The sequence below is a fragment of the Sciurus carolinensis genome, chromosome 11 (genome assembly GCF_902686445.1).
Source record: "Sciurus carolinensis chromosome 11, mSciCar1.2, whole genome shotgun sequence".
NCBI classification, from domain to species: Eukaryota; Metazoa; Chordata; class Mammalia; order Rodentia; family Sciuridae; genus Sciurus; species Sciurus carolinensis.
In genome coordinates this window covers 75,354,290-75,423,786 of record NC_062223.1, presented here as the reverse complement: position 1 = coordinate 75,423,786, position 69,497 = coordinate 75,354,290, and the positions used below count along the sequence as shown (strand labels likewise).

Sequence of the window (69,497 nt, the reverse complement as noted above, 5' to 3'; positions counted from 1 at the left end):
CGACAAAGCCCTCTGCCCCACACCATGCCTCATGCCTCCCTGTTGCTAGGCCCTGGGCTGGCAGCACCTGGCTTCCATAGCGACGGGTGCTTAGAAACAGAACACCATGTCTCCTAGTCCCACCACGGGAGCCTTTGCCTATCAAGTGACTTTGGATCAATCAGGAAGTGTACCTGGGCTCCAGGCTGCCTCTGGCTTGGGAAGGAAAGAGAAGAGGGGACCTTGGTCTCTGCTTTCTGGAGCTTGGAACCACTGGGGTGGGAGGAGTTGCTCTGGTGTGACCCCAAAGCCAAGCGGGAAGTCGGGAAGGAGGCCCTGGACTCTTCTCCCAGGTGTCAGTCTGCTGCAAGAGTCAGCTTGGGAGCCCCAAGGGGCCGGGGCTGGGGCCAGATTGCTGTTCTTCAGTTTCTAATTGTATGACTTTAAACAAGTGACCTCAGTCCTGAAGCCTCAGTTTCATCTGCTGTAAAGTGGGGCTAACATCAGGAAGAGTTAATGAGTGAATAGATCAGGTGGGCCTTTACTTAGAAGGTGGTCACCAATGACTGTGCCCCTCCCTTCTTCTGTAAAGGTGTTTCATTGGCATGGAGACGGGCAGGTTTCTCCAGCCAAGGGGAATGGAATAATCAAGGTGCTGGAGTGCACCTCACACCTGCAGGGATGTGTAGGGGAGGACCAGGAGCCATATCTGGAAATGGTTCTGCCAGAGAAACCCCAGCTAAGGGGCTCGTGGATAAGGGACCTGGTCTCCTGAGGGGTGTGTTCTTGCCACGTTCAAAGGGTTGAGCTTGATCGAATTTTCTAGCAGTTAGTGCATTGGTACACACCTGTAATCCCAGCTTCTCAAGAGGCTGGGCCAAGAGGATCACTAGCTTGAAGTCAGCCTGGGCAACTTAGCAAGACTATGTAATAAAATAAAATAAAAAGGACTGGGGATGTAGCTTGGTGGTGGAGTTCCCCTGGGTTCAATTCCTAATATAAAGAGAAATCTCCTCTAGCATTTGGTTTTTGGAGTCGGGAACCATATTGGGGCCCCTGGCCTATTCCTATACTGCTCCTTGCCTCTACCTGTCACAGCCCCAGGAGAGTGGCTTCTACTGGTTCTTTCTAACTGCCAGGCCTGCCTACAGAGGTTACTATGACCACACAGCCAGAATCCTAGGAAAATGAGCAGTCCAAGGAGGACCTCAAGCTATCATAGTACAGATGAGGAAACTGAGACTCAGAAGTAAGAGAGGCTTCCTTGATCTTGACCCACTGTCCATCAGACTTGTCCTCTAAAACAAGCACTGCAGGGTACCAGGGACATTGGGGAGAGGAGAGAGGAGCCAGATGGGCTTGTTGGAAGCATGGGGGCCAGCAAACCTATGTCATGTGGGCAGCCAGCAGGGGGTCAAACATCTCCATGACTCAAACATGGGCACTGGCCCTACTGGGGACTCTGGCCTTCTGGGTAAGGAGTACAGCAAGCTTTATATTTTTCTGACTTTTTCTATGTGTGCCTGGTTCTGTGCTAAGTACTTATGGGCTTCTCTCCCCCCATTTATTCTTCATAACTACAACCACCTTCTGAGGAAAGCCAGTTGATTCCGGTTCAGAAATGAGTAAGCAGGGGCTCTAGAGTTACACAGCAGCAGAATGGTGGGACTGGCCCTGTCCCTCCCTGTCCCTGCACTCCAGGGCTTCCCATAGCATTTCCTGGCTTCCTTAACCTGGGCTCTCAGGAGTCCCTACTGTGGGCATATGTGGGGACTTCCTGAGACCCGCCCCTCCCCTGGTATTCACAGAGGCTCAAGACCACAGACCACCGGTTCTGAGGGATACGGAGACCAATGTGCTAGAGTCCTGCAGTCATGACATCCGGGTGGTTAGGATAATAGAAAGTTGGCATCTTGGGCTCCTGTGTTCTGAGGACCCCAGGTTCTCAAATTCATAGAGTGTATGAAGCACAGACTTTGAATAAAAGAGCATTATAATGGAAAGTGATTTTTTTAGAACACGAGGCTCTGGGAGTTCTTGCAGCCTGGCCACAGACTGGGGCCTCCCTGTATGATGGTTTCTGAGTTGGCAAGGAGTTTGCAGAGCATGGGGCCATAGGTTCCTGTTGCCTAGATTTTCTTGCCTCAGCATCTCTGATGGACTCAGCTCTGAACAGCCCTGGGTGTGTGTATATTGAGGGGCACTGGAGTTGGTGTCTGATTGCAGCCTGGGGTATCCACAGTGCAGAGCCAGCCCAGGAATAGCTGGTGGTGGTGGGGACTGGGCAGTCTGATAGGTAGAGCTAGGCAGCCACCCTTGGCCAAGGACCAGTCTGCCTTGTTCACCCACCCGGCCTGCCAGCTAGGGCTCGGGAGGAAGCATCTTCTTGTGGTACTCTTAGGATGGGAACTAGAGCTGCTCCTCCAAGTCCCACAGTTTGAAGGACCCGAGGAGCCAGACTGGAGGGGAGAAGACAGGGGCAGGAAGTAGTAAACCTTTATCTGAGCTGGCCAGGGACTCCTTCTTCCCACATCCGCCCAAGGCTGAGAAGGTTGCTAGGGCTGCTCTGAACCCTGGGGTCTGCCTCTCCTTCAGCTTGACTCACTTCCTTCCAGTTTCCGAGGAGATCTGTGGTTCAGGAGATTCAGGGTTGACAGGGTGGTACTATGAGAGGAGTCAGTGTCAGGCAGAACCATCCCACGGGTGACAGAGTTGTCTGGGAAGAGGGTAAAGCTTCCTGTCCCAGGAAGTATGCAAGCCGGAACTGGATGGCCAGAGTGACTTCCGAAAGGGGTTCAGAAAGGGGTTCAGATGTGGGAGAGAAGGAAGTCTGGAGGCCTCTTCTTTCAGACAGTCAGGTTCTGTGTGAATGTCTCAGGTGGCCTTACCTTCCAGACATCCCTGAGCCTCATACAGGGGTTGTTACACCCTGGGTTTTGCCATGTCCTAGGTCCTACTTCCAGGTCTGTCCCTTTCCTGCTCTCTGTGCCTAGCCCCCTGCTGGGCATGGGCATGTGGAACTGAATCAGACCCAGCCTCTGCCTAGAGGAGCCCCAGTCTGATGGAGGAGGCCCGTGGGGCCAGGTGGGGAGAGGAACAAACAGAGCTGGGTAAGTCCTACAAACCAGGGAGGCAAACCAGGCTGGCAGAAAGGTTCTACCATGATTCCTGATGCATTTTTTGGAGCAATTCTTCTAGGTGGGGACTTCTAGAAGCTGGGGACACAGCAGTGAGAAAAACAGGGAAAAAGTCCTGTCCCCTGGAGCTGACAGCATAGAGGGAGGCTGAGCACCTCCAGAGGGAGGAGTGCTGCAGGGGGGCAGTGTGGCCCCAAGGCAGCGTGGGGGAGGGGAGGCCTGGCCTGGACTTAAGGCCCTGGAACAGATTCCAGGCTTGGACCAGGGTTCCCACTGTGACCTTTGGGCAGTGGAGAGCCATGTAGGTGTAAGTGAGGCAGCACTGGGCACAGGAGAGGTGGCTCCACCAGGGTGGGCATTGAGGAGGAGGCACTGAAGCAGGTGTGCCCGCCTGTGCCTGTGTGTGTCAGAGCATGGGGGCATGTGTTCCCTGGGTGTGTGTAGGGGCAGTGGTTAGGGGTGTTGGGAGTGCGTGTGTGTCTGTGGAAAGGCTCTGATGGTGTATGCGGGTATGTGTATGATTGGGTGGGCCCCAGGCAGCCTGGTGTAGCGGGAGGATCTTGGGGTTTGTGGATGATGGGAGCAGATAGGCGTAAGGTGTGCCAACATCTAGTTCCTAGTCCTTAGCTCTGCACTAGTCCTGCAGGTCCTGGACTAGAATCTTATGGTTTCCTTCCCCCGAAGGGCCACAGAGCTGGCCATCCATTGCATACACAGACCTGGACCAGCGGCTCAGGCAGCACCTCTGTCAGTTGTGAACTTGAATACAAACACACTTGTGCACATATTCACACATAATGCATGCACAAACCATACCCAGACACTTGTGCATATACACAACTGTGCACATGCATGCACACACCCACACATATACACGCACTCCTATAGACACACATGCATGACTGTGCATACACACAAGTTCAGCTATGCAAAGGAAGTATCACACACTCTCACAAAGATACAATGCACTGTGCTCACACCCTCTCCCATTTTCCAACTTATGCTCACACACCTTGGTGCAGATCCTTACACACATGAGCACATGCACAACTGCTGAAGGGTGGCTGACCCTGCTCAGGTGCACCCCCACACCCACTCCAGGGCTGAAGTTTTGAGGACAGAGTCTGTAGGCAGAACCTACAGAGATGTCAGCTTCCTTCCAGAAATTCTCTAGGACAGTTACTGTGTGTATAGAACCCCCAAAGAGGATGATGGGGCCTCTTTTACTTCATAGACTCCATCCCAGGCCACAGAGAGATGGAGCCATACACCCTTTCCTGAGGAGCTTCCCATATTGAAATCTGGTCCTTACAGTCCTTGGCTTGGTGTGCCTGGGCAGGCCTGCCTGTCCAGGAGAGTTGCCTGGATCCTGCCTCCCTCCATCTCAGCTGCCTGGGCCCTCCAGGAGACCAGCCCAACTTCACAGCTGCAGAGAAGTGTGAGGTCAGAGAGGACCAGAGCCATCCCTGAGGTCACTCAGGAAGGGCTTGGGTTTGAATCTGGGCTTCCTGGGTTTGAATACGGTCAGTATAGAATAGGGATTTCAGGCACAAGACAGACTCACAGAAGCAAGATACAAGATCATTGGGAATGGGGTAAGATTTGGAATCTATTGAGGTCTGCCATGACCATCGTGGGAGATGGAGAGATGTTGAGATAGAAACCATCTTTTACTTAACTAAACTTCCCTGGGCACCACAGTGTTCCCAGCCCAGGGTGGACTGTGGAGAGATGCAAGGAAGGATTGGAGACAGTCTCTGATCTTGGGTAGGGCTGGAGATACGTGAGGAAGGGAGAGGACAGTGTCCACTAGAAAGATCTAGGTGATTCTACTTCTCATTGGATGAGAGTTTTCCTTCTGTATCTCAGAAGATCTGACTTCTAAGTTCTTTATCCTCAGTACCTGGTAGGGAGTAAGTTCTCAATAAATATTTCTAGCATGAATGAATGAACAAATGCATGATGTTGACAGGCAGCTATGCCCTTGGAAGGGCAGTCAACGTGGCAGGGGAACAGGTTGAGCAAAAGCAAGGAGGTAAGGCTGGTTCCATGGTGCATGCCTGTAATCCTAGCAGCTTAGGAGGCTGAGGCAGGAGAATCGAGAGTTCAAAGTCAGCTTCAGTCACGTAGCGAGGCCCTACGCAACTCAGAAGACCCTGTCTTTAAATAAAACATAAAAAAGGACTGGGGATGTGGCTCAGTGGTAGAGCACTTGCCTAGCACATGTGAGGGACTGGGTTCAATCCTCAGCACCACATAAAAATAAAAAAAGGTATTGTGTGCATTTACAACTAAAAAAAATTTTTTTTTAAAAAAAGTATGTTGTTCAGTGGTTAAGTGTCCCTGGGTTAAAAAGTAAATAAAAATCAAGGACATACAACTCAAAGTCAGGTGGTTGATGGCGGGAAGGGGTAGGGAAAAGCCTGTGTGCTCTGCTGAGCGTTTGGATGTTGCAGGCCCTGGGGAGCCCAATGCAGGTTGTGAGCAATGAGTGGATGTGGCCAGAGTGACTCTGCCTGGAGGACTTGAGTTCCACACCAGAGGCTCATTCTTAGGGTAAGAGCACTGTGCATGGAGTCAGTAACCTGGTCCAGGTTTCTGTACTGACCAGCTGGGCAATCTTGGGCAAGAGTCTCTGCCTCTGGGAGCCTTGTTTTTTAATTTATAACCTGGGGCTGAAGCAGTGCTTCCTAAGGAGATGCTCTGTATGGCAGGGCCCACCAGTGGGATTATTATTAGTGTCATTATTATTAGGAAAAAGCAGGGCTGGTTTCTAGAAGGGGCCTGAGGTCAAGAGGGCCCAGTACTCAGCTGAGTCATCTTTTCCTGAAATACCCTGTTGGGGTTGCTATGACACTCCAAGTGACCCTAAGGTGAGAGGTGGGCAGAGGATTTAGGGACTGGGAACATAGGACCCTCAACCACTGCATTGTTGGAGTCCTAAAGGAAGACAGGTAAACCCATTTTTCCTACCGGCCTTTGCTTAAGAGGCAAGGCATGAATTTAAGGCACAGACTGGAAACAGATAGCCAGGATTTGAATTTGGGTTCCACTGTTACTAGCTATGTGACTATGGGTAAGTTAGTCTCTCTGTACTTAGTGCCTCAGTCCTCCTCATCTATAAAATGACTAATAATCCATCCTGCTTTATATCATTGTTGAAAAATAAAATGTGAGGCACATAATAAGCACTCCATAATGTGAAACCTTCCCAGCCCCAGATGTATACACTTAGCCCTCAGGGGCCAGACCTGATGCTCGCCTTCATGAAATGGAGGTCAGCCAGGGAGGAGATGCATCTAATCCATGACTCAGACCAGGCAGCAGATTGGAATAACCTGGGATGGGGTTCTAGGCATCGACCTTTTAAAATGCTTCCAAGTGATTCCAACGTGAGCCAGGGTGAGAAGCCAGCAGTGTCACAGAATGTAGAGTTGGAGTGAGGGCAGGGATCTGTTGGGGAGTAGAGTACTACTACCCTTGGAGCAGGGGTCACTTCCTAGCTGTGAGAGCTTGGCAAGGCCCTTTCCCTGGCAAAATGGAGGAGCTTTGGTTGCTCCCACTGGGATGGGGCTCGTTGGGGAATTTCAAGGATTTCATGAAAGAATGTTTATGAAAGGACTCTACACCCTACCAAGCCCTAAAAGAAAGAAATATGGTTGTTTATTGAATCTAGTGTGCTAACATTTCACAGATGGGGAAATTGAGACCCAGAGAGGTACAGCAGCCTTCCTGGAATCACACAGCAAGTCTATGTCAGAGTTAGGACTCAAATCCTCTGAGGGATCTTTGAATCTGAAAAACAGACACAGAAAGAATCTGAGTTAAGGGAGACAAAGAGCATGCATCTAGGACTCCAGTCACTGAGTTGCAGTACGAGAGACTCAAGTAAGATTGAAGAAATAACTCAACAGTGGAGTGATGTGGAGGCCTTGTTTAGAGTTGGGAGCCCAAGAGATGGTAGCTGTGCCAAACCAGGGTTGGTTCTTGACTATAGGGCCTCTCCAAAGGAACAAGTAGTTCTGGTCAGTGACCCATAACAGACACCTCATGGGCACCAATGACCTACCCAGGCTATCCAAAGCCCAGAACTGAGCTGGTGACACATGCTTGGGACTTGACCAGATATTTATGCACTGGGATTAGGACTCAGACTTGGTTCTCACCATAGCCCTTACATTGTGCCTCCCCTTTAACAGAGGCGGAAACTGAGGCCCAAAAAGGGAAGGTTCTTTTGGGGGCCAGACCGTTACATATCTTAGCTTGTGTGATATTTTCTACAGTGTTAAGAAGTAGGACAAATTGTCCTATTTTAAAAATGCAATAAAATACTTTGACTTGGTCCATGTCACTTACTCTCCACCTCTCCCCTAGATCCCAGACATGGTTCCCAGGAAAGACAGAAAAAGGGCTTCGGAGATGATTAAGGGAGTAATCAGGAAGGTCTCCTGAAGGAGGTGGGCCTCCAAATGGCCCCTGAATGATAGGCAGGCTGAAAGGATGCCCGAGGATGTGTGGCATGGGCAAAGGCCTGGAGGTGAGAATGAGTGTGGAGTAATACCAGAGGGTGGGTGCAAAGCTGGGTCTGGATGGAACTGTAGAGGGTATGGCATGTCAGGTTGAGGGTTTGAGCTTTGTTGTGCTGGTTGTAGGGGATCCAGTGAAGGTGTTTCAGTAGGGGAAGAAGCATGTTTAGAGCCCTGCCTCAGAAAGGTGGGACAATGCTGTCATGGAGGGTCACCCCCTGAGCTATTGGGACAGCCAGGAGTCTGCCAAGCTGGTACCAGGTGCCTGGACTGTGTCCAGGACTGGGCTCAGTGACTCACGTTAAGGAAGTCACTCCCTAGGGGGAAAGGGCCCAGATGAATCATCCGAGTGAGGAGGGGGGTGCTGAGAGGCTGGGGGCTCCCTGAGTCACCCTCCTGGGGCCGGGGAGGGGGAAAGTGACAGAGAGAGGGGCCGGCAGTGCAGTGGGAAGGATTCAGGTCATACTACAGCCGAGGGCTGTCAAGGGGCTCTGTCTGCCTTCTCATCATTCCAGACTTGATCCTCCTGGCAGTCCTGCGCAGGAGATGGGAAAACTGAGGCCCAGAAAGGTGGGGAGGGGATCTGACCAAGGTCATTCAGCAAGTCGCTGGCAAAAGCCAGGCGAGACCCACACTCACCCTTCTGTTCAGGCACATCCTACCATCTCAGACGCTCTCACGGAAAGTGGAGGCTAGGAACCGGGTTGGCTCAGGCAGGGAGTTGACCCCAGTTATAACCCATCAACCACATCTCAATTCCGCCAAGCCGACTGCAACTGGGGCCGGGCTGCGCCGCTGAGATGAAACACCAGGGGGCGTAGGAGCGTCACTGCTGCCGCAGGCGCCTGAGCACAGAGGCCGCTCTGCAGAGAAATAACGCTCCCGGCGCGCGGGTCCCAGCGCGGAACTGCGGACTGCGTGGTCCTGAGGCTTTGCACCCTCTCCAGGCTCCCGGACGCCGATGCAGATCCGCCTGCCACTCCTGGGGGCTCAGCGCCCCCACCCCGCACTTAGGAGTGGTGCGTCTGAGTGTCTGTGTGCACGTGTCTCCCTCGCAGATTTGCTGCTGCTTCAGGGCTTGTCCGTCTTCGAGCGACCTCTAAAATTCTCCCTGACTTCCCTCTACCTTCTGGGTCGGAGGGCGAGGAGCAAGTCCAGAGCTTCTGTCCAGTGTCTGTGACCCCTTCCTCCTTCTCCCTTCTCCGTTCCCACCCCCAACCGCCCTTGTCCCGGCCACCGGGCTCTAGCCCCGCCCAGGACTCAAAGTGTAGGGGAGAGGATGCAGTCAGTTAGGGCACCAAGCTCTGAAAGCGACCCCTGAGAGAGCGAAAGGAGTGGAGATGGGCAGGGAGGGAGCGAAGGCTGAGAGCCGGCCACCAGGAGGGGATCCTAATAGCGGATCGGCTGAAAGAGCCTAGAAGGGAGAGATGAGGGAGGGAAGAGCGGGCGGAGGTCTCGTGGGGTCCGAAGATCCCACCAGCTGAGAGGTGCTGTCCACGGTTGCTGGGGAGGAGGGCGGGGCTGGGGCGGTCTGGGGGCGGGCCGGGGGCGGGCCTGGGCGGGGCCGGGGCGGACACTCCCGCGGACCCGGCGAAGCTGTCGCGGACGCGCTGACCGAGCGCAGCGGCCGGGCCGGCGGGCGGGCGGGCGGCTGCGAGCATGGTCCTGGTGCTGCACCACATCCTCATCGCTGTTGTCCAATTCCTCAGGCGGGGCCAGCAGGTCTTCCTCAAGCCGGACGAGCCGCCGCCGCCGCCGCCGCAGCTATGCGCCGACAACCTGCAGGTAGGGGGGCCCCCCCATTCTGGGCACAGCGAGAACTGGGTGTCCGGGGAGTGCCCGGCTGGGGCCCGGTCCTCTACCGAGAGTGTAGTCGCAAGCTCCACAGTCCCCCACCCCTGAGCCCCCTGAACCTTCGTCAGGGACAGGACCCCTCCCCTAGTTCTGATCCCCACTTTTGTGCTAGGACAACAGCCCATATCCGGAGGGAGCCCTTGAACCTTCCACCTTTACTCCAAATGCCACCCTAGACTCGGAATCCCATTTGGATCCAGTACTCCACCCCAAGCACCAAACTCCTAAACCACAGTGGGACCCCAGTCCACACAGTTCTACTCAAACCTGCAACACTTCCCCCTAGACTAGTGGAGAACCCCTGCCCAAACCCAGAAACCTCCACTGTACCTACCAGACTCCTGGCCCACCGAGACCACCTGAACCCCTAGCTTCCCTGGGGCCCCATCTTAGAGTTGGTGCCTCACCCCGAGACCCTGAACCTCTGCTCCACAGCCTCAACTTCACCCCCAGAATCCCACTCAAACATCTAGACTTTAGTCCTCAGCCCAAACTCCATCTCAGAGTCCAAACCCCCTTCCCTCTGGGCTTCTCTCCTCTCTAGGACTCTCCCTCCGTGTTCCTCCCCTCTCTCTTGTATAGAAAACCCTGTAGTCTTTTGCTGCTGGTCTCCCCCTTCTCTGGGTGTGGTGGTCCTACTTTATTCTTCAGGTTTCTCCCTGGGGTTCTCTCTAACTCTTGGGCTCACTCTCTCTCCGCCTTTCTGCTTCTCTCCTCTGTGCCCACATCTTTGGGTCTATTCATTACTCCAATTTCTCTAGGTCTCTATTCTAGGATCTCTCTCTCTCTCTCTCTCTCTCTCTCTCTCTCTCTCTCTCTTTCGTCATTCTTTCCCCTTATGTCTGCCTCTGCTTTGGGATGAAGAGAAGGCAGGTTCAGGGGACAGGGCCACTGTCCCCAGGACCTGCACCCCTCCTCGTGTTCTCAGGCATGGCACTACGTGGGCTCAGGTAGAAGGACCTTAACATGGGGTGTGCTGCCCTTGGGTGGTGCCCAGAGATCTAAGGAGGGTGGAGATCATGTGGCAGCACACTGGCATTGGTAACTTATAACCCCCTCATCCCTGCTGTGCTGGTCTTGACTGGGGCAGCTGGGGTTTGGGGATGGGGGAGACAGTCCTCTGGGCTGGGCGAGTCTGGGGTGTATGTGTTTGTGTGTGGCATGGGCTGGGTTGCATGTGTTGATGTGCCTTGTGTGTACTCATGTGTTGTGCCCTGTATGATCATGTCATCATGAGTGGGATTATGGTGAGTATGGGGATTGTGGGTCTTTGGCATTGTAAGCTGTATATGGCTAGGGAGGCAGTGTTGTGGGTGTGGAGTGGGAGCTGGGTGTGTGGCTGTTGTGTGGCTGTCATTGTGGGGTGGAGTTGTGGGGCAGCTTGCATAGAGATTGCATGTGTGGCTGTGTATGTTATTGGCTATCGTGTATAGCCAGGAAGAGTCGTGGTAGGGGCCTGATGGGTTTTCCTGGATGTTTTGTCAGAGAGATGCTGGAGGTAGGTTTTGTGTAACCACTTGTGTTAGTGTCTACCTGACGGTTTAGTGTCACTGTGGTACATCCTGGTTTGCTTGGGGAACATATGAAGACCTGTGTGTTGGTGTTTGAATGTCTGTGGTGGCTGTGCAACTCTGCACAGGCAGGGCTGCAGTTAGAGCCAAGAGGTCGGTGGACTAAGCACGTGGGTGGTGGGGTGGCAGGAGAAGGCGGTGTGCAGGCAGGGTTGTCTGTGCTGAGGGGCTTTGTGTGCCCACAAATGTGTGACATTTCAGTGTGACATTAAGTGTGCATATTATCCATGCAGGGTGTGTCTGCATGTGCCTCATGTCTGGGTAGTGTGTGTGTTGAATTTAATTGGATGATGTGTCTGTGGTTGGGGAGGTGAGTGTGAGGTGTGTGAAGTGGCTGGTGGGAGATGGAGTGTGAGTGTGGCGTGCAGTGTGGGTGTGGGTGTGTGTGATCAGTGTGACTTTTCAGTGTAAGGTGTGGAATCTGCAATCTTCTTTCCCTGTGAGCTGTGTGTGGTGAGTATGTAAGGTGTGTCCAGTGACTAGGTGTGTGTGTGTGTGTGTGTGTGTGTGTGTGTTGAGGGCTGTAGACTATGCTGCAAGGGGTAAGAGAGGTGTGTAGCATGAGGAATGAGGCATGTTATATTTGGGCTGTGTGTATGGAATACAGTAGGTGCTCCATAAATGTTTGTGCAGTGACGTATGTTTACAGGGAGGGCTTGGCTGCCATCCTGTCCTTCCCTCCCTCCCAGCGAGGTCCCTAGAGATGCCCTCCCATGCCCCGCCCCCCAGCCTGCCCCTACCCTTTGCCCTTTATCCTCCTCACTTTGACCAAAGCCTTTGTCTTGGGTTTCCTGCTGAGCAGGCGCTGGACAGGCAGGCGGTGGGCGATGTCGCAGTCTGGGAACCTTTGTTCTTTTCCTCTTAGCCTGACGTGTGTTTGGGGCCAGGACTTGGAGGGGGGCGGGAAGAGGATGCACGTGTCAGCAAGGTCACTGTGTTTACTACTACCTCGCCATGCTACATAAAAGGGAGGGGCCAGAGTAGACAGTGAGGCCAGGGTGTCTCGGGTGGCGCCTCTTGGTGCCCAAGCAGCCTGGGCTGGGCTTGGAGTCCGGCAAGTCTGCCAACCACATGCTTAGTGCTGTGGTGGCCCAGCATTCTTTCTGGCTCATATCTCCAAGCACCCCTTCTCTATGCTCCCCCCTCCTCTTCCCTTCTTTGTGTGGCTGTGGCCCCCATGGAGGGTTATTGGACTGGGAGACAAACAGGAAGACGGCACTCTATCTCTCTTTTGTTGATCCTCCTCCCCTGCCTATGTCTAATGGAGTAGTCCCTGTCCTCACAGATACCCTTATCTGAAAAGCGAGACCTGGTCTCACCTTTGGGGACCCTGTAGTCTGATGGGGGAGATCTCAGTTAGTAGAGGACCCAGGTTAGACCCTGGGAAACATTTTAGGTGACCTCCCAACAGGTATTTGAGAGCATCAAGGTCCAGGACTCCTTAAGGTTGGAGGCACTAAGACAATCGCAGTCAGTCAGGAGAAGCGCTTGGGGTCAGCCTTAGCATTACCTTCCAGAAGTTTGTCTGAAGTGAAGGGCTCCTGCTGGGCCTTGGAGGGGTGCTGGGGTGGGCAGGGAAATACAGCCGGGGCTGAAGAAAATTTCTGCCCAACTGGCAAAAGGAACCTTGAAGCCAAGCAGTGCCATGTGGCTCTGAGTGGCTAACCCTGGGCCTCCAGCCTTCTCAAGCTCTCAAGTCACCTTGTCCCATCACATTGTCTTTGACCAGAATCATTATCATCATGGTTGTCATCATCATCATCGTCTCCATCATTTTTCTTCTTTCCAACTTCCAAGTCCCTTCCACAGATGTCTCCTTTAACAGATGAACTTGTCCTAAGAGCATTTATGGAGCCTGTGCTCTGTGCCAGGCCAGCATAGTTTTCTGTGCTGGGGTCATAGTGGTGACCAAATTGGCCTCATGGAGCTCCCAGCTTCTGTGTGTAGCCACATTGCCAGCCCTTCAGGCCTTGGGCAGCTGGCTCCTCCCTTATGTTGTTTCCAGCCTAAACGGTACCTGGTTCTATTGAGGCCCTGAGTATGTACTCCAGTAGGGTCTGACTCCTGCCAGAGCTTTGCAGAGACTGGGTCTGGGACTCTCTGTCTTTGACCCCTATGTCCTGAACTGAGCTGGGTTTAGATCAGGAGCTTCTATCTGTCATCAGATGTCCATACTGCTCTGTAGGTATTTGCCATTGAGTGAAACTGAGACCAGGATGCTTAAGGCAGCATCCTCAGAAGACCCTCTTTTTATCAGCATTCCAGAGACCAAGAGAGGTCAGATGACTGGACCAGCGCTCACAGCAAGGTGGCAGGGCTGCTACCATTATCCAACTCTCCTGGCCGCCTGGCTGGGCTCTGGCCCCAGCACCATGCTGCTCCCTGGCTGGCCTCCGTGCTGCCTGTGGCGGGTAAATGATTATTAATGACCCCCCTGGCAAAGAGACAGGAAACGCTTCCCAGCCACAGCTGGGGAGCTGCTCCCTGCCAGCCCGTCATCCATACCCATTCTGACCATGATGTCGGCCCTGATAGTCCCTCCATTCCTCCTTAGCCCCCTTTGCTCCTCCTGCCCATCAACCTCCCACCTCCCTGAACTTGACCTCCCAGGAGTAAAGGACAAGGAGAGGCAGAACTTTCTTTTCCACATCCCTGTCACTCACCACTTTCTCAAACCTGACTCATCTCTACATGCTTCCTTGCCCCAAACCAACCTGTTCTAGTCAGCTTTTTCGCTGCTGTGACTAAAAGATCTGACCAGCACAATTATAGAGGAGGAAAGGTTTATCTGAGGACTCATGGTATCAGAGGTCTTGGTCTTAGTCCATAGAAGGCCAGCTCCATTCCTTGGGGCTCGAGGTGAGACAGAACATCATGGCAGAAGAGCGTGGCAGAGGGAAACAGCTCACATTGTCGGGAAGCAGAGAGAGTTTCCACTCTCTAGATTCAAATATATATACCCCAAAGCCATGCACCAATTCCAGTCTCCTCCAGTCACACCCTACTACTTCAGTTACCACTCTGTTACTCCCTATTGGGGGATTAAATCACTGGATTAAGGCTTTTACAACCCAATCATTTCTCCTCTGAACCTTCTTGTATTGTCTCACACATGAGATTTGGTGGGCCACCTCACATCCAAACCATAACAACCAGAAGCAGAACCTCCTCTAGGAAACCTTCCCTGAATGCATGGCTAGTCCCCCACATGCTGCTAGTATAGGACCAGGGGACACTGAGTCTCCCTCATTGCAGACTCTGTCTCACTCTGATAGCTTGCTTTGGTGGCGCTAGGCCGGACTATCCCTAATTGCTGACTGACCCATGGAGAATTTCCCAGTGCCTTCTCTAGGAAGATTCTAGCCCAACCCAGGAATCTCACCTCACCTAAGCACCCCCATCCTGCTGGTCCAAGCTACACATTGTGTACCACCAGGCCTTCATAGGTGGACATTAGTAAGCATCTACTAAGCATCCAATAGGGACAGTGGGTAGAGATGAAAAAGACATGGGCCTTAAAGTCCTCCACGCCATTCCCCAAGACTGAGTCATCAGCCGTGGGCAGGTAACTCCAACTAGGTGCCGCTGACGAGGTGGGGTGGGAGCAGGGATGGAGGTTGATGCTGGAAGCTTGTGTGGTGAGAACAATAATGGAGATAAACTCAGTGGCCTTAGTGGGACTGAGCTGGGCCCCTAATTCAGCCCAGAGTGGGAAGGGAGGAGCAAGTTGGGGAACCTCTGAGGGAGGGGACAAATCTAAACTGGGAGCTAAGGGATGAGTCAGGAGAAAGTTCTGGACAAAGAGAAGGGGAGATTGTTATTGTGATGGCTTGCTGATGGCAGACAAACCGAGGAAAGCCTGTGCTCCTTGGTTCTACAGTGCTGGAGTGGAGCTGGGCCTTAGACTGCCAAGGTGGGACTGGGTGGGTAGAGGAATGTGTGAAGTATCAAGAGGCAAGGGCTGGTGAGGCTGGTGAGGCTGGTATAGACCAAACTGTGCAGGACTTATAAGCCATGTTAAGGATGCAAGATGTTTTCCAGAGGGAAATGGCATCAGGGGAGGGGTTGAGAGAAGGGAGCTATCGGCCTATGTATGAGGAGCTCCCTGGACCTAGAGGCTGAGGTGAGGCTGGTGTGGCCCAGGCAAGGGATGGTGAGGCCTGCACAGGGAAGGAGCTGAGGGGTGGAGGGAAGGGAGGGGACTAAATGGTAAGAGACAGGTGGGAGTTGATCAGTTGCAGAGGTGGAAGGCCAGGGAGCAGAGCGCCTGCGCCTCAGGTCTGGGTGGGCTCTGAGAGATGTGGGAGGAAACCTGGGCCTGTCCCTCTAAGGACTGAAATGTGTCAGGAAGGCCTTTCAGGAAGTCATAAGCTTTGAGGCTAAAGTTAGACCCAGAGCTTGGGCCCTGCTCCGAGTTGCTGTGCCTTTACTTGTACCACCGAGGAACTCAGATCTGCCCTGAGTAAAGAGTGTTTGGAATTCAAAAATTAAAACAATCTGTGAAGTGTAATAATATAATTCAAATCCAAAAAATGTGTGAGGATATTCCAAAATGAGTAGAAATGTAAATTTATGAAAATGCTGAACATACATGATCCTCCTAATGTAAATCCTAAGCCTCAGCTGCTTCCCTGGACTTTGGATCTGGCTCCCTTGGAGCTGCTGCCTCTGGGGTGGCACCCCTTGGCAGAACCTTCCTGTTCAGCTCTCTGCAGAGGGGCCTTCGGGGGCCCCTCCTCTGGGGAGCCTGCCTTCCCCCTCCTGCTGGTGGCTTCAGGGGACAGGCACTTTGCTTTTCTTGTCCCTTACCCTGAGGGAATTGGCCCTGTGCACCCCCGTCCATGGCTGCCTCTATATGGGTGCCCTGGGGTGGGCAAGATGAGTCGGGTGGGGGTCTGAAGCAAGAGCAAGGGGAAGTGAGGGAGGCTGAAAGGGGAACCGAGGGAGTGATGAGCAACATCACTGACACAAATGCTGGAATTTCAGAATTCGCAAGTTGCAAATTTCTGGATTACCTCCCCAGCACAGCACGCTGAGGTCCAATCTTGCAATTTCGGCGTTGGGCACCGCTTGGCTTCTCACTCTCTGGTAATCTTGCACAAGATCACTTTTTGTGCTACATTTTCTCAACTGTAGAAGGAGGAAGTTGGGGGTCAGTAGCTCCAAGGGCCGCCTGAGCTCTGGCGCTAGATAGGGTGGTGTGTGACTTGAGAATCTGGGCTTGCGGGCTTGGGGCTGTCTCTGGGAGGATGCTAGCCTTCCGTGACTCTCAGCTCCCTGCCAGGGTTGGGTGGGTGTGTGGTTGTGTGATTCCAACATTTTGTGACTTTAAGATGCTGAGACTCTGGGAACTGAAGATGCGGACATTTTGTGCATCCAGGATTCTAGGATTTGATGATTTGATGATTCAATGATTCTAAATGGGGCTGCTGGGAAGAGCTGCAGCCACCTGCCTTGTTAATGTCAATGTTCAGTTATTAAAAACATAACAAGAAGCAATGGAGACAGATATCTTTGGATGGTGGTGCCCCTAACCCCACCCCAGTGAGGGAGGGCAGGTGAGTGTGCTGGCATTAGAAGATACTGGAGACCCTTTCAACCTGGTCACAAAAGCTCTCTCCCACCACAATAGAACTGGTGCATGTGCATGCAAAAGATCTGCCATCCCCTAAGCTTACAGGGTTGGGAGTCATTCCTGTCATTCCCCTGCCTCCATTCCCCAACCATTTCAGGCTATGGTGGAGAGAAGCACCCTTCCTCCCAGCCCCCAGACTCTCTGGGCAGAAATGTGGACAGTAGAGGAAGGAGAGGCTGGCTCACCCCCCTTCCACAGCAGCTGGGCCTGAGGGGAAAACAGGACATGAACACTTCCTGGACACAGGCATGGAGATACATGAACCCCTGCCTGCCAGGGCCCCAGCACCAAGGGCTTAGACAGGGCAGAGGCCAGGTGGCCTGCTTATTGGTGGAAGAGGGAAGACCCTGCTCTGGTCCTGAGGGTTAGAGGGCCTGGAAGAGATGGTGGGTCCCTACTTGTGTTAGAGGCCCACAGTCTAGCCTAGCCCAGTTGTCCAGAATCTAACTGCCTCCTCCTGTGCTTCAGGACCCAGGAGGGAGCTGGGGAGGGAAGGATTTTGGCCTTCTAAAAGCCCAGTACAGTGGCACACATCTGAGGGCTTCCCTAGCCTGGAAGCCTCCAAGCTAGCCCCAGGGCACGCTGTACAGCAGAAGAAAAGGGTCTTCCTGATTTGTAGGGTGCTCATTGTTACCCCCAGCTTCCCCATTTTCCCTGGGACACCTGGGAACATGAGTGGAAGCAGACTCAGGTTTGCAGGGTTGAGTCCCTGTTTGTCACCCCTTCATCTTTCGCCTCCCACTGCTAGAAAGCAGGTGGGGTGGGGACAGCTGCTCCCTGTCATCTACAAGGCTCCATTGTCTACCACCTCCTGACTTGGTCTCAGGATGAGGTCTCCAGCTGCCATACCCACAGCATGCCTCCGGGGCTCTCCTCTCCCGACTCTGCTACCCTCTTTCTCCTGCCGTCCCATCCTCCCTCTCATCTCTGCCTGCCCTGGGCTCCCTCCCAATCCCTGTAGGTCTCCATCTCTAGCTGTCTGGGTATTTAAGTATTTCTTGAAAGATGGTTGGGACTTGGAAGGCCCTAGGAGATCACCAAGTCCCACCTTTTCTTCAGATGAGGAAACTAGCTCAGAGAGGGGAAGGCCCTGTCCCAAGTCACAGTAGGCTGTGGTTTTGAAGCCTGTCAGTGCTAGGACCAGTGGAGGTGCTGAGCATGCAGGCACCTCCCAAAGTGCAGTGGGCTTCTCTCCCCAGCCCTCCCCTATGGCTCTGAGCTGCTGTTCCTTCCTCTTCTTCACCCTGACTCCTCCTTCTCTATAGTTCCTGCTGCCTGGCTGTCCTCTACCTTGGGTAGTTCCTGCCTTGGGACTCAGGCCAGAGCTCAGGTCTCCATGACTGGGATGGCACCCACGCACACAGACACACGGACACATGGAAGAGTGCATACAAACGCTAGATGGAAACCCGATTGCAGTTAGGAGCCCCCCCTGGAACCAGCATCCCCTTCTTCCTGTGAGGCCCCACGTGCTCCTCCAGGAAGCCCCTCAGGACTGCTGCAGACTGTCTCCATCCCACCATCTCCTTTGTGAAGCTGAGCTCTAAGAATCTTGGTTCCTCCTCTGTGACCCTGAGGGCAGGGCTGATCCTCCCCTTCACTCCTGGGGCCCCTCCTTCAGTGTCTCCAGGAGGGGCTCAGCTTCCTGTGACTGGGTGGGGAGAACCCTGAAGTCCCCAGAGGATGGTGGGACAATGGGGAGGCGGTGACAGATGAGACATTAAGTCTTTCCCAAAGCAGGCTCCACCCTACTCTGACCTCCCTGCCTGGTGTCTGGGGCACAGTCCTGGCCTTGGGGATCCCTTCGCACTAGTTTTCTGATCTGAGCCCACAGTGCAGAGGTTTAGAAATCAGAAGCCCTAATGCCCTCACAGCAGTTTGCTAACTGGATGCCTTGGACCCCAGATCCCCAGAGCACAACTGAATATTTGTGGGTTGCTGTAGAGCCCTGGGTCATCTGGAGTTAGGGCATGAGCTGGGCTTCTCTGGCTGCCCTGGGGCGAGGTAGCACTGAGGCTGGGGTGGGGCATGAATGCCTGGCTGATGCCCCTCCTGCTCTGCACGTTCCCCACAAGAAGCTGAGTAAGGATGGCAGGCAGGAGCCTGCAGCTGCCCCTGGGTAGTGGCTGTGCTGGGGGACAGGTCCCTCCAGGGAGTGGCGGGAAGCCTGAGGGGGAGCCCTGGATCAACTGCAAACTGCCCTACCTCCTCTCTGGGGAGGGGAGGGCTGTCCAGGGCAGCACATGGGGTAGACCATTGGGAAGAGAAGGCTCATGATTTGTGGACAAAAGGGATGACCCTGGGGTCAGGCAGTTATCTGGGCCCTCGTCATTTCCTGCACTGGACACGGCAGGGTTAGTGGGGTCATCGCACAGAGGGAAGGAATGGGCCAGAGCCAATGCCTGCCAGGCCCTACGGTTGTCAGGCACGTGAGAGACCTCGCCATGCCCCAGGCTGCAGTCAGTTCCCTGCAGAGGTCCAGCCGCATGGCCACAGTCACCCTGGTAGATGGCCACTCCTAGACCATCAGCCTCCACACAGCCACGCAGTGACTCTAGGGCCTAGTTGTAGATGCAGTTAAATGGGGAGACCCGTAGGACTCAGGGACAAGTGAGACAACCAGACACCCTGCCATAGCCACTGCACAAGCATCCACACACCAGGTGCAGCTACTGTCACTCCTACAGCCACTCAAGGAGGGCCACAGATTCCAGCAACCATGGACAGGTGTTCAGGGCCTGGTTGAGAAGAGGGGGACACCAGGCAGGGAACTCAGAAACCCCTTCCCCATGCCAGACTGTGCCCTCCCCCCAGCTCACTGAGTGCCTGAGGCTGTTTATTTCCTAACAGGGATGGGTGTCTCATCCCCCTCCCCCTCTCCCTGTCCCCACCACACGCTTCCCAAGCTGCCAAATCAAATCAGCCCCTGCACCCGCGCCAGGCTGGCATGGCGGCCAGCAGCTGACGGGAAAGAAGCCAGGCTCAGAATATCCCGCCGCCTGTCCGATGCTGGGCACGCTTGGTGGTGGGGGCAGGGAGGGGCAGGAGCCCACAGACGGCCCCTGGGCAGTGTCTGTCAGAGAAACTGGGGTTTCTGGAAGCTGCTTGGGTGGTGGGCTTCAGAGAACAAGGTCTCTGTGAGTCTGCCAGGGTCTGTGGCAATGTCTCCACTGCCAGCTTTCGAGGAGCTATGGAAGTGATGCAGGTGGGACATGGGGTGGGTCTCTAATAGGAGCCCAGAGGATTCCGTGCCAGACTGGAGGTGGCAGATCCCATGTGAGATCACATTCATTTGGGATTTGCAGCACCCCTGGGCTGGGAGGCCCTTGATTGCCTGTGAACGAAATAAAATGCCCAGCCTATTGTGGAACCTAAGAGATCATGCAAGGAGGACAATTTATAGATCCCATTTTATAGATAGGGAAGCTGAGGTTCAGAGAGAGCTGGTGGAGTTTCCTGGAGAAAAGAGGCGGAGGGGCCCCAGAAGGGGCAAAGATGTGGTCATTTCCACTCCTTGGGAGTGCTAGGTAGAAAGAGAAATCATGGTTGTATTCTCCGAGTCAAGAAAAAGAAAGTACAGGAGAGCCAGAAGAGAGCCAGAAGGCTCCCCGGAGAGGAGGCTACCTGTGGACTTGCTGGGAGGGCAGGCTGGGGAGAAGGGGAAACGGCCTGGCAGGTCTCAGCCCCTGGCCTTCTTGTTTCTGCAGCCAGCCAGGACCCCCTTGCACAGGAGCCAGAGCCCCCAGGGAGTAGAGACGACCGACTGGAGGTGAGAGCTCAGTGGAGGGAGGAATGGGTGGACTTGGGGGGGTGGGGACGCAGGCTGGAGGGCAGTCTGAGAACTGCCCCTGCCCCTGGGAGGACTGGGAGGCTGGAGCCCCATCCCAGTCCTAGCCCCAGCCCCTCCAGTCTAGACTCACCTCACACCAAGACATTTCCCCCCACTTTCTATACACTCAGCCTGGGGTTCCCAGTCCTTGAGGATTCCTCCTTCCCTCAACTCACTTGGGAGTTATTTCACATCCCTCCCTGACTGTGACTTCTCTCCCTGAGCATGTCCTGGCTACTCTCTTCTCCATTCCATCAGCTCTCCTGGACTCACAGGTGGCCGGCTTTCAGTTACCGCATCTTCCACGTGGGTGCCAGAGGATCTTTCTAATACGCAAACCTTATTTGTCAATCTCCTGCTCACAGATTCCCAGTGCTCCCACCCAGGGCCTCTCAGAAGCCCCAGCCTGGCCACAGTCCCCCTAAAGGACTCCTGCTTCCCCCAAACCACTGCTGCTGGTCCCTTCCCTTCCTCAGCCTACTAAAAAATCCTTCTGGGCTCCGCTCTAGCCTCCCTCCTCCGGGATGTCCTCCCTGCCCCTCCATCACCTCCAGACCCAGCTGGCTCCTGTTCCCTCCTCTGAGCTCTCCCGCCTGGCAGTCGGATGCTGGGGCATCCTGCTATCTGTTGCCCACTGTGTGTGCCACGAACACCCTGTTTTCTCCATTACATGACTCCAAGTGTATGTCTGGCTAACCTTTCCACTGTGAGCTTCTTGAGGCTGGGCACTGTGCCTTTTTCATTCCTGAGTCCCTACTGTTTCCATGGGTGCCTACTACAGGGCTTGGTCAGTGCATTTCCATTAATAGGAGAAGTGTCAGCCCCAGCCCCTGACCATGGCTTTGGGGTACCTTGAAGGAATCTTCCATGTTCAATGAAGAACAAAAATGTGTGCGTGCATGTGTGTGCATGTGTGAGAATTATTCCAGAGTCAGCTCACATGCCCAGGGGCCAGCTTAGAGGAGGAGGAAGTTGTGGCCTGTGTGCCAGGCTCCTCTGGTCTGGGTGCTTTAGACACTCTCTCAACTAATTCTCACCACACCCTAGGAGGTAGGGTGCTCTTATTTCTCTTTTAGTTTGCGGAAACAGGCCCAGGGGGTGTCCGGAGTGAGTCAGGGCATTGTTGAGAGGGGGAGATACCCACCCACTCCCTGCCCTCAGGTAAGGCGGAAGCAGATAAAGCGCATTGCGCCTGGAGCTGGCGGGACTCAGCATGGGCTCCCTGCTGTGGCAGGGGGCCAGGGCTGAGAATGTCCCTCCCTGTGGAACTGAGCCCTGCAGCTGGGAGCTGATGAAGGGAGAGAGGGGAGGGCCTGGAGAGTCATTATTAATTTATTTATTGCTATGGCATTCCCCATGGGGCGGGAGCTCCCCCCAGAGCTGGGACAGATGGTGTTCCTGGGAGCCGGCAGAGTCTCAGCAGCCTCGGCCACCTGCCAGGGAAGACTGGATTTGTCATCTACCCAGGAAGCCACTAGGGGAGGGGGATTTGGAGAAGATGAGCCCCTTCTGGGTGGTGAGGGCTGGGTCCCCGGGGAAGGAGCCCGCCTCCAGGCTCCTTGCCTATACCTCTATGCATGGACCCTCTGCCTCCACTACTGGCCTGCTCTAGCAAGTTCTGACCCTTCCCTGCTTCACCAACCTCATAGTCTCCAAAAGGCCTCCCATCCCTGTATTCTCTCTCTGATTCTCCTTTGTTCCTCTCGCCTGCTCCCTCTGAATGTTAGGCCAAGAGCACATCAGCTCTCAACTCTGTCCTGCTCCCAACTCCATGGCCATCCCACAGATGGTCAGTGCTGCCTGGCCTCCTGGCAGGGCCTGCTTTGTTTCTGGGTCTGTCAGAACCGCCCCCTACCCCCTGCTGAGTACCCAGGCCCATGCTCAGCCCTGCAGGGAAAGAAACAAGATGTCCTTGGGGATTCCCCAGCACAGAAAGGACAGGCCTAGAGAGAGTGGGGACCTGAGAGTATTGCTCAGATCATAGATCAGCTGGAGGGAAAAGAGAAGGGTTGGGGAGTGTGCTGAGGACCCTCCTGTCACATGAAGGATGGGGAGACAGATGGCCTCATAGAGTAGACAGACCATGAGTTATGTAAGCATAGGTTCAAGTCCCAGTTTCCCCACTTCCCAGGTGTGTGAATCAGCCACTTGGCCAGCCCAAGCATTAGCCTCCTCACTTGCAGACAGGGATGAGATCCTCTATTGTTACTGGGCAGAATCACTCTTCCTGGGTCTTAGTACATAGAGTTATTGGGAGAAGTTACAATAAGTAAGTGTGAGCCTGGCCCAGTGTGACCACAGCAGGTCCTCAGAGAGAGCTGCCCTCCCCTCGATCCCTTCCAGAGTGAGATCCTTGGAGCCCGGACTAGGCTGCAACCCTATGGGACAGAGCATGCTGTGGGGCTGGGCTGAGGCTAGTGGATGTTCTACGGGCATGGCACATTCTCCTGGCATTTGCTGGGTGGCAGCCAGAGGAGCAGAGCTGCCAGCACCCATCCCCACCCAGCGGGTATTGGTTCAGCACACCCTCCTGGGATGGCTCCTTGGCTGCTGGCCAGCTGGAAGACTTGGAGGAGGGGCTCTTCCAGCGAAGGCTGGGATCCTGAGGGAGAATCCTCTGCATGGTTGTCCTCTCTGGAGGTTGGGACTGAGGCAGTTCAAGTTGGTGAGTGAGAGCAGTGCATGGATGTTCTTTCTATGCTGGATCTCGGGCCCACATAGGTCTTGGGAGCCCAGCTGGGATGGGGGCTGGGGGAGAAGCAGACATAGACAAGGACAAAGTTCCAAATGCATGGAGCAGCACTGGTTCTTCTGTTACTGCTCTTGGGATAAGTAAAGACCACATCCCTTAGCAAGGCATTGCTCCCCTCGCCTGCTGGGCCCCTCATGTCCTTGCCCCCCAGACAGCCAGTGCTTTGACCACATGGCCATGCTCACTCCCCAGCACACACCAGCCTCCCTACCCTTGCTCACACTAATTTCTCTGCCTGGAGCAACATTCTCTTTTTCTCCACTCACGCTTTTCAAGGCCCCGATTAGATGTTACCTCCACTGTGAGGTCCTCTCAGACTGCCCCCTCCAACTCAGGCTGAGTCAATTTGCTCCCTGTTCTGGACACTCACAGCTCCCAAGTTTCCCCTGAGCTTGTCCTTGGGTAACTTGTTACCCCACGTGCTTATGGGGGTTGTATATTCATTCTCATATGATTGTAAACACTTCAGTTTTCTTTATCTCTGTTGGGCTCACTTGGGGTCAGACATAGGCCTAGTTTACAGTGGGTGCTCAATAAAGACCTCTTGATTGAATGAGAATGGCTGTGAATAGGTTGGAATAGGTCTAAGAAGGGGGCTCAGTTGTTGGGTTAAGTCAGTCTTAGAGACTTCCTGGAGGAGGTAGCCTTAGAACTGTGAAGGATAGAGAGGGTCAAAGCCACTGATCGTGAGTCCAAAGATTGCCTGGGCAATCAGAGAGGTCACCGTGGTCAGCTTTGACAGGACCAGTTGGGGGCAGCAAGGGCCAGCCAGGACCGGGAACAAATAGGGAGAAGAATCTGGAACAAAGGCTTGGCCCCAGAGTTGGCTGCAGGAGGCAAGCTCAGTTCTGAGAACTGAGCTCCCAAAACCTCAGCCTGAGTCGTAGGCTGAGGAAGGCTTTCGGGTCAGGAGTGAGACTGAGGACACCACCAGTGGATGAGTAGGCCCAGGTGGTGGGGTAGTGGTAGGCAGATCTCTACCAGGGAGTCATATAAGGTGGGATGGCCACTTGAGGTAGGAAAAGACGTCTCGGCCTGTGCCTGGGCAGGCGGGCAGGATGCTGCTGTGGTCTCCATAGGAGAAAGCTATGTGTCCGTGGGGCATAGGCTCCCAGGCAAGGAGCATTGGGTGAGGCTAGAAGGGCCACCACAGCTGGCACTTTTCAGGCTCCAGTTTAAAATTCGTGAGTGAATGCTCCTGGCTGCCAGCTGTGCCTGCCTCGTCTGGATTCCGCACATCAGTAGCAAGTGGCCTCGATGATGCTCTGTGGCCTCCAGGGAGCTGCTGCCAACAAGTTGGCCATAGCATCTGGCATCCTTGGGAGCCCTGAGGTCCTACCATCTGTCTGGGCCCACCTGTCAGGCTGCACAGGCCCAGGGTGTGCTGGGACTTGGGGCTGAGGGCTGGGGTAGTCTCAGCTGCCACTCCAGCCTGTCTGCCCATTCGTCTGTCTGCACCCCTGACTGACTGAGGACAAGGAGAGACAGTGTCACAGGTCCTGCCATTCGCCTAGTCTCGAGGGGGAGGCATTAAGCCCCAGGACTTACATGAGAGAAAACACAATCTGAGCCAGGCTATGGGCAGGCCTAGACCCAGGGAGAGCGGCCTCTCTAGAGTCTGCAGCAGACCTCAGAGGGAGGCAGGGACCCGCTCAGAGGTGGACAGCAGGTCTGAGGCAGTGCCAGGCCAGAGCTGAGGCCCAGAGATGAGGTTCCTCCTGCCGGCCCCTCCCCCGCCGTCCTGCCTGGCCCTTGGCTGTAAACACAGAGAGAACAAGTTCCGTTTCCTGGGAAATATTTATCTCAGGCCGTGTGGGGAGCGTGTGCGCCGGCCTCCTCCTGTCCTTCCTGCAGGCTGACTGGGGCAGGAGGTGAGGGCCCTTGGCAGCTGAGGGGCCTTGGCAGCCCTGGAGGTGATCTTTGGGGCCACTGGCAAGGCTGGGGAGAGGCATGCCCTGAGGACCCTGCTTGGGAGCCTGCCTCTGACTGCTGCTGGCTGGGGGAAGGAAACCTGTTTTCTCCAAATCCCACACACGACCTCCCACTCTCTCATGTTCCTATGCTCTGCCCTGTCAGCCCTGTCTTCTCCAGGTTCCCTTCTCCAAGACTTTGCTCCTGTCTGGTGCCCTCACCTGGGCTGCCTTTCCTCCTCTTCCTCAGCTGTCAGTGACTTCTTCTGGGGTGACTCCCAGCTCTAACTCTCTACCCCTTGTCCTCCATCCACCTCCCACCACCCCCTCCTCAGGCTTCAGCTTCAGACTACATCCTTGCTGGTCTTGTTCAAAGTTGTTCAGGCAGGGTAGGCAGCTTCTGGTAGGGTGCCCAGGAGCTTCCCTCTTGGGAAGCACAGGCCTGGGTACCCTGAGATGAGGGCAAGGCCCCAGAGGTCACCCTCCTCTGCCCATCCCAGTGAGACCAGCATGAGCCCGGGCACTTGGAGGGATCCAGGTGGGTCAAATGGGAAATAATGGAAAACGCCTTGGGTCCCACAAGGATCCGCAGGAGGCAGAGGTGGCTAGGGTTCCTGCTGGCCCACTCCTGGACTTTGGATTGTGTATCTCAGACTAGAGCAGGCCTGAACGGGCCCTGACAACAGGAAATCCTTGAAGGAACAAGCAGGAGCTGAGGACTCTGAGCACAACAACAGGAAGCAGGCTTGACACAGGGCAGCAGCTTTGTGACGGTGCCCAACAGGGCCAGGGGGACCCAGGGTGATATTGAGGGTGACACTGAGACACCAATTGTGGGACAGTGGGCATTCACTGAGCTTATGATGTGATATCAAGTGTGTGACCATGATCATGGGATGCTATGTGAAGAAGAGGTTAGTCACTGAATATGTGACCTGGGTGTGTGGCACTCTATGATGTCATGTGTGGGGGACTGTGCGTGTACCACCCAGTGTGTGTGACTGAGGGTGATGATGGTGCATAAAGGGTGTGACATCATGAGAACTGAAGGCAATGTGCAATAACAGGTGTGGCTTGAGTCTGGGACTGGAGTGTCTGACACTGAATGGTGAGATCAGGTGTGACCCAAGGATATGATGGAGTGGGGCTGGGTGAGCGAACATGGGGTGACAACTGTGTGATGCACATGGCCCTGAGCGTGACACTGCATGTGTGGTGGCTGTGACCATGTGAAGTGTGAGCACACAATGTCATGCGTGACACTGTTGTGGGAGGACACTGACAGGCTCGGGTCTGAGAAATGAAAAAAAGCAGCATGGTCTGAGAAATGGTACTGAATGTGCTCTGGCTGATGATGTAGGGGAACAAGTCGGGGCACAGAGGGGAGGCCACCTGGTCCTCTAGAGGCTCCTCAGAAATGGACAAGCTTTGTAGATGTTTGTCAGGTTAAAATGACAGGACTTGGTGATGACCGAGAAGGTGAGGAAGAATGACAAACTAAGGACAGACAACTCCCAGGTATTTGATTTGAAAAACCAGGTGACAGAAGATGGAGATAAAGATGGGGATGGTCAGGGTTAGTGAGGAGAGAGAGAAGGAGGCAGAAATGGAGAGTCCTGCTTTGGACGTGTTAAGTCAAACAAGCAGCTGAAGCTGTCCAGTGGGCAGCAGGGGCCAGGCTGGGCATATATTTGGGAGTCCATAGGCATGGGTAGTGTTAATCTGTGGACCTGACTGGGATGATCTAGGGAGAGCGTAGTGACAGAAGAGGCAAGGACTGAGGACTGAGTCCTCTCCACACACTCCAGAGTGCAGAGAGGTGGTGAGGACAGAGGAGCCACCAGGGAGGTGGAGGAGACCAGGAATGTGAAACTGGAGGCCAAGGAGGGAGAGAGGTTGAAGGGGAGGCGGGGGAGTCAGGCCCTCAGCTGCGGTGGGAGATGGGAAACTGTCCTCCACGGGCCATGAGGGTGTGCCAGGCTGATAAGACCTACTTCAGTGACAGGTGGGGTCAGAAGACAGACTGACCTGGGTGGGACCCTGAGTGGAAAGTGAAGCCATGAGCACAGACAACCTTTGGAGACACTGGGCTGTGAGCGATGCAGAGAAGGGGTGGGGTCTCTGGAAAAAGGGTGGGGTCAAGGGAAATGAAAATGTTTCATTGTGGAGTATTTGAGAATAATACAATAAACTGCCACATTCCTATCACCCAAATTCAACAGTTGTCAAGATTTGGTCCTATTTACTTTATTTCCTCCTCACTTTTTAAATAATTTTTCTTTGCTTAAGTTTCTTTTAAAAATGCTAATTATGGTAAAATATGTATAACATAAAATTTACTATTTCAACAACCTTGTCTAAGGGTGCACTTGAGTGGTGTTAGTGCGCTCACATCGTTCTGCCACCCATCTCCAGAACTCTTCCTCCCCCAAACTCAACCTCCAGCTATCGAACTATACTGTCCCCGGCCCCCGGGGCCTGGCTGCCACCAGTCCACTCTCTGTCTCTAGGAATTTCACCTCTCCAGGTACCTCATGTAATTGGAATCATGAAGTATTTGTCTTTCTGTGTTCATCTGTGTTATAGCATGTGACATGATTCTCCTCCTTTTTATGGCCAAAGAATATTCTGTTGTATGTAGCGACCACATTTTGCTTATCTCTTTGTCAATGGACACTCGGGTTGCTTCCATGGTTTATCTGTTGTGAATCAGAGTGTTACAAACATGAGCAAACAAAGATCTCTTTAAGATCCCACTTTGGGTATATACCTATAATCAGAGTTGCTGGATCATATAATAATTCTATGTTTGATTTTTTTGAGAAAGGACTATACTGTAAAATGATGACATTTGCATCATTTTACATCCCCACCAGCAGAACACAGACGCTACAGTTTCTCCATGTCTTTGCCAATTCTTGTTTTGTGGGTCTCTTTGATGGTAGCCATCCTAGTGGGTGTGAGATAGTTCCTCAATGTGCTTTTGATTTGCATTTCCTTCAAGATCATTGATGTTGAGCATCCTTTCACATATTTGTTGGCCATTTGCATATCTTCTTTGGAGAAATGGTTATTCAACTCCTTTATCCATATTTTAAGTTAGTTGCTTTTCTTGTCATCGAGTTATTAAGAGTTCTTCATATATTCTAGATATTATCTCTTTATTAGATAAATAGATAAATGGTTTGAAAATATTTTTTCTCATTCTGTAGGTTGCTTTGCTAAAACATTTTAAAGCATTATTATGAAATGATGTCTTTTCATCAAAGGTGATTTTTTTTTTTTTTTTTGAGACTAGGAGGTCCTGGATGATGCTGAAATGTGACAGTGTGATGCAGAGCCAGCATGGTACCTGCATCTGATGCTGTGGGTGACACAGTGGCCTTGGGACTCTGATGTAGGATACTGAGAATGTGGGATACCCTGAATTAGGGTGATAGTGATGAATCACTGTGCGTGGCCCTCTGACACTTGACGTGGGGCTCTGTGGAATGATTTTGTGTCACCACGCACGTGGGTCCTGCTGTGTGAAAGTGTCAGTGATCACGTCCCTATGTGTCATCTTGGGGTGAATAGTATGACACATAGCAAGACACTGCTTTGGAGTGAGAGGGACTGACAGCGTGCTGTGGGTGACGGGGACACATGCAGTCTGAGTATGATCAGTCCCAGTCTCAGCTGCTGAGTTCAGAGGGAGGTTGGACAATAAACGTCTGCCAGGGACAGAAATGGTGTGAACTGGCAGGAGGCCTTCCCTCTTCCCTGGACACCCAACAAGGTTTCCCAGGGGCCTATGGGAACCCTTGATGGGATGTGATAGGTGCCGATGGGCAGGGCAGAGGGCGTGGGGCAGCCCTGCCTGGGCTCTGATTGCAGCGTTCTATCTTCGGAGCCTCGATTTCCTCAAGTATCAAATGGGACTGTCAGGATTGCATGGGATGGTGCTTGTACAACAGCTCCCGAGGCCTGGCACGTGCCTGTGGTCTCCTGGGGAGCAGCCCCCTCCAGCCCTCACCCTCCAGGTATCTGGATGACAGGAGCACCAGTGGGAGCATCACAAGGGAGCACTTGACGACGATGGCCTCCTCTCCTCTGCTAATAGCCCTCATCTCTCCCCACCCTGTTCTGTCCCTCGCTCCTGTTGTCAGTAATACCCCACCTACACCCTCCTCTACCCTCCTCCCCCTCATTAGCCTCCAGCCTGGGTTCCTGCAGCCTCATTCAATTAGGCCTTTGCAATTTGCTCAAGAAAAAGCCCCATAATTTGGTTAATCACACCAGTAGGGGATCTGGTCCTGGTGGGGAGGGGGAAGAGGCAGGAGGGCCATACCAACAGCTGAGGACATGGATCTCCAAGGGCCTGTCTCTGGACCCCTACCTCTGCCCGCCCCCCCGGCTCCATTCAGGAGCCAACAGATTTCAGACACCTGGTCTTTCAAAAGGGAACCATAGAGGCCTTCAAACCAGAGTCCCTGGGGAGGGGGACCCTGCTCTTCTCTAGGCCTCTGTCTCCCATCTGGACAATGAGAGTTGGGTTGTGAGTCTCAGACCACCCAGCCAGCCTCAGGGTCTCTGCATCTCAGCTCTGGTTCACCTCCCTCATGGCTTCCTCCCTCATGGACTCCTCCTGGGCCTTGGGGAGGGAGGGCCAATCAAGAGGACAGAGCCCCAGAGGAAGTTAAGAGGGATGGGTGTCCTCAGAGTCCACTCAGTTCCAGAGTTACAGATGCTCTATACCTGGAGGTGGGAGCAGGAAGAAAGGGAGCTGCCATTTCTTGGTCACCTACAGGGCCATTGCCTCCTAATGTAGCCCACACCTCACACCGGTACTCCAAAAGAGAAGGGGTGGCACTGACATTGAGCCCAGCAATACTATAATCAACTTACATACTGCAGTTTTATTTTGTATAATCCTGTACTTAAGAGTTTGGGACTTTCCATAGTATTAGAGCATAACTATGATAGCTAAGTACTGCCCATTAGATGTTCCATAAAGAAAGACAGTCAAAATAGGGTATCTCAGCAAGACTTGCCCTTCAGGGCTGCCTCTTCCCAGAGTGCTGGCTCACTAATTTCTAACTAACACAAAGGTGGCCTCAGTTCCCTGCTAGCAGCTAGTAGATGATACTTGGATGGCTCCAGTTTAACCTAAATCTTACAGATGAGGAACCTGAGCCCAGGAAGTTGAAAGACTTGTCCAATGTGTATGGTGTGTGGTGGGGTAAGGGAGATGGACCCAGATTTGAGGGAGGTGATAGAGGAGGCGACAGGGTGCCTAGGGGAGGAGAATTACATCACCCAGATACCAACACTCTCAGTCACACATTCATTCATAGAAAGATCAGCCATCAGTACAGTCATAGGTCCCCAGACAACCAAAGCTCACTGCATACACCAGGCTTACATGGATGTCAATGACCTGAATCACACACACATGGACATAGGCAGTGAAGGCCATGTGCAGATGACCATGTATGGACGTGGACACGGGGTACTCACACATTCACACTCTCAGTCTCCCACGGAAGCATAACCCATATGCATTCACACAATTGTTTTCCTAGTAACCCAGGGGACATATTCTGTTGTGGTCACATGATGGCCCATAGGGACACACCATTATGGACCACATGTGCTTAGATCACCAGCTAAGCAGGAACTCCCCAAAAAGTGAGAGGAAAGGTCAGTCTTGATGAGTATACCCAGAATTTTGCTCTAGAAAAGCCACACAAAAAACTATTTTCATTTTTATTTCTAAGATAAAATTAATTTTGAATTGCATACAGGGTCTGAGGACAGGGTGGAAGGGCATCATCTTTTCAAAGCTCTGGGACTGTAAGAGCTGCACAGGCCCAGACATGACAATCCCACTAAAGTTCCCAGGCTCACAGTTATCTGGCCCTGGCTGTGTGCACGTGTGCGTGTGAGCACGTGTGCATGCACACACGTATACTTGCTCTGGCTCCCTAGCTCTCAGGATGCAAGGAGGGAGAGTAGGAGAAGTTCCAGAGAATCCGGATGTTTGTTCTGTGGCTTCTGGGTCCTCCAAAGGCAAATAACTCTGGATGCCAGCTTGCCTGCCCAGCCGGGCAGGGTGGGGGGGTGGTGCGTTAGGAGCCTCCTTCTGTCCCTGGAGTCCCTCTGGCTGGGACCCTGTGCAATGATGCAGTAACTGAGGCCTATGATCAGCTTCCCATGGGCTCAGGCCACTACTTACCCCCTCTGGGTCTTGGTTCCCTCATCTGAAAAATGGAGACAGAGGAGAGGTGAGACTGGGTGGACTGGTGACTGAAATAGAGAAAGCTCCTTGGGGCCTAGGGTCATGCAGAGGACTAAGAGGTTCATGTTCAGGGCAGGGTGTGAGCCCCAGAGCCTGCAGTGTCTCCCTGCCAGCCTCTCTTCTTCACTGGCAGAGGGCTGTGGGTCTCAGTGCCTACATCTGCTCTGGGCTCCTGCAGCCTGGCCCCTGGTTTGCTCTGCCAAGGGAAGCAGGGGAGGAAGGAGGTAGGGATGAGTCAGGGAGCTGGGCTGGGGGTTTCCCAGAGGACCAGATCAGGGCCTAGAAGGACAGGAGAGAAAAGAGGACACCATTATTCAGGAAATTGGAGAGCAAAAACCCCAGTGGGGAGAAATGAAGGGGTGAAGAGAATGAGGCAGAGAGTTGGGCAGCCTGGATGGAGATAGGGAGTCAGATGGGCGCAGTCCCTTGTTCCTTTGCTCCTCTGGAAGAGTCCAGGAGGGCTTTACAGGCAGCTCCCAACCACCCATGGTGGGTGTGATGAGCCCTGGCAGTCTTATGGGAGGGCAGGTACAATACGTACAATCGTATTTTATATTTTAACAAAGCACTGCCAGGAGTTGGGCGTGGTGGAGTACACCTGTAATCCCAGCAGCTTGGGAGGCTGAGGCAGGAGAATCAAGAGTTCAAAGCCAGCCTCAGCAATTTAGTGAGGACTTAAGCAACTCGGTGAGACCCTGTCTCTAAATCAATTACAAAAAAGGGCTGGGGTTGTGGCTCAGTGTTTAAACTTCCTTCTGTGTTCAATCCCTGGTACCAAACAAGAAATAAAATAAAACAAACAAATATACACTGCCAGGTATAGGGCAGCCCAGAGAAGCTATTGCCCTGGGGAGCACAGTGGATGGAAGCCCAGAGGCAGGGGCATGCCTGAGATGAACCCTGCCCAGAAGATTCCTCACCCTGACTCCCAATAAAGAAGGACTATTTTTAGGGACAATAAAAGTGCTCACACATTCCTGCAGGGGGAGGGGTGGGGAGGGAGGGGTAGGATCAGTGCAGAGAGAGAGAGAGAGGGAGGACCCTACTTCTCCCCCCAACTCTGCCCTTGCTTTCAAGGGCTTCCCCCCAGGGGCTTCCCTGGCTGTCCCTACCTCTCCAGTCTTCTCCCCAGGGCTCCCTTCTGGCTCTCATGTCTGTTCCTCTGTTTCTGAATTGGTCTCTGTCCCTGTCTCTCTTTTTCATACTCCCATTTTTTCCCTCCCCTGGGATTTGGGGAACAGCTGGGTTGGGCCAAACTCTGAGGACGAAGCCAAATACAGTCACAGGACAAGGCAGTGTGAGGCTGCGGGAGAGACACCCATCAGAGAAAGACAGCAAGAGAGGCAGCATGGCGAGCCCAGGGAGGCCCAGAGAGAGCTCAGCACAGAGCCGGGGTGAGCCCCCCAGCAGGCATCGCCAGGCAGCCAGCTGCCCTGTGCCTGCTGCCTTGTCCCAGAGGACACCAGCATGAGGCCCTCACTGCCCTGGTCCCCACAACCCCTCCCCAGGTTGCTCTTCCTCCCTGCCCTCGCAGGCCCACACTAGCCCCCAGGCCAGTGCCATTCGGCATTTATCTCTATTGTGGGCATGGTGTCTGGCACAGGGGGAGGCAGGAGACCCTGATCCTGGCCCAGAGGAAGACACCCCACCCCACCCCACATCCCAGAGGAGCTCAGCCTATCCCTTGGCAAATACAGGGTATCCAGGGGTCCTGAAGACAAATTGCTCAGGAGGGAGGTGGCCTGGTGTGGCTCAGAGGGCTGGGCTGGGACATGGGGAGAACCTGAGCAGGCCTTCCCCGCCTCCTCTGGCCTTAGTCTACCCCCATCCAGCTGGAGACTGGACTCCAAAAGGCCTGGGGCCTGATGACTGTGGGAATTCTCAAGAGTCTTGGGAGTAGGACAAGTGACCACCTGAGTGAGAAGTCTTCCTGGAGGAGGAGATGTCACTCACTCACTCACTCACTCCTTTTCTCACAAGCTACCCCCACTCCTGCACTGGGAGATGATCCCAGTGCAAGAAGGGCCTTCTGGCCTGCACAGACACCCCGGGAAGGTTGCCAGAAGTTCTCAGCACAAGGTGCCCTCATTCCTTTGGCTCTTCTCTAAGACTGTTGCCACACCAGGCTTGGGAGACTTTGAGAGAGCTCATCAGTCCCACTGCCTGGGGGTCTCCAGGGGTCCTGGGGCCCACCCTTCTATTCACTGATGGTATGCACCCCTACCCAGCACTTCACAGGTCAGCAAACATCTGACTCCTGTGAGGGGCTAGGTGATTCCAGGGACCTGCAGAGGAGCGGGGCCCAACCTCCCCCTCCCCAGAGCTCCCAATCTGATGGGGGAACCAGGTGAGAAAGAGTGACAAGGCTTCGACCCACACAATGCTGTGACAGAGGTGCACAGGACTATGAGGGCTCTGGGTGGGAGGATCAATCTGTCTGAGAGGGAACAACAACAAAATCTCCCCGGGAGTGGGGGGCTCAGGGAAGGGGGGCGTTCATCCAACCATGTATCAAGTCCTTCCTCTGGCTTTCGTTACCTGAAGGATGTACCTCTCTTTTCTGAAACCGGCCCTGCTGGTCACTCAGCATTCCCCTCCTTTCCTTGCTTTGTCCAGTTCCTGACCCACCATGGAGGCCCTTCGACAGGGTGAGGTAGAGGAAGCCTCACAACATTGAGGTCATGGAGTGTAGAGCTGGAGGAGGCTACTCCTTGCTTGCACACCCTGGAGACAGGGTGGCCACTCTCCTTGCTGCCCAGGTTTCTCTCGAGGCAGGATGCTGGCTCACAGTGTGGCTACCGCTGCCTCCTTGGGTTTACCCCACTGTGCCCAGCTCTGTCCTCATGAGCTCCAGGCCAGGCGACAGGAGAGTTAGAGGTGGCAGTGGAACCACTGCCCAGTGGATGACTGGGCTAGCAGTGGTGAGGGACTGTGAGGAGAATGTGGGTGGGAGGGACAGGGTCTCTCTTTTGTCATGTATGTGATGCAGCTGAAGGTGAGGAGGGGTGGAAGAAGCCCTGAGTCTGACCTGATACCTTGATCGCATCTCTCACTGGGGTCATCTCCCTCTTCCATGTTGGCTGCTCTCTTGTCCCCTCCTTCCTTGGTGCTGGACCCCAGGCTGGGGACTGAGTCAGGCCCTCGGAGAACTGATTGTTCAGACAACCCTGCCTTCCCAGCCTGCCAGCTGCTTCCGCCTTCCTATCCTATCGCCCAACACAGCCTAGCCCCTGATGAATCCAAGGGGGCCTGGGACAATTGGCAGGAGCTAGAGAAGCTGGGACTGGCATAAGGTGAGAGGCCCAGGAGGAGCTGGCGGTGGGCGTGGGAAGGAAAGATCCAGCAATAGCACCAAGCTCATCAGGGAGGCGGAACACATGGGAGGCGCCAGGATGGGCCCAGGTGTATTCTACAGTGCACGTGTCTCCAGTGTGGCTCGGAGGCTGGAGACGCGGCCCTGTTGGAGTAACAACTGAAGCCGGAGTCTGCAAAGGGTGGGCAGGAGGGATAAGGAGGGGGATGGGAACAGAGGGACGGGGTGAAAAGAAGGAAGGTGGGGTGGGGAATGAGAGGGGAGGAGGGAGGCAAGGCCTCTGGCAGGCCCTTCTTCTAGGGCTGGGCTGCAGGTAGCCCCTTCCATGTGCCCTTGTGCCCTGTTGCCCACCACCCCCTTCTCTCCTTCCTCACCCCCTCCTGTGGGGCAAGGGGTATAGAGTCGTCTTCAGAGGCTGGGCTGCCCTCACCTGAGCAAGGCTCTCCCTCTGTCCTTGGTCCCTTCACCTATAAAGTGGGATCATCAAAACAGGTCCCCCAGGGCTCCAGGAGGCTCTGAGATCAAGTACACAGTGGATCTCAAGGTGTGGTTTCCAGACCAGCCCACACCAACATCATCTAGGAATGATGGCCCTCACCTCAGACCAACTGGGTCAGAAACCCTGGCGACAGGGCCCAGAACTCTACATTTTGACAAGCCTTCAGGTGATTCTGGTGCTTGCTAATGTTTGAGAACCCCTGGGGGGCACTGTAGCAACAGTAGGTGCTTGACAAAGGAGCTTTCCCTTCCTCTAGACTGCTTCAAACAGAGCATTGACATCTGAGCTAACCCGATTGTGACCTAGGTCTCTATCCTCCCCCCCTCTTCAGACTAGGTCTCTCAAGGGTCACCAAGTCTCTTGCCCCAGCCTGACCCCTGGTCCAGCTCAGCCTTGCTGTGGGGAAGTTTAGAGGAATAAGATGTTAACATGCATACATGGCTCTTCTCTGAGTATTTCAGGCACCAGTGTCTGCTAGAGGCCGCTCCTTGGGCAGGTGGCAGGCGTGGGAGGGTGGGGAGGAAGGGAGGGAGGAGGAGGAGGAGCTGCCTTGTCCTGCTTCCTTGTCTTCTGTCCCCCTGGCCAGGCATGCTGTGAGTGCTGAGAAGTCACAAAGGAAACCTGGGGTGCTGGGTTCAGTCTGGGGTCCCAGGCTCAGCCAAAGGGCTTCTCTGGTCTGACCCCCTAGGAGGCCTCCTTTGGGGGTGTTCTACTTGTTTCCCTAACCGAACAGCTGCACTTGCTAGTGGCTGAGCACAGAGATGGGCATGTTCTCTTTTGCCCTTGAAGCACCCCATTCTCTGGAAAGATTAGAGAATTGTGTATCGCCCATCAGAACAGGGGGCAAGGTGCAAAAGTGGATCCCAGGCACCCCCAGTTTTCCCCATAATGGTCACCTTCCTGAGCCCCACCCCCATTCTGCAGGGGGTCCATTTTGGGTCAGGTGCTTTCTCCTCAAGCTCTCACGATGACTGCTTGGAGGTCTGGGGGAGGAGTGGGCAGGAGAGTTGGGAGCAGGTAGGGACAGGGAGTATGCGGGAGAGAGAGGGAGAGTGGGAGGAGAAGCCATCCGGAGGAAGAGGGAGGATGCGGAGGTGGAAAAGACTCAGAGGCAAGACAGGAAAGAAGAATGTGGCAGAGACAGACCTCAGCCGAGGGAATCAGAGAGAGGGATCCACTCGGAGAGATCCGGGAGCCTGACCCAGAGGGAAGGAAAGAAGAACAGGCCATGGGATCTTGGAGGACATCCCAAGTTCCTCCCCCCAAGCCATGCAGGGGACCCAGCACAAGCAGAGTTGGATGAATCCGTGTGGATAGTCCCAGTAGCACAGCTTGAGACTCAGGAGATACTTGACTCTTGAGCTTAACGTTATTTCTTCCTGGAGGCCAGCGTGGGGGCCACATGAGGCTACATTCAGAGCAGGAGGCATGGGCTCTAGGTGCTGTGCAGTGGGGAGGGCAAGAGGAGGGTTTGTGGAGGTGGAAAACGACATAGAGGCTCATGGGGATGGGTCAGGAGAGTGGCTTGTGACAATGACCCTGAGCCTCAAGAAGGCCACCAGTCCCTGTGCTGGTGGTTCCAAAGAAGATAAGGTCAAGGTCTCTGGTTTCATATAATCTTAGGTTGTAAGGAATGAGAAGTATTCAGTACAGTCCCTCTCCTCACCCCACATGAGTGCTGAAATGCTGGTCCATGGATCCAGCTCCAGGATAAGACCCCAAACCTGACTTCAGAGGACCCCTGACTCAGAACAGGCTCCTCTCCTTTGGTACCTGAGGAGAAAAGCTTGGTGTGTGGCATGGCGCTGTCTGCGGTGCTGACGGCCCTACCTCAGACCACAGAGCAGCAGGTGGGGAGCTGGGAGAGCAGGAAGGTTCCATCCCTCTTTTAATCTGCCCATCCCCCAGCCCACCACCTACCACCCACCCATCCACCCATTTTTCCACTCACCCACCCATTTACCCATTCATCCGTCTGCCCAGTCACCCACCCTCATTGAATTAAACTCCGAAACCATAGAACTCTATGCAATTCAGCTGGAAAGGCCCATTTTTACTAATGAGGAAACCAAGGTTCAGAAGAGGAAAGGGGTGTGCTTCAGGCCACACAGAGCTTCTGTCGTCAATCTGGGACAGGACTAGAAATTGCTGTTCTTTTCTATACACCACAGATTCTCCCCTGGGGTCTAGGAAATTGCTTGGTTGTTATGCCGATATTTACACTGGTGTTTGTTCAAGAAAGCTTTGAGGACAGGAAATGTGACTCCTTCACCCCACCCTGAGTCTGAGCTTGGTGTGCACACATGCCTCACTGCTTACTGGTGGGTGCATTGGACACACGGTCGCATTTCTGTGTGTGTATATGCTTGTGTGAGGATGTATGCACACGGGCATGGGCAGAGGTGTACACCTGGCAGTGTGCACTTATGTGACATGTGTGGATGGGCATACCAGCAAAACTGGCTGTGAGTTTATTTTTTATTCCCTTTTCCTTTAGAGATCTTTGGGGCTCCAGCTCAGACTTGAGCCTGGCTCCCCTCCTATGTCTCCAGTTCAAGAGTATCACCACTTTCCATTTGTAACTGCTTCTCACTGATGTTCCCCTCCTTGCTCCTGCTCCAATTCTCCCCAAGTTTTCTTTTCTGCTCCCTCGCCATTATCCTGCCTTTGCCCTTAGAAGTCATGGAAAACTGATCAATCAGAAGAAAGGCCAGACAGGCAACCACCAATTCAAGTAAAGGACAGCTCGGGGTACCCCCCAATCACAGCAAAGGGCAGATCAAGGGGCCCACCAATCAGAACAAAGGACAGATTGTTCTCTCTAAGCCCCCTGGGGTGAGAGATAGGGGTCTGGGTGCAGAGCAGGAACCAGACAGGGGCTAGAGATCCAGAGATTTGGGCTCTGGATCTGACTCTGTCCTGACTGACTAGATGATCACAGACAGATCATTGCTTCTCTTTGAGTCTCAGTTTCTTCGTCTGTCAAATGGGAAGACTAAACTGTCTGAAGTCTGTGACTTTGAAAAATTTCTCCTCCTATATTAGGCTCATTTCATTGCCTTGATTTCTTTTCCCCAATTTCCTCAGCATGCACATGTTAGATGTCACTGAGGGAAGAATCTTTCAGAGGTCAGTTTGGTGACCCACATGCCCCTGCCCCCTGCCTCCAGGAAGGAATAGTTCTACACCAGCACCAGCATCTGGGGCCATGGCCTTGGAGCCCCAGACTAGGGAATCTGGGTCTGGAAGACTATATTTTGAGATTATCTGGGGCATCTGATCTTTCTCCCTCTTGGTCTTCAGCTTTGACACAGTAACCTGTGTGTGCGCTGAGCAGGTATTATTGGAGCCCTTGCCTGTGAATCCATGAGCCCCTGGGTTGGTGTGCACACGCACCCAGAGGGGTCAGAGGCATGTTGGCTTTCTGCAAGGAAGTAGGCGTCTATGGTTGGGTGGTGCCGAGGGTGTGTGAACTGTGCTGCGCAGCTCCCAAGGGTCACAGGACAAAGGATTCAAACTGGGGATTGTGTTGTTTGAAATCAATGGCTTCCAGTGTCCAAGGGCAGACATCGCCATGACCAAGATGCATCTTTATTCTCGAGCAGGAGAAGAGATGAAAGGGAGGTTCGGGGCTGGGGAAAGCAATGCCTAGTGGGCATTTGGGAAGAAAGTTCACTGCTGTCCCCTTCCTCCTGGGAACACAGGATTGGGTGGGGTGGGTGGGGGGAGAGAACTGTAGCCAAGAAGACTGAAGAGTGAAATTTGGATCTGAAACCCAAACTGTAGGCTTCATTTAGACTCCAGAGCAGGACTTCCCTCTGCAACCTATCTCATAAATGGGCATTCATCCCATTCTTGCACACTCTCAGAGATGGGGAACTCACTTCCTCCATGTCTCCTGGTGGCCTCTGCCTTTGTACTACGACTCTGCTGGGAGGAAGATCTTTTATCCCACTGGACAGGCACCAGCCTCCTGTGACATCCTATGAGTCCCCAGCTGTCTGTGGGGCCACAAAGTTCAGTCCCCCCAACCTGGAGTATCTGAAAATTTGAAGTTGGAGACTAAAAACCTTGAATCTACTCTGTTAAGCTTCCTAGATTATCTGGTTTTAGTCAAATGCAGGACTTGGTTTCCAATTCCCTGCTTACATGGATCACATCCTCTGGAAGAGTCTCATCTTGTCCTTACCTGGCGTACAATGAACTAAGGATGGTTTAACCAGACTATAAAAATGGAGGAACTGTCAGCCTCCTTATCTGGGTTAACAGGTCTCTATTAATGTGGCCTGTAATCTCAACATTTTTATTTTTGTAAGTCATACTTAACACTAGAGGCTCTTGTTGTTGAGTTTGTAGGCTGCTAAGACCCTCAACCTCATGTCATATTCACATGAATAGGGGGCCAAAGCCTGCCTCTTTCAACCTGCAGTTAATCACCTTGCTTTCTGAACACAGACCTAGCCATCCACAGGCAAGACATCAGAAAGGACTTCCAAGGGCTGGGGAGAGGGCATGACTGAGTGGATGCTGTGAGTCACCAGTCTGCTTTGGCCCTGGATCCCCTGTTCCATTACCTTTCTCTTTGATCCCTGTGGCTCTGGCCAAGTTAATAGAGCGAGAAGCAGGGACCTTTGTTGTCTCCGTTCCGGCTCCCCAAGGACGAGGCCTGTTTCTGAGATGGGAAGGCTGCGAGGCAGCCAAGGCTGACTCCTTCCCTCCTCTGGCTGCAGGAGTGGCCCCAGCGAGCCTTTCCCAGGGTGTGAGTCTGGGCGCCCCTCTCAATCCAGCCCTCACTTGGCTGTAAAATGAGACCTGCATCCACTGGGGAGAGCCAGTGGCCCTGCTGCAGGGAGTGCTTGGCTAAGCGCCTACTCTGTGCTGGGCACTCCCTGAGGCTCGTTCAGTCCTCAGTTTCATTTTTATTTTCATTTGTGTGTGTGCGGGCATGCGTGTGTGTGCGTGTGTGCACGCGCTCAGTTTCAATTAGTGTCCCTGTTAGCCTGTAGGGGGCACAGTTGCCCCCAATTTACAGATAGAAGACTGAGGCTCAGTGATTCAAATAAGACAAACTGCTGATATATAGAGAGCCAGGTATCAAGTTTAGGTGGGCTCATTTTATTTTTCCTGGTTATTTACTCTTTTGTTTGTTTGTTTGTTTTAATGTGTTTTTCCTGCTTTTTCAGAGTTGTCCTCAATGAAAGGACAAGAGACCTGGGGTCCACTCCAGGTTTGAGCTCTTAACTCACTGTGAGGCCTTGGCTAAGTCACTGGCCCTCCGCCGAGTCTCAGTTTCCCCATCTGTAAGACGAGGGGACTTGGGCACTCTATGGTCTTATATTGTTTAATTCTGAGATCTTAGGATCTGGGGATTCAGGACTGAGCTGGGGGGTTTGTGTTCACAGCCCTCTGGGCACACGGGGCTGCCCTGGCCTGCCCGACAAAGCCCTCACTGCCTTTTCCTCTCTTCCAGGATGCTTTACTGAGCCTGGGCTCTGTCATCGACATTGCAGGCCTGCGGCGGGCCGCCAAGGAGGCCCTCTCAGCTGTGCTCCCCAGAGTGGTAGGTGCCCAACCTTGCTCTGCACTCCCCAGCCTACCCTGAAGCCAAAGCCACACACAGGGTCAGGAGGAGAGAAAAGGGAGGGCCTGCCCAGAGGACCTTGATGGGAAACTGGAGGGTCAGTTAGAAAAGTTGGCAGATTCACGGATCAATCACTCTCTGGCCAGAACCCCTTCCAAGATGAGAGGGTGAAGTGCTCAGTTTATAAGGGTATTTTTCCACCCCGGCTGCATGTTAGAACCACCTAACGTGAGTCCTAAGAGGGCTCACTGAGGAGGAGGGCTGTAGCTAACACCAGAGAATGAACTTGCCTAAGAAACCCACAGTATCTGAGTCAGAAGGGGCCTTAGAGGTTAACTGTCTCAGGTAATGGAGGGGATTCACTAGGTAACAGGACTTGATGGAATCGGGTGGGTTTTGGAACATGTGCACAGGAGGTATTGAGTGTGGGCATGAGGAACTTCCTGGATGCCAAGTCTTGGAGGTGCTAGAAGGCTCAGCTTTGATGAATGGATCTGCACTGGGTTAAAGTGTCCTGCCTGGAGACAGCCTGGACCAAAATGGCCCTTAGTAATCTTTAAGCTTCTCTCTGTCCCATCCCAACACCATGCAGATTTGGGGCAGGTAGAGGGTGGTATCCATGGTCACATGAGCCCTGAATGCTTTGTTGGGGAGATTGTGTCCCTCCTTGGTGGCCACAGGCCTCTTGCAACCTGGCTTTAATGGCTATGGTTCATCTCTTGAGAAGGAGGGTCAATCAGCAGGGTCTAAGTTGTGCCAGATAGAGAAAAGCAAGGGACTGGAGTGGGGGTTCTGATCTAGCCTAAGGGGTATGGAAGACTTCTTGGACGAAGAGATGCCCAAATTGAGTCCTGAGGACCTTGAATGTCCTCTCCCTTACTCTCACTCCCAGCCAAGGGCAGCCTCTATTCTGGGAAATGTCGCCAACTCAGGATGCGACCTTCTTGCCCCGCCAGAGCCCATTGTCCCTGAATCTGCATGATGGATGAACCATCGGAGGCCCAGAGAGGGAGGACACTTCCCCCAAGGTTACACAGCATGACAGGAACAAATGGGACTTGGCACCTAAGCACCCCCATTCCTCTCCTCAACTCTGCCTTCTCCAAACCTCCTAGAAGTTCAGTGCCCAGGAGGAGGGCTAATGACTGAGCTTTATTGAGCGTGACATTGATAGGAAGTGGGTGGTGTGTTGGCACCCAAAAATAAATCCTCCAGGGAGGAATGGGATTGAGGCAACATCTGGCCTGGGGTGGAGGCACATCTGGAAAAGGAGAGTTAGGGGAAGCTGGCAAGGCAGTGTCCACAGACTGGTCCTGAGGACCTTGAGTCTGCTCTGGGAGCAGGAGGAGGAGGTAACTAGCTAGGTTTTCACAGGCTGGGTGCCCTAGTGGCTGTGCCAGCATAGATGCCCTGTGCTGGATTAACTGAAGTCCCAAAGCTGGGGGCTGGATGACAGCTGTGATCCAGGCAATGAGGTTCCTAGGACATCAGAAATGTCTGCCCTGGTCCACCCAAGAGACCTGTCATGAACTAGAGAAGCCCTGACTTTAGGGCTGATTCCAGGGAGGGCTTGGCCCACAGGGAGGTAAAGCAGGCGAGGTCCTCTGTTGCAGGGAGGGTGCGGTGGTGGGGAGGGGTCTCCCCCCGCCCTAGGGAGGATTACTGCCGGCACCTGGCTTCCTCATCAGCACCCATTGTGGCAGGCAGCCCCGATGCAGATGGTGCTGATGTGTCTGAAACTGTTCCCTCCTTCTCTCCAATACACTCAGCTAATTTTAACCCAGAGGGCTGAATGAGGGGGAGACGCGGACATCCGGAAGTAAAGTGAGACTTGTCCCCCTCCACCCACAGGATTACCGCCCTCTCTCTGTGAGGGAAGACTCTTTGTGTGCTCCTGGTGGGCTCTCTGCCTGTTTGGGCCAATACCTCTGGCCCATCCTGGCTGCTGAAGAGAATGACAAGAGGAGCAGGTGGCCTCTTTCCCAGAATTCTTTCTTCCTGAACTCTTGCCTGGAGCCTCATCCCAGGAGGATAAGGGGGTGCTGGGTCTTGCCTGCATCTGCCACTGGCAGTCCCCTTGGGCTCTGTCATTCCCATCCACCACCCCTTAACCTGGAGATAGTGCTGGGGCATCTCTTGTGGCCTGAGAGAGGAGGGCTGACTAGGGAAGGTATGTGGTTCCTCACAGTCCCAGAGGCATTGAGGGTGGGCCTTCAATACCAAACACCATGTCACCTCCTCCCAAAACTTCCCTGTTGCCCGCAGCAGAGGAAAGCCCCCTTCAGCCTGCCACAGAGAAAACTGCAGAGTTGAACAGTCGGGCTGTGCAGTGTGGGGTGGGTGGGGACCCCTAAGGGTCTCAGGTTTCTGCTAAGAGCTGATGTGGGGTTTTGCCTGTTGGTCAGTGAAAGCAACTTCTTCTGCCAAGACATGGCCTGCAACAGAGGCCCAGTGCTGCTCTGGGCTCGCGGGGAGGGAGGATTGAAGAGCTGAAGACTTGACAAGCTTCGAGCAAGAGCTTTGATCTCACTCTGGGGAGCGATCCATCCAAAATACAAATCTACTCATCAGGTTCACTGCCTGCCCTGCCCCCAGCTCTGCTTTTAAGTCCCTTCAGGCTCAGGCCTGCTCACCCCGAGCAAACCCCTGAACCTCTGGACCTACCTACACACCTGGTACTTGACTCAAGTACCAGTTCTCTCTCCCATCTGCAGTCCCCAAATATGCCCAGTTCTCATTCAGTTACAGCCTAAAGTTCTCTTCCTCCAGGAAGCCCTCCTAGATCCCACAGAGGTGGGTGCAGTGCCCTCTCTGCTCGTCTCCTGGCTCTAGTCATAGTCTTGTGTGTGTGTGTGTGTGTGTGTGTGTGTGTGTGTGTGATGCTGGTTTGCTGAACGCCTGAGGCTGGAGTGTGGAGGGGAGGTATCCAGGAGTGGAGGTGACTTGTTTGTACCCAAGCCTTTCAAACACTTTGAATTTAGGGTAATCAGTTAGAAAAATTGGCAGATTCATGGATCAATCACTCTCTGGCCAGAACCCCTTCCAAGATGAGAGGGTGATGTGCTCAGTTTGTAAGGGTATTTTTCCACCCTGGCTGCATGTTAGAACCACCTGGAGAGTAAGAACAAACAAAAATGTCAAAACTCTGCTCCCAGAGTTCTAACCCATGACTTTGCCATATAGACCCTGTGTACAGACTGGGGCTGGGCAGCTGGGGACCTCTCCAGAGCGCTCATTAGTGCCTTTTGTCTTAGGAGACTGTCTACACCTACCTGCTGGATGGGGAGTCCCAGCTGGTGTGCGAGGACCCTCCTCATGAGCTGCCACAGGAGGGGAAAGTCCGGTAAGCCATTCCTTGCGCCCCCCTTGCCCTCCTGCACTGCCGAGGATTCTCAGAGTAAGAAGGCTGAGGCTATGGCATCTGTGAGTTTGAACCTATCCCAGCATGTCACGAGAGCTGCCCATGGTGCCTTGCATCTGAGAATACAGAAATCAGAGCCCTGGGCAGGGCTCTGGAGCCCCACTGCCTGGGTCCAAAGCCCAGTTCTATGTTTACTGTGTAATGTTGGGCAAATTGTACAACCTTTCTGTGTCCAGTTTTCTTTTTGTGACATGATGATAATTGTAGTACTTGTAGGTATTAAATACATTTAACACATATCAAGCTCTTAAACCAGATTGGTCCATGATGAGGGCTGTCTGTTTGATATTATCATTATTGACAGAAGATCAGAATCAGGGACTTTAGGGTCAGGGCTCAGTATACTACAAGTCCCCTGATACCTCTGAGCTTCCTCATTTTATAGATGGACAGGAGACATATTTCAGGCCACATACCAGGTGTGAGGTTTCCTTGTTCCTGGGTCTGTGGGGTCAGTAAGAGGAGGGGACTTGTCAGAGAAGGAAGTACTGACCCAGGGAGCACAGGGCTGGAAGCTCAGGGTAGAGTGGGCACTGGTGGGCATGTTCCCAGGAGGTGACTCTCCCCTGGTGCCACGTGGTTTCAGAGAGTACCCAAGACTTCAGCATCCCATTCCCAGAGGCCAGGGGAAGCGCTCGGCTGGAGATGCCGACCCACAGTCCTGAGGTCCCTCCTGGCACCTGGAACCCTGGATTCTAGGACAGCAGTCTCTTCCTGCACCCCAGCCCATGGAAGTAGTTGGCTTCTCTCCAATAAGCCAGAGCTTTTCCACCTCCTCCCCGAGGTCCTTGGAGTGGGTAACTGTGACACTCCCTTTTAGCTTCTCTTGGCAACTTCTCCGTCAAGGACTGTGTGAACAAAGCCACACACTGTCTCCTCTGGCCTCTGTGTTCCATCTGTAAAATGATGGGATAGGACTGGAAAGTCTTTGGAATCTTAAAGGAAAAAATGCTATAAGAGGTTTGGGTGTAGTTCAGGGATAGAGTGTCTGTTTAGCAGGCACAAGGGCCTGGGCTTGATACCCCATGGGGGCTGTAATGTCCCCCTTCCTCCTCTCAATCAGTTCCTCCCACCTCTAATCCTAAAGAACTTTGTTTAATAAGAGCTTAACTCCTCCAGGAAGTTTCCCCCAAGCAGCCAGGAAAGGCCTTCCTGGGAGGGATGGTGGCAGAGGGGGCGTCCTGAGGGCTTGCTCTGCCCCTTCTGACCTGTAGCACCCACCTCCAGCTGCTTGCCCCTGAGGGAGTGGGCAGTGTCTGCAGTGCAGGCGTCTCTGAGGGTCTCAGGTCCTCTGCACCAGCAGCCATTGAGCATTCTCCCCACAACCACCTTAGACCCAGTAAAGCCTTTGGAAAAGTCGCAGGGAGTAAGGCAATTAAAAGTGAATGCTTACCTGCAAATAGCCCAGAGTTTATTGGAGATGGGGAGGCAAGGGCCTGCTGGGAGACAGGGGCAGGTTCCAGGAGGCCACTGTGAATCAGGGAAGGAGGAGGCAAGAGGATGAGGGTGGGGTATCCCAGGGACACAGAGATCAGCGTTCATTCAGGTTGGCAAGGACCTTGGTTTGGGGGTGCAGGTTTAGGTCTAATGCTCTCCTCCAGAATCTTTGATGTGCCTGCCCGCCTGCATGTCCAGCATACAGGGTCAGGTGCTCAGTTCACCTCCACCTCTAGAAGTGAGAGGCCCTGGGCTGACCTGGGCCCTGCTCTCAGGCACTACCAGCAGGATCAGGGCTTTAAACGTAGGTGTGTGTGGAAGAGGCAAGAGCGCTGGAATGGAGGTCAAATGCGCTTGGCTTCTAGTTCATCCCTGCCTCACTGTGTCCCACCTATGTATTGACTTAATGAGATAATGGGTGCTAGTGCTTAGCACAGTGCCCAGCACACAGAAGGGATGGCTAGTTGTCCAAATTCAACCAGTAATTAATTTTGGGTGACCTTGACAAAATGACTCTCCTTCTGGTTCTAGTCTCTTTTTCTGAGAATTGGGTGAGGCTGGATACAGGTTTTCCCAAGTGACAACCCTGTGGCTCTGATCCCATCAGAAAGTGGAGGCACCTGCAGGTTGAGGTATAGGTGGTGGCGGGGTGGGGGTGCTTCTCCAGGAAACCCAGGACCGCTGGTGGGGCTGGCAAGAGCAACAGCTGTGACATGGAGGCTGGATCATAAAGGCAGATAAGGCCCAAGGGGAAGGGGCAGAGAAGCGGCTAAGGGTGGCGTCAGGGAGAGGCAGGATGGAAGTGGGTCTGGGTGGGAGTGAGTGAGGAGTCCCCTTGAGCCCCGCTGCCCCACCTGCAGGCTCTCAGATGCCCGGCTCCACCCACCAGGCTTCCTTCCCTCTGGGCTTGCTGATGCTGCGGGCTCCCCTGCAGGATCCTCCCCTGCCTCGTCTCCATCTCAGCCAATTCCAGTTTTCTTTGGTGGCCCAGCCAGAGGCTCTCTTCCACAAGCCTGATCCACAGTTCCCTGGCACTGTGGAAGATCCAATCTTCAAAAAAAGGGATCTGGTCATAGTGGCCTTCCCGGGGATGGATCCGTCCACAAGTAGAGTACTGGGCTGGGAGTCAGGAGAACTGGGATCCAGGACACACTGCTGCAAACACAATCCCATGTTCTCTCTCTCTGTCCCTGCGCCCCCACCCCACCCCAGTGCTTGGTACAGAACCCAGGGCCATATGTGTGCTAGACAAGTGCTCTGCCATTGAGATACATCCCCAGGGCCCCTTGCTATCTCTCTGGACCTTGATTCACCTATCTGTGAAATGTTAAGGTTGAACATTCTTTTATCGTGGTCCAGCTCTAAATTTTAGGGGCTGCAAGGGGCATCAGGGCAAGAGAGGAGAGAATCCTGGGAGGCTTCACCTCTCTTTTGTGGGTGTCCCACCCCAATCTTACAGCCTATTTCAGCCTCCAACCTGCTATCTTCATCTTCTCCTTGCATCTTTTGCTATCTCAAAGCCTACGATCACACACCACAGAGTATGGGAGCTCTCGGGCTCTGCAGCTACCAAGGGAACCCTGCTCAGGCTGGCGGCCAATACCATTAGGGGCCCAGGGCCCAGCTTTGAGAAATCTTCCTCAGGGCAGACCTGGTTTCCTCTCAATTTGTCTGTCCCTCTGGTTTGTCTTGGAAAACACAGGGACTTATCTGTTCCCATCTCTGGATTCTCACATTTTGGGGAAAAGAGAGGGAAGAAAGGGTCCAGGTCTGGGCCTGGATCATAATTTGTCTTCAAGAGAGAGATGAAAGGTCAGAGAGAGGTTGATCCGTAGTGAGAGTGAGAGGTCTATGTGAGCGGGTGGGGACTCAGTGAGGAGACAGGGGCTCAATGACAGATGTGGGCTCAGTGAAGGAGGGGGGCCAGGGAGAGCATGGGAACTCAGTGAGGAGGATGGGGTTGTTGATGGGATGGAGCTCAGTGGGGTACAGGGCTCATCAAAGTTAGGTTCAGTAAAGGGCTTGGGCATTCAGGGCTGGGGCTCCCTGGGGGGTGGGGATCAGTGAGGGGTCAGGTAGGGGGTAAGTTTCAGTAAAAGAGAAGGGACTTACCCTGGAAGAAGATCAGAGAAGGATGTAGGGAAGGAGACCTGGGCACTTAGCTCTTTCCAGGCTGTTGACCTTACCAACGGAGAGCTTTTCCCTCTATTCTTTTTCCATTAAACAAATAGTTGTTAAAGGGACGGAACTGTCATAAAGTCCACGCCTATTCCTCTCTCCACTCTGCCCATCTGTCTTTATCTTTAGAGTGGCAGACCATGACCACCCACTCAACCCAGGGCCGAGTCACTGCTCTTCAGCCTGGACAGCTGGCCCTGGGGGCGTGGAGTTCCCCTAACCCCAGGATCAGCCTTGAAGATGGGTGGGGGACTGGAGAAGGAGGAAGGGAGGAGCTGAGGAGGAGGCCAGGAGGGTCTTTTAGTGCAGAGCCATCAGGGGACCTAAGCAGTAGGAAAGCCCCACTCCCATGTGGTGGGGGAGGTCTCGCCTCCATGTTCCTTTAGGGCACCTCAGGGACATCCAGGGGAGGTTTCCAGGTAGCCTTTGGGTATCTGGGGTCTGGAGCTCATTTGAGTGAGGGCTGGAGTTCATGAGCCATGAGCACAGAGAAGGAAGTTATGTGCAGAAGAGAAAAAATGTTGGGATAGATCTGTCCATTAGGGTCCCTGGGGAAAGGCTAAGGCAGTCCTGGGGTCTATGGGTGGGCAAGGGATAGTAGTAGTCAGGGATCCATTGAGGGAGGCTGCAGGATTTACCAGCAACACAGGACTAGTGCCACCTTGTGGCTTCCTGATAACCAGAATGTCGAAGGCCAAATAGCTGGGTGGGGTTTGACTGAGGGTCATTTCTGTCCCCATGAAGCCCCATCCTTCATTGATTTAGTCCATTGTCCTTCTGCCACCCTAGGTCCCTGTTTGTTCCTGGGGTGATTTCAGGTATCCCAGAACCAAAGCCCAGTATTCTGGGTGTTAGGATTGGAAGATGGGAGACACCACTGCTTTTGTAGATTCTGAACTGGTCAAAGGGGCCGGGAGGGAACTAGTTTGTGTGACATTGAATGAGATGCTCAACCTCTTTGGTCCTCTATTTCTCCAAAGACCGTGACCTCCTGATCTGGTGACTTGCAGGCTGTCTCCTCTTGATTCCTCATCTGACCCATACTGGATTCCCCTTTCCCACAACGGACCTCCCCAGCCTCAGTTCCCACCATCACACCTGGGCACTCATGCCAATCCCCTACTCAAGTGCACCAGTCTCAGGATGGTTCGACCTAGTTCTGGGCTAACTGCCTGGCTCTACTACTTATTATTTCATCTCTTACTATTTTCACCTGAAAATAAAGTTGATGGTAATTTCTAGCCCACGGAGTTGTTGGTAATTCTGAGTTAATCTCTGTAAGTTGGTTAGACTGAGCACAGCACAGCATAAATGCCCTTGAAACTCTGATTATGAATACCGACTGTGGAGTCTCGCTCCTGGGCTTTGCACCAAACTTCCTCTACAGTTTTACCTTGAGGTCGTGGTGGGGAGGGTTATACTCTACCCCATCTCCATTCTCCCAGGGAGGCTCAGAGAAGTTGGGTCACTTTCCCAAGGTCAAGTAGCAGCAGGGACAGGGTCTGACCCAGGCAGCCTAGCCCTCAGCCTGCCTTTGCCTCCCTGCTCTCCCCATTGCCTGGGGCTCTACACTGGGCTCTGCACACATGCCTTTCCCACAACTACCAGCAGGAGGCACCAGAGACCAGGCTGTGACTGCCTGCCCCTCCACCCCAGGCCAGGGTCTCAACACTTAAGGGTCCTGGTTTCATTTTTGTCCTCCTCTGTTCCACCCAGAGGCAGGTCAACTTGTACAGATCCTTGCAGGTGTGCAGGGAACACCCTGCTGTGTGTCCCCAGGCTGGGTCTTGCTCTGCTTTGATCCAGGACTGAGAGATGGGACTATGTCCTCTTTTCAGAGAGGCTGTGATCTCCCAGAAGCGACTGAGCTGCAATGGGCTGGGCCCCTCGGACCTGCCAGGGAAGCCCTTGGCCAGGCTGGTTGCTCCGTTGGCTGCTGACACCCAAGGTAAGGGTGGGGAGCTGGGCAGGGTAGGGAGGGCTGCAATTCTGCTTCCAGGTCATGTATGTCTTCTACACGTCCTCACCTGTCTCCTTTCTCTTGCTCTGTTTCTCCAGCAATCCCTTCATCTAATTCTCTCTCTAATGTGCTACTAACCTCCCCAAGCCTCAAGTTCCTAACTGTAAAATGGGGACAACAGTACCTACCTTGAGGGGGCGTTGCAAGAAGCAAATGAGATGACGCATGTTAAGGGCCTGGCAACTTCTAGGGCTCAGTGGACAGTGACCGTGGTTACCATGTGCTTATACCCATTGGCAGATGGGGCTGTAGTTATTGTCATGGTCTCTGTCACTTTCTCTGTTTCTGTTTCTCTTCCTCTCCATGCTCCCTGTCCGCCATGTCTCTCTCTGCCTCGTGTCTCAGTCTCTCCAGGTCTCTGTCCTCTGTCTCGATGTGGAAAGTGCACAAGACTGGGAGTCAGGAGACCTGACTTGCTGTGTGACCTTGGGCAAGTCACTTCCCCTTTCTGTACCTCAGTTTCCCAATGTGTAAAATAGGGGTACTCATCCTTACCTTCCTCCCTCCCTCCCAGGGTTGCTGGGAGGATCATAAGAAAGTTGTCAAGTGAGGGGGTTTCCTTCTATGTAGGGGTCGTTGCTGTGGTTGTTTTTGTCGCTGGCTCAGGAGCCCTCTCTTTGTCTCATTGGGCCTCTGGGTCTTCCTGTGTCTGTCCTGGCCTCTCTCTGTCTATGTCTTTGTCTCCCTCCCTGGGTCCCTGCTCAGTATCTCTGAGCCTCACTGACCCCACAGGACCACCTCATTGCCCTCTCCCCCTCAGTGCTGGTCATACCGCTGGTGGACAAGGAGGCCGGTGCTGTGGCAGCCGTTTTCTTGGTAAGAGCCCGCCCAGATGTCTATAGGTTGGGATGGAGGAGAGGAAAAGAGGGGAGGGGGCAGTGGGTGGACAGTGTGTGTGTGATGAGAGCAGAAAACTGGGGTGGAGAAAGGGGAGAGGGGTCTGAGGAGAGTCTGGGGCATCTCCCACACCCCAGCCCTAAGCCCCACCTTGGACGGACGGAAGCCCGGGCTCAAGCCACACCTGTGCTCCCAGCCCCCATGGAGTTGCAAAAGCCCAACCTGGGCTCATTCTTGGTTTGTTTCTTCTTTGGGATCCTCCTGGTGGATGGGGACAGTGTCCAACAGGGCAGAACACAGTGAGATGGGACATGACTGACAAATACTGAGAAAGGACTTGTGGACATGACAGCTGACCAGGAGAGACTGTGGGAAACTCAGTCGGTGACTGGGGTGTGTGGGGGGGACGCTGGAACCAGGGCTCTTGAGAAGAGGAGGCACACGGGGAGGGGATCCCAGACAGGTCCCAGCTAAGGCTGGGCAGAAATCAGGCGGCAAGGGGGACTTCCTGCAGGGGCCACCGAGGGAGATGGGGAAGGGTACTCTGTGGGAAATGGAGGACATGAGGGATGCACTGCGGGGCAGAGCTGGGAGGGAACCCAGTCAGGGCTCCCCTCTGCCCTCTGCTGCCCCTGTGGAGGAGAACCCCAGGCTCCTGCTCTCCCTGGGAGGTTGGAAGGGTGGTGAAGGAGCCTTGCGGAGAAGTTTCTGTGGTTCTTTCAGACTTTTCTTCCCTGTGGAGTTGGGGGTTCCAAATCCTTGTCCTGGCCTAGGAAGGGTGAACCCCCAAATTGCCATCACTGGAGGTCTGCTTTCTCCCAAGTGGCTGCCACCTGGGCAGATAAATTAGCCTGCCTTGGTGTGCCTGGGGGACTCCTCCCGAGCTCATTAAAATGGAATGAAAGGTTCTAAGTCTTCTGACCTTTCCCAAGCTGCTGCAGGGAGAAGAGGGTGGTGGGAGTGGGGTGGCCTCCAGGGGAGGAGCGGAGGAGGACTTGGCTTGCTCTCCTCGCCCCATCTGCCCAACTGAGGGAGACCAGGCCCCTCCTTGGTTTCTTCTGCAATCTGCTCCCACCTCCAGCTTCTGTTCCTGCAGGGAACGTATCCGCTGTTGGCGAAGTTCTCAGTGGGCTGCTTCCCCATCTCCTTTGCGCCTGTGTGCCCCGGAGCTGGTGGGCGTGGGGAGGATCAGGGCTTGGGGCAATGCAGAGGTGTGGGGTGGGGAGTGGCCACCTAGCCACCTCCTTCTCTGTTGAGGTTCTCGGGTACCAGGCTTGTGAGAAGCATCCCAGACCCTCAATGGAGTCTGGGTTGAGGCCAAGAGGACAGGGAAGGGATGCAGCTTTGGCAAGGGGAAGACATCCTCCATGACATGGTTGAACCAGCAGTCCAGGCCTTGGCCTTCTGGAGTGAGGAAAGGTGTGTGTGTGTGTGTGTGTGTGTGTGTGTGTGTGTGTGTAGGGGAGGGTGTTGAGATTACATCACTTAAATTCGCCCAGCAGAACCCTGCTGTGGGCCATGCCCCAGGCTGGATGCTGGAACAAATCATACCTGCCTTCTAGGAGCTTTCTGTTTGGGAAAAGCAAAGGCTACCCTTGAGCCACCACAGATGGAATAAAATTAGTGCTATGAGCAGGTGTTCTGGTAGCAGAGGCTGGAACAGTCAGGGATGTCTTACAGTGAAGAGAGAACCGAGTGGTGCTTTGGAGCATGGGTAGGAGTTGGACAAAGAAGGGAAAGGGTTTTCCAGGCAGAGGGAACCCCATAAGCAAAGGTAGGGGAGGCATGTGGTGTGTTGAAGGAAGAGTGTGACCCTGGAGATGTTGACATGTGGGGTGTACATCTTTGAGGAAGATGCTACCCAGGGTTTTGGCTTCCAGAAGTTTCCTATAACCCTTCTCTTACCTCCTCAAATACCCTGGGTGGAGAAGAATTCTTGAATGGTGTTTGACTTATTTACCGTCTCTCTCTCCTCCAAGTCTGAACCTTCCCACTCAGTTAGAAATGCATTTCCCCAAGACACCCCTCTCCCCAAGAGATATCTGAGAGCAGAGGGTGCAGAGGATACAGGGATGCTGCAAGGCAGATCTTTTGGGAAGGCTGAGTTTCGAGCTCCTTCCTCAACAATCCTCGGTTCTCTCCGTGGGTCTCTGCTCTTGGTATCCATCAGTTCACCCATCCATCCATCCACTCATCCATCCATCCATCCACCCATCTGTCCATCCATCCATTGAAGAACTATTTCTGGAGTACCCACTAGGTGCCAAGGTCTGTGCTAGGTTCCAGGAACACAGATGTAACCAGACAGGTTTTGCTTTCACATACCAAAAGTCTGCAGGGCATGAAACAAGTGAACAAAATAAGAATAGAATTGCAAAGGATGCAAGTACTAGCAAGGACACCAGGGATCCCTGCAAGGAATATTGGGACCTGATGGAGACACAGTCAACAGAGGTCTCTCTGAGGAATATGACACTCAGATGCAGGGCTGCAGGGCTCACTTCTGGCCCTGGTCACTTACAGCTCAAGGCGCCTCGATTGCAGATTCTTTGTGTAGAAAAGTCTCCCGCTCTGTTCTTAAGTTGCTTTGAGGGGTGGGTGGCCCTTGGTCTCTGGCATTCGATGCTTGATTTGTGCTCGCTCTTCCCCTCAGCTGTGCCTGCCACACCAGCTCCTTGCATGGGGATGGGGTGTTCGTGCCACTAGCCATGTGAAACTTGGTGAGGGTGGGGAACTAGCTGCTGCTCTGGGCTTTTAACTCTTTCTACAGCCCCAGTGCCCACTACTGAGTGTTCCCCTGGGGCCCAGACACCCACCCTGAGTGGCAATAGAAAGTGCAACCAAAGGCCACATGTGAGTGTGTTGGGGTAATTGAGTGTGTTTGGGGGGGCATCAGAAGAGTGTGCATGGCTCTTGGGTGTACGAACTCAAGTTTCTTGTATACTGGTGTGAATATGCACATGTGGGTGATATAGACACTAAGTGTGGGTGTGGCTGTCTTTGAGTCTGTGACTACAACCTGTGTGTGTGTGTGTGTGTGTGTGTGTGTGTGTGTGTGTTTCCATGGGAAGTGAGTATGAATGTGTGTGTGGACCGAGGTTCTTTAGGAGAGTATGTTTGTGTGTTTGTACACATGCTGGTGGGGTGGGATGAGGCATCCCAGGGGTGTGTGCTGGGGTGGGCCGGGAGGGGGTCTCCATGATCTCTTCCTTTCCCTCAGTCTTTCAGTCTCCAAGCTCTGCATCTGGGACCAGGCAGTTTGGACAGCCCAGGAACTGGTTACCCCCACAGCCCTAGAGGAGTCCCAATCTTCCCTTTTCCTGAGAAATGGATTAAGGTCTAGGTGGAAGGAAAAAGAAGGATGCCCTCCTCCATGCATTAACAGTAAAATGTCAGCATATTATGTAAACCACATGCAAATAATCCTGGCCTCACTTCCTTTCTTTCAACCCTCTGTCCTGTGGGGATCATGGGGGGGAGAGGCGGTTCATCCATAGCTTAGACTTTGACACCATCCTTGGCCACCCAGGTCTCTTCAGGTCTTCCTGCCTCCAGTCTTGCCTCCCCTAATTCATCTTCCATTCCATTGACTATGGGTCCCAGGCTTAAGCCAATTTCTTAGCCTGGCACTCATGGCCTTTCCCTATGTGGCAATGTGGACCCTTGCTCTGTCCAGCCAGAATACCTGGACAGCCTCCAGCCTGCAGGATCCCCTCTGCTCTGCTTGTCTTTCCCATGCTTCAGTGTCTGTCAATACAGGAAGCCTCCCAGATGTCCTCCCCCCTGAGCCAGGTTGTCTGCCCTCTCCTTCTTCCTCAGGCATAGGTTCTGCACCTCCCCTCAAATGCATCACCCCAAGCTTCCTACCCGCTCAGGCTTCTCCATCTGCTCCTGGCAGGGGACCCAAAACAGAGGCAGGCAGAGGCTGCTGAGGCCAGGGAGGGAGGATGGAGGAGGAGTCCCCAGAATAGGCACCGCAGAGAGCTTCACAGGAAGTGAACCCCTTTGAGTAGGCAGGACACTAGTGCCACAGGTGGGGAGCATTGCTGGCAGGGCCTGAAGTGGGCCTCTAGACTTCCACCACTCCATTTTCCTCATCTAGCACCCAAGCAGGGTGGAGGAAGGGACTCCACAGAGTGTGAAAGGTGGCTAAGGAGAGCCCTGGTCACTAGCATGTGGAGAGGGACAGGATAAAGGGGTAAGGGGTTGATGAGAGTAGACCTGGAGAGGGGAGGTGTGGGCACAGGAGAAGTAGGGCAGGGCTGTCCTAACTCTGCCACTTTCTGCTCTGTGACCTTGGGCAAGTCTCTCAACCATTTTGGGCCTTCGCTCATCTGAAGCTCTTATCACAGAGTGGTGAGAATCAAAAGTGAGGCAAAGCACTTCATCAATCCATTCACCCACCCTCCCCACACCCAGCAGATGCATCATGTTGAACTCATTTCTTAATTCCAGTCTGAGGGGTGGCTCAAACTGGAACTAAGAAAGAATGGAACCCGGAGGCGGAGGTTAATACCGCTAATTCTATAATCAGGGCCTGAAGGGCTCCATGGGTGGAAGACAGACAGAGTTCTAAAGTCCATCTCCCTGACACTGAACACCTGGTCTGTGCTGTTCATGGGACTGTGATTTTCCTTGTGATGGGACAGTGCTGATAGAAGGTCATGGGAGAAAACCAGAAAAGTTCCACCAAATGGATCTGCCCTAAAAGGCTTCCAGCAAGAGGGGATTTTCCAAAAGCTATCTGCATGGTCAGAAAAATGGGCTGTTCACAGAGGCCCACAGACTAGAGTGTGCATGTGTTGGTGGGGACCAGTGTGTTCTGGGCATGCTGAGGGCACTCTGGCAGAGACAGGCTGGGAAAGGTCACAGGGAATTCCCTTATTCCATCCCTCCAGGTGCACTGCGGCCAGCTGAGTGACAGTGAGGAGTGGAACTTGCAGGCAGTGGAAAAGCATGTGAGTCCTGGGCTGTGGGAGGATGGGGATTGCTGAAGATTTTTATTACAGCTGGTGGGGAGATGACCCGGTATAGGAACTGGACAGAACTGGGTTCTAGTTCCAGATCCATCACTTTTGAGCTTTGGGACCTGAGCATGCCACTTAATCCCTCGACGTTTCAGTTTCACATCTGAAAATGAGGATAATGATAGCACTAACCTACCTAGCGGATAAGATGAGTCAAATATCTTGTACATAACTTAGGAAGGACTAATTACATAGAGAAACTGAGGCTTTTCTCAGCGTGAGATTTTAGGATTTTGTGATTTTAACAAAGACTTAAGAATCCCTACCAGTGCCAGAGACAAAGAAATCTGACCCTGTCCTGTCTTGAAAGAATCTGAGGGCTAGAGATGGAAACAGACCCTATTTGTTCATCCATGGAGGGATGTTCTAGGGGCAGTGGGAACTCTTGGTGGGATGGCACGCTGAAGGCGGAGTTGTTTGGGCTGGACAGGGCAAATGCCAGGAGTCCCGCTGAGGCGAGCGCGGTGAGGGTGGGGCCAGTGGCGCGCTGACCGCTCCCTCCGCCCCAGACCCTGGTGGCCCTGAGGAGAGTACAGGCCCTGCAGCAGCGCGGGCTCGGTGCGGCCCCCGGAGCCGTCCAGAATCCCCCTGCGGTAACAGCGGACGACCAGAAGGGCGGGATAGAGTACACGGACCACGACCGAAAGATCTTGCAACTCTGCGGTGAGGGTCCAGCCTGGGCAGGTCCGGAGGGCGGGGCAGGTCGAATTGGAGGGGAGGAGTCTACGGGGTGGGCGGGGCCTGAGGTGTTGCGCCTGTAGGCCAGAAGTTTGGAAGGGATGCCTGTGGCTGGGTGGTCAGGTGGGGCGGGAGACCGGAGCTGAGGCGGAGCCTTGCCTAAGTCCTGAACTAGGCGGTGCCTGAGGGACCCGAACTGGGCCACCAAGGCGAGGCGGGGCCCTCTCTGACCGGCTCCCTGCTGTTGCAGGGGAACTTTACGATCTGGATGCCACTTCCCTGCAGCTCAAAGTCCTCCAATACGTGAGTCCCACCCACTTCACGGTCCTGCTTCTGGCGGGGACCAACTTCCCCTAGAGTTCTGCCTCTCAGTTCGTATTGCGATGTTCCCCTCCTTCCTTTCCTCCACAAACCCAAAGCGCTTCCAAGTAGGGAGAGGGTCGGGTGGGGTGGCTTCAGATCCGCGGGCAACCCTTCGCTCTGTCCGTCACCCTCTCAGCTTCAACAGGAGACCCTGGCATCCCGCTGCTGCCTTCTGCTAGTGTCCGAAGACAATCTGCAGCTTTCCTGCAAGGTGAGGGTCCAGGTCCACTGTGGGGCAGAGTGAGAGACCTGGGTTTGACTTTCCTCTAACTGGCCCTCACGACTATATTTCTCAGGTCATCGGAGATAAAGTGCTGGGGGAAGAGATCAGCTTTCCCGTGAGTCCCGCCTGGGTCCCCAGTGTTGGAGTCTGCCAGGACTGTTAAGACCTGCTAGGCAGCTGCAGAGGGGAGAGGGGTTGCCTGAAGGAACTGAGGTCCTCTGGAATCTCTTGAAATCTGGTGGAAATTAATCTGGATCTTGGGATCTGCTTAGAATTACAAGGGATCTCAATATATTATGATCAATCTCCATTAGAATTCTCTCATCATCTACAGGAAGGCTTACATGAGGACCAACTCAGTTCTAAAATACTCAAGAGTATTTTTAGATACGAGTCTGTTGAGATCAGTGAGAATTCTTGGAGACTGCTTATTTTCCCCTAGTTAGGGAAGAGCCTAGAGTTCTCTGTAGATGATTCTGCCAGGCCTCCCCCCATCTCTCTGCTCCTTTATATTAACTCCATCCACTATTTGAACTGACTGAAGAGTTCATTGAAACTTTCAGTCTTGGAAATGGGGATGTGTTGAGATTCCCTGACCTGGGGGGAGTTGGGTCCTGACAGCCTCTTCTTATTCTCCAGTTGACAATGGGACGCCTGGGCCAGGTTGTGGAAGACAAGAAGTCCATCCAGCTGAAGGACCTCACATCTGTAAGCCATGGTCTGACTGAGCCAGGGAAGGGAAAAATGGAAGACTCCCTGCTTAGCTCCCACAGCCAGGGTCTCTGGAATAGGGAAACCTAGAAATGACCCAGGGATTTTGTAGCATCCCATCCCCAGGCCTGTTGGGGAGTGTAGTGGAGGGCATATGACCCCCTTCCCTGCCCTGACTTACTCCCCCTCTCCACCCTTTTGCAGGAGGATGTGCAACAGCTGCAAAGCATGTTGGGCTGTGAACTGCAAGCCATGCTCTGTGTCCCTGTCATCAGCAGGGCTACTGACCAGGTGGTGGCCTTGGCCTGTGCCTTCAACAAACTTGGAGGAGACTTGTGAGTCTGGGTGGGATGATGTGTATCAGGAGCTGGAGCTGTGAGGTGGGGCAGTGCTCCACTAGGGTAACAGTGTGGGAAGGGGACCACACAGTGGGTATGCTATCCCAGCAGTGCTGGGCTGAACAGTTTGTCAGTGCAAACTGCTGCCTGAGGCACGGGTAATCACTGACTCTCCATCACCTTTTTAACTTGCTTAAAGCATGTTAATGTCCAGTCTGATTCCCTTCCCTTTGCCATTGCTCCCCTTAGGCGGGAGGGACACCTGGGCAAGAGCAGGACACCTAACTAGGGCAAGTCTCTAGTCTGAGGGAGGAGACTTGGCCTTGGTCCGGGTAAATTCCCAACCAGAGGAAGGATTAATAGCTCTGGTTTCAAGAAGCAATAGCCTTCTGGGTGCCATGGGGCACTTGTAGTCCCAGCTACTGGGGAGGCTAAGGCAGATAAGGCTAAGGCTAAGATAGCTTGGGCCCAGGATTTCAAGGTCAACCAGGGAAACACAGGGGATGCCTGTTTCAAACAAAAACAAAGCAATAGCTTGAGGATAAAACCACTTTTTAGTCTGAGGAGTACAGCCTTCCCCTCAAGGAGTCCTCAGTCTGAGGCAGGAGGCAGGCAGTGGAGCAGCCCCAGTGGAGGAGAGATATGGTTGACTGGTGGATGTCTTTATGGGCTTTCTGGGGGCATAGAGGTCTCTTCAGTGCCCCCACCCCCTCCTCCAGGTTCACAGACCAGGATGAGCATGTGATCCAGCACTGCTTCCACTACACAGGCACAGTGCTCACCAGTACCCTGGCCTTCCAGAAGGAGCAGAAGCTCAAGTGTGAGTGCCAGGTGAGCAGCCTGCCTTGAGCCCCACTCGGGGATCAGTTCACCCAGCTCTCAACCCTAGAGAGCCATTCCCTAAGGAGAAGTTCATGTCTTCCTGGACCAATGGCTGCCCTGCCCTGCAGCAGCTAGGTAACCTAGTAACCTGGAGGCCTCTTAAGAAGAGAGGTCAGTAGTTTCCTCAGGCCCAGCCCAGCGCCTCTGGCTGTAGGTACTGTGTGTGATCGCCCTCTAGTGTTCAATGCGGGCAGTTAGACAGAAGATATCTACCCACTTTCTCTGGGGCTATTTCCCCACTTTATTAGCCAAATGACAAATTAGACACTGTCAGATTCCAGTCTGTCCAGAGAGCCCAAAACAAGGAATGAGAAGCCCCTGGGAATTTTGAAGCTGGGGACTGGATAGAGGGACCCCAACCAGCTATTATTTCCATTTCCTCCATTCCAGGCCCTTCTCCAAGTGGCAAAGAACCTCTTCACTCACCTGGGTAAGTGCAGTGTCCTCCATGTGAGGCTGTCTGGCAAGGAGGGGTGGGAGGGCTTGGCCTCAGTACTCCAACCTGGTGTCAACATTGTCCTGTGCTTCTCCCTCCCCCAGACGATGTCTCTGTCCTGCTCCAGGAGATCATCACAGAGGCCAGAAACCTCAGCAATGCAGAGATGTGAGCGAATCTACCCAGGGGGCTGTGGGGAGAAGGTTTGGGGCCTATTCCACCTCTTTGACCTCTTGTGGGACCCCATTGTTTTTTGACTGATCCTTTATTTTGTATGTGTCTCCCTCACTGGACTGTAAACCCACTGACAGTAGAGCCATGGCTAACTTTGCTTGCCATGCCCAGCTCTTAACACTGCCCTACACCTAGTGGGTGCTCTTTTGAGTAGACAAATGCCAGGAGTCAGCCAGACCTGAGGGGGTCTCACTCCAGGGCACTCCTGCTAGTTCTAAGAAATCTGGTCGCCACTCAAGTCATAAGAAGCGGGGTTGGTTGGAGAGGTTATCGGGGCTCTGAGGTCTACCCTCTCCCCGCAGTTGCTCCGTGTTCCTGCTGGATCAGAATGAGCTGGTGGCCAAGGTGTTCGATGGGGGCGTCGTGGATGATGAGGTGAGGGATTGTGTGGTCCTGGGCGGCGGTGGGCATTTACATGTAAGGGGGTGTCAGTGAAGCCTCAGGGTGTGCTGGGAGCAGGCCCGACCTTTGATGGTCCCCTCCGTCTATAGGCCACTAACAATCCTTTGTACTTCTTCCTGCTGCGGCAGACATACGAGATCCGCATCCCGGCAGACCAGGGCATCGCGGGCCACGTGGCGACCACCGGGCAGATCCTAAACATCCCGGACGCCTACGCCCACCCGCTTTTCTACCGCGGCGTGGACGACAGCACCGGCTTCCGCACGCGAAACATCCTTTGCTTCCCCATCAAGAACGAGAACCAGGGTGCCGCCCCGGGGCCGCGGAGGCGGGGCAGGGGCGGTCCAGCAGGGAGGGACCTGAGCGGGGTGGGCGGGGCTCGGGGAGGGCAGGTCCCCGCTCGACCCCTCTGCGGTGGTTCCTAGCCCTTCTCCCTTCCCCAGAGGTCATTGGTGTGGCCGAGCTGGTAAACAAGATCAATGGGCCCTGGTTCAGCAAGTTCGACGAAGACCTGGCCACCGCCTTCTCCATCTACTGTGGCATCAGCATCGCCCATGTGAGGGGGAGGGACGGGGGCGGGGCCGATGCGGGACACCCCCCCTCCTTTCTACTTCCCCCACCCGCTCTCCCCTCTCTGTTCAGTCCTGGGATGGGACTTAGAGCCTTGCAGTTGGAGTGCTGTGCAGCCTTCAGTTCATGCTGGCCACCTCTGGGCTCAGTGTCCAATTGGGGATACTATTTCCTGCCCTGTCCACTCAGCTTCCCAGGATAATGAAAAAGCCTAGTTTCAGAAAATCTACCCCAGTTCTTTTGAAGCAACCTCAATCCAAACCCCTGGTCAACCTCTTCCTGGCTAATGTTGGGTCTTGTCCAGGATTTTGGAAGCAGCTTCCTGAGAATTCAATCCCAGGTCCCTGGCATTATCTCCCCTCCTTGCTGCTCTTTCCCTTCCATGGGCCTTGGGATCCATCACTGGAGTCTGGGTCAGGCTCCAGAGGGAGGCAAAGTGCCTCAGATGTTAAGAGGACTGGGGAGGTGGTTTCAGGAACTCTGAATGAAAATGAGAGGTGGGGCCTGTACTCTGGTTGGAGCCCAAAGGCTCAGACTGGGGCTCCAATGGGAGCTTCTGTCTGAAAGAGGTGCTTCTGTCTGACCCCTTTGTACCAGTTCTGGGTGTTTCAAGGATTTCACAGTTGTCTTGTTTGAGTCCTGTCTTTCTCTTCCCTCAGTCTCTCCTATACAAAAAAGTGAATGAGGCTCAGTATCGCAGCCACCTGGCCAATGAGATGATGATGTACCACATGAAGGTGAGGCTTGTGTGGAGTTTCTGTCCTTCTCAGGGTCCCAGGGCCATCTGTCCTCTACCTTCCTTCCCTGCCTTTCAGAATCTTCAACACCCAGGTCAGGACTGGGCTTTCTGATTGACTGATGTCTCCTAGAGTGGAAAAGACTGACCCAGAGCACACCTGGCTTCCTGCTCTGCTTAGGGACAGCCTCCCCAACCCCTTTTTATAGACCTCTCTTCTACGCTGTTTCTTAGTTCAGCCCCAAGGCTGCAAGTAGCCTGCACCCAGGGAAGAACTTGGTTCAGTCAAATATTCCCCATGTCCAGGGAGTAAGTCCCATCTTGGGAATTACTGAAGGCTGGGAAACCCACCCAGGGTTTCCCCCCACCACTTCTCTGGGCATGGTAGTCACACAGCTCTGGGAAGCCCTGACTGCTGGTCACAGGACCTGTGTCAGAAAAGCTACCCCAAGCCTTAGTTCGGAGTGTGTGATAATTATTGTTCATTTGAACATTTCTTCTCACCTGTGTCCAAACCAAAGGGTCCCAGACTTTGTGAATAGACTAAAAAGTCTCATATGAAGGATTGACAGTAGACACTAGGAAGGTTTTCCCAAGAGAAGGACTGCTAGGTTAGTGTCTATCATGGTTTGGGGTGTCACAAAGGGGTGTCCCCCTCTCTTGCAGAGGATAGACTGTATAGGTAAAAGGTGGTCACAAGCAGGGAGGTAGGTTGCAGGGCTGGGTGGGAGGGTGGTGATCTGCCTAGTCACAATTCATAGGGTAGGGGTTCAACTGGGGTGCATTCTGGGTGAAGGAGCCCCCACCTGCCATGGTAATTTGAGAGTTAGGACACTGGACATGGAGAAAGCCATCTTCTAATGCTCTGGCTGGCCTCCTGTAGGTCTCCGATGATGAATATACCAAACTTCTCCATGACGGCATCCAGCCTGTGGCTGCCATTGACTCCAACTTTGCCAGTTTCACTTACACCCCTCGCTCTCTGCCCGAGGATGACACTTCCATGGTGAGCTGGCCCTCCCCTGCGTGACCGGGAAGTGGGAGAGCATACAGAGATTTAAGTTAGATGTGCATAATAATTTCCTATAAGGCAGAGTCATTGAGGAAGGCTATGGAGGCTCCTTTCAAGATGGAATGGGCATTTGGTCTGTCATCATGGAGCTGTGGGGCTGCCCAGAGCCCAGAGGTTGGACTGGATGATCACCCAAGAACAGCTCCAGGATCACTGATGCCTTGAGCATGTGGCCTTGGAGTTTGCAGTCCCTGCCCTATTTTTGTAAGATTTTAGGCGAGCTTGGTTCTAAAAGTTCTCAAGGCCCTTAGATGTCTAAAAGTTCACAGCTGTGAGAATGCTTGGTTCAACTATCTTATGATCCTTCAATTTAGATTTAAAGTTATAAGACTCCAGAATTTTGAGCTGGGGCTTCAAAAAGGTCTGAGGCAGGACCCCCGTCTTGACACTGACAATTCTTCTGATCCTTCTCTTCCATTTCCTCCAGGCCATCCTGAGCATGCTGCAGGACATGAATTTCATCAATAACTACAAAATTGACTGCCCAACACTGGCCCGGTGTGTGCCCATAGCCTTCCCTTGGTGCAGACAGCCCTACTCTCACCTCCTTGGGTCTATCCGAGTAGGACTACAGGAGGCCTAGTCTTGTAGGTTTGGGGAGGATGCATGAGTGAGATGCAATCTGGATCATGAACAAAGAATAGCAAGAAATAGGGCAGGGCAGAGCCCGAAGGGCTTCCTGGAGAAGGAAAAGCTGAGGCCCCTCTGCTGCCTCCGATCCTCTCCCAGGTTCTGTTTGATGGTGAAGAAGGGGTATCGGGACCCCCCGTACCACAACTGGATGCACGCCTTTTCTGTCTCCCACTTTTGCTACCTGCTCTATAAGAACCTGGAGCTCACCAACTACCTCGAGTAAGTGGCTGCACCTCCCCCTCATCTGGCAGCAACTGGGGTCCCCTCCCCTGAAAGAGGGAGGCACCTCCTATGTGGCAGGCCCTGTACCTGCACCACTCATGGAGTCTTCTCAGCCCAGGAAGGAAGGTTATATAGCCCCCTCTCCAGGAGGGACTGGCTCAGAATTAGTCAGTGAATAGTGGGCCTGATCCCCACCGGACCTGCCACACTCCAAACCATTGCTTCTTTCCAGGAAGGAGACCTGGGTGTCCCCACTGCCGGTCTGGGTGGCTGCTGGACACCTCCCAGCTGTCTCTCCTCTGGGGGGCTCAGGGAGGGAGCTGTGGGTGACCTTTATTCTTTCTGGCTCCCAACCAGGGACATCGAGATCTTTGCCTTGTTTATTTCCTGCATGTGTCATGACCTGGACCACAGAGGCACTAATAACTCCTTCCAGGTGGCCTCGGTGAGACCTACCCTCCCCAAGCAGGGCCCTCCCTGGTATCTGGGAGGAGAGGTGGGGGCATTGAGATAGGGGGCAATTTTAGAGCCTGGAAAAGGCCTTCTGGGGTTGTCCTGGGCTCTCCAAGAGGCAGGAGCGGGCAGTGGGGAGGAGCAGACGCTGTTGAGTCTCAATTGTGCTGGACGCTTGGACCTGCTTGTGAGGAGTGACTGGAGTTTTCCTGGACTTTTCCAGAAATCTGTGCTGGCTGCGCTCTACAGCTCCGAGGGCTCTGTCATGGAGGTACTGTCATTCTGCCCTGACCCTGTCTTGCTAATCCCCACAAGGCCAGAGACTTGCAAAGTTAGACTGTGACCCAGCACCTTCTGTTCCCAAACCAGACTCCCTAGACAGGCTGTGGGAGCTGCCGCCACTCCCAGGGCAAGTCTGCTCATTCTCCTAACTGGGCGTGGGGGCAGACGGGGTAGTGAGAGGGGCTGTAGGATCTGCCTGACCACGTTCACAAAGAGAGCACTGAATTTATTTAGTGTGCTTCCCTTTGGCTGTGTGGGTCACCCCTGGGCTCCTCCCCCTTGATCCTGGGATTGTTCCACTCCTGTCCAACTCAGCCTAATCAGCCTTGCTTTTTTTCTTTTTTTTTTTTTTTTTTTTGTACTGGGGTTTGAACCCAGGGGTGCTTAACCACTGAGCCACATCTCCAGCCATTTTTTTTTGTATTATTTAGAGACAGGGTCTCACTGACTTGCTTAGGGCCTTGATAAGTTGCTGAGACTGGCTTTGAACTCACGATCCTCCTGCCTCAGCCTCCTCCCTGGAATTACAGGCATGTGCCACTGTACCTGACTCAGCCTTGCCTTTGATTGTTGGGTTTGGGTTTGTCTACCCCACTTGGGGGCTCCTTGGACCAGGGACCAGGTCTGAGACATCTCTGAGTTTCCTGTACTTGACATGGGTCTTGGCTCAGGTAGGAGTCAGATCTCCAAGGTCACCTTGCCCCAGGCTTCCTCCCACAACACCCCTCCAGAGACTGCCCCTGCTTTCGCATCCCAGAAATGCACACAGTGCTCGCTTTCTCCCAGGAGGCCTGGTGGCAGCCCTGGTTGTGCCCTCTGTCCCCTGGGCTCAGCCAGCTCCTCCTCTGAGTGACAGCCCTTCAGCATCTGGAGACAGGGCCTTGCCCTCGCCTCCTCACTGCCTTTCCTTGTCAGCAAACAAATGTTTTCTGCATGAATTAGTGTCTAGGACTTCAAGGAATCCTTTCAAAAAATTTCCAGCCTGTGATGTCCTCCAAACTTACTTTATTGGGTCTCTCCATGTGACAGCTGAGGAATCTGAGGCATGGTGCTGGACAGGGACTTGCCCTGGGTCACCCAGAGGGTTGGAACAGCTCAGAAAGGGAACCAGGACCCCTGAGTCTCCTTTCTACCTGCTCTGCTGAGCTTGAGGCCCAGGACCTTGTGGGGTTCTACTGCCTCTCTTGGGGTCAGGGTGCAGGGAGCCCCTTTGCCCCAACGGGCCCTCACTCCTCTTTCCCCAGAGACACCACTTTGCTCAGGCCATCGCCATCCTCAACACCCATGGCTGCAACATCTTTGACCACTTCTCCCGGAAGGTGATGGGTGGGGAGGAGGGGGAATGGTGGGGGGTGAGCCCAGCAACTGGCCGAAACAGGAGAAGACACTCTGGGTACTCCTCGGGGGTGAGTGGGTGGGGGGTGTCCAGCAGGAGCCCCTGACACCCCTCCCCTGGTCCACCCCAGGACTACCAGCGCATGCTGGACCTGATGCGAGATATCATCTTGGCCACGGACCTGGCCCACCACCTTCGCATCTTCAAGGACCTTCAGAAGATGGCTGAAGGTGCCTGCTATTAGCCCCAGGCCCAAGCCAGGAAGGGATGGATGATCAGGGTGGGGAACTGCCTGGGGAGCATCCCCAGAGCTCAGACACATTCCCTTTCAGCATTGACCCTTCCCTGGCAACATGGCTCCCCCAGGAAGACCCAGCACTGGCCCCTTGACTCCCATCAGGAGGGCCCAATTCCCTGGCTCACTTTGGGGTGGGAGCCTTGTTCTTAGAGGGTACAAGGAGGCTACTCTCCTTGACACCATGGTCCCCCAACAGTGGGCTATGACCGGACCAATAAGCAGCACCACAGACTTCTCCTCTGCCTCCTGATGACCTCCTGTGACCTCTCCGACCAGACCAAGGGCTGGAAGACCACCAGAAAGATTGCAGTAAGTGATTCCCTCTGTGAAGATATAGGCTGCACATCTTGCCCAGCTCTGTGACCCCACTGTAGCCTCTCTGTACTGAGCTCAGCCTGGCTATATTTGGGGGAGACAGAAACTTAGACTAATCAGGGTGATAGGTGAGGAGACTCAGAGGAACACAGGCTTACCCAGGGTCACATAGCAAGTCAGTGACTGGTGAAAGATGGGCCGGAACCCAGGATCCACCCCTTCCAGGGCCATCCCGCTGCCAGGCTTGGGCTGGTAAGGTCTGGCCCTCAGTGGGACTGGATCACCGGACCTCAATTTGCTGTTGGGGAAATGGCTTGGGTGGATGGACCTCACTCACAGTAGGTAATGAGAGCATTGTCTTCCAGGAGCTGATCTACAAAGAATTCTTCTCCCAGGGAGACTTGGTATGTTCAGGATGGGGGAGTACTCCTGGCCGAGACCAGGAGGGATTAGGGTAGCCTGACCCTGGTACCTGATGGAGGACAAGAGGGGCAGGCCTGATGCCTTGCTGCCTGCAGGAGAAAGCCATGGGCAACCGGCCAATGGAGATGATGGACCGGGAGAAGGCCTACATCCCCGAGCTGCAGATCAGCTTCATGGAGCACATTGCAATGCCCATCTACAAGTGAGTGAGCTCATGGAGATGGCTGGGGACTGCACAGAGAGGGTGGTGCAGAGTGGGGTCTGCTGTGGATGAAGCAGTAGACATAGATACTGAGTTTGTCCTTGCCCAACTCCAGCTGGTCCCCAGCTGTCTCCTGCCTCAACGGGTCCTTCACTTCATTCTTGGCCCCCAGTTGAGGGGACTACCCTGCTTTCCTGTGCTAATCCTATAGCTCAGACTCCAGGAGAAGTTCCGCCTGTGGTGTGACTTAGTTTCTTGCTATCTGTGCCGAGTTTTGATTGCTAATCCTGCTCCATCTCCGACTGCCCCAGACTGTTGCAGGACCTGTTCCCCAAGGCAGCAGAGCTGTATGAGCGTGTGGCCTCCAACCGTGAACACTGGACCAAGGTGTCCCATAAGTTCACCATCCGTGGCCTCCCAAGCAACAACTCTCTGGACTTCCTGGATGAGGAGTACGAGGTGCCTGAGGTGGACGGCACTAGGGCCCCTGTCAATGGCTGCTGCAGCCTCGATGCTGAGTGATTCCCTCCTGGGACCTTTCCTGCCGGCTCTTTTCCCACGGCCCTCCACCAGTCTGGCCCGATGCACTGGGAACTAGAGCCATGGGTCCTGGATTCTAGACCAGGATGTGCCATGTCACCCTGGACACGTGTTGACTTTCCTGGGCCTCAGCTTTCTTGTCTATAGAGTGGAAGCAAGACTTTGTAATTTGTCCTCCAGGAGTGCAGGGGTGACCAATTAGCAGTGGGCCCCGCTCTGCGCCTCTGACCACACCCTGGCAAGTCCTCCCCAAGCCACTCTTTCTCTGAGCAGTCTGGATGGTTCCTTCTGTGCCCTTTTCTTGCCTCATCAGATCTGTGTCCTTCTCTTCTGGGAGCCCCCCCGCCCTTGGGGTCTCCAGGATCCTCATGGAAGGAAAAGGTGGGACTTCTCCATGAGCAGAGTGTGGGAAACAGTCACTAGCTCTGCTGTGGGCAGAAACAGAAATCGACACAGGGTAAAGGTGCCGCTGAGGACCACCCCCATACTTGAAGGATATAGGGATCCCAGGAGGAAGCTGCCAGAGGGGAATCTCAGTGTTCTGGGGAGGGAACTTAGGCAGAAAGCAGATAGGAATAATGGGCAGGAAGGATCCCACACTGGGAGACAGACCAGATGTGTCAGCAATGCTTTCTCCCAGCTGTGTGACCCTGGGCAAGTTCCTTTCCTTATCTGGGCAAAACAGAGAGTAAGACAATCTGTTCTCTAAGATCCCTTTTAGATCAAAGTCTCCACAGCTCCAAGGAGCACAACAGAGGGTGTGAAATGTCTCTGCCACCCTAGAACCCTGAGTTCCTCAGTGTCCTCTAAGTATACCCCTTGGCCTGAGCCCTTTTCCCATTCCTGCAGCCAGAGAGGGACCTGGCTTCACCCTGGCAGGATTTCTCTCCTCTTCAAGGCCATATCCACCTGTGCCCCAGGGCTTGGGAGACCCCCTAGGGCCAGGCCTCTTGCTTCAGCCTGGCCCGCTGGTTTCTCTCTTCTGTTTTGTTCTCTGTGTGTTGTGGGCGGGGGAGGGGGCCACCTGCCTTACCTACTCTGAGTTGCCTTTAGAGAGATGCGTTTTTCTAGGACTCTGTGCACCTGTTGTATGTGGTCCCGTGGGCTGACCGCTTTGTACATGAAAATAAATCTATTTCTTTCTACCAACCCTCTCCCACGGGCTGTTTGCAGACTTTGCATGGGGTGGAGGGGAAACAGAACTGGGAAAGGCAAATGTCCTTTGCCTTGGCTGCCAGAACCCCCACCCTGGTGCTTAGCCTGTCTTCTGGGGGAGTTATAGACCTGTTGGGTCGCTCCCTGTGCCAGCCCTGTGCCCGCTGGTGCATGCTTAAGGGTGGGTTGCGGTTGGCAATGAGACTGTGGAATGCAAACAGAGACCTGAGAAGCTGAAGCAATCAGGGAGGCTGCCTGGAGGAAGTGGCCTTCTACACCTGTGTGCTGGCCTGCCTTGGTCATCAGGCTGTACAGCAGGGGGCCTGAGATTCTGAACCTTGCCCTAGCTTCAGGATGCCTGAATCCCTGTAAATCCCACATCCCAGTTTTCCTCTGTCCTGTCAAAGGGTACCCTTGTGTTGAATGCCACAGCAGATCTATCCCTGGGTTGTGTCTGTGGAGTTAGTCCCTGCTCACCTGACTGTGTGAGTGTTTGCCTCAGTACAGGTTAGAGCAGCAGAATCCAGATTGGGGGCCATGAGGAGGCTCAACTGGCAAAGTCTCTAGGCCCTGTCCCCTGTTGACCTAAACCTCTCCTCTGTTCATCACATCTTGACTAGTCAAGGTTGATCTGTGAAGGAGGCGATGGATAAGGCCATCCTGTTGCCACAACACCCCTGGGATGCTAGCCTTGCCGGTTGTATCCTATGGGGGTTTGGAATCAGCTTTCCTGGGCTAGACGGTCTCCCCGTGGGGCATGAGCTCTGAGTCACTCCCCAACCCAGCTGTGCTTTGGGCTCCCTCATACTGTCTTCATTATCTCACAGCACAGGACCCAAGACTGACCAGGGGGCTCCCATAAAGGGGTGGGGTCAGTTCCTGGCCTAGGCTGGCAGGGAATGGCTATTCTAATGATGCCCAGCTGACAGCAGAGTCTGTGGAGGCTGGCAGCTGCTCGTCTGCCCTTGACCCCCACCCCACCCTGAATTGTGTGCACGTCCTTCCATAGCCTTTGGACAAAGAGGAAACAACCAGAGTACAATCCCTAGGGGCTTTGCTGATCTCCTCAACCCCATATCTGCTGTCCATCCCCAGCCCAGTCCTTTGAAGACCATGCTGTGAACACAACCCTCTTTGTCACCAAAATTGAGTGAACAACCCACAAATGATTTCCTCATGCATGCAGGACCCTGTACTGAGGCCCAGA

The 69,497-nt window shown here is 53.8% G+C and overlaps 1 protein-coding gene across 2 annotated transcripts; it reads left to right on the top strand.

Moving 5' to 3' along the window:
- Positions 1–9,239: 9,239 nt before the first annotated feature.
- Pde2a (phosphodiesterase 2A) lies at positions 9,240–68,284 on the top strand. Of its 2 annotated transcripts, XM_047518279.1 has the most exons (31): positions 9,258–9,427; positions 20,410–20,471; positions 40,756–40,845; positions 44,121–44,209; positions 49,741–49,850; positions 50,683–50,738; positions 55,658–55,717; positions 56,296–56,449; positions 56,715–56,767; positions 56,964–57,038; positions 57,124–57,165; positions 57,690–57,758; positions 57,966–58,096; positions 58,819–58,930; positions 59,372–59,411; positions 59,522–59,585; positions 59,954–60,026; positions 60,182–60,359; positions 60,497–60,609; positions 61,283–61,360; positions 62,243–62,365; positions 62,859–62,929; positions 63,161–63,283; positions 63,644–63,731; positions 63,963–64,010; positions 65,266–65,340; positions 65,488–65,587; positions 65,852–65,964; positions 66,336–66,374; positions 66,489–66,595; positions 66,907–68,284. In XM_047518279.1, exons 1-31 carry the CDS (start codon positions 9,409–9,411, stop codon positions 67,115–67,117), a joined length of 2,766 nt encoding a protein of 921 aa, XP_047374235.1. In that variant the 5' UTR covers positions 9,258–9,408; the 3' UTR covers positions 67,118–68,284. The 2 variants fall into 2 exon arrangements, with proteins under 2 accessions (XP_047374234.1, XP_047374235.1); XM_047518278.1 differs by lacking the exon at positions 20,410–20,471 and having other exon boundaries at positions 9,240–9,427.
- Positions 68,285–69,497: the final 1,213 nt, after the last annotated feature.

What these genes read in the sequence shown, in the direction of transcription:
- Pde2a (XM_047518278.1), top strand. Translation starts at nt 9,302, where the DNA reads ATGGTCCTGGTGCTGCACCACATCCTCATCGCTGTTGTCCAATTCCTC. An exon ending in AAAGATCTTGCAACTCTGCG is followed by an intron (nt 56,450 to 56,714) that starts GTGAGGGTCCAG and finishes CTGCTGTTGCAG; the next exon opens with GGGAACTTTACGATCTGGAT. An exon ending in AACCTCAGCAATGCAGAGAT is followed by an intron (nt 59,586 to 59,953) that starts GTGAGCGAATCT and finishes CTCTCCCCGCAG; the next exon opens with TTGCTCCGTGTTCCTGCTGG.